A 72,089-nucleotide genomic window follows, 5' to 3' on the forward strand; every position below is an offset into this window, starting at 1 on the left:
TCCTCTTCATTATCCTCTAGCACAACAGCTAAGTGTTATTCATCCCCATGAATGAACCCTCCGCTACGGAAGCTGAGTTGCATCTCTTCTGATCTAACGGTTGATGAGCGCTTCTGGAACCCCAAACCAGTTCTTCCCTTGTTCTCGGCAACCTCTACCACGCGCCCCCACTGATCAACGGGACCTTCTTCAACAATCTTCTGGGTATCTCTCAAAGAGGACATAGGTGTCCCAACTCTCTTCTCAACAACACTAGACAAGGCTTGGAACAGCGTCCCAACCTCATCCTCAGCTTCCACATATGAAAAAGATGACAAATGGCTGACCAACAGTGGTTTCTCACCTCCCACAATCACCAACTTGCCATTCTTGACAAATTTGAGCTTCTGGTGTAAAGTGGAAGTAACAACTATAGGCCGGGTGAATATCCATTACCTGGAAAGTAATCTGAAAATCACTCGGACCTACCTTGACTGGAAGTTCCACTTCCCCAATGACAGTCTTGCGCGAGCCATCAAAGGCTTTGTCAATTACTCCACTGTACCTCATGGGAGCTCCTTGATAAGATAAACTTGTCAATGTTGACTTTGGAAGCACGTTAAGTGATGACCCAGTATCAACTAGCACGTTTGACAAAGCATCTTCTTTGCAATTCATCGAAATATGCAAAGCCAAATTATGATTTCTTCCCTCTTCAGGGAGTTCTTCATCACAAAAACTCAAATTGTTGCATGAAGTGATGTTAGCTACAATATGATCAAATTAAGCCACAGTAACATCTTGCTCCACGTATGCCTGTTCGAGAACTCTCTGGAGTGCTTCTCTGTGTGCTTTAGAATTTAAAAGCAGAGACAACACGAAAATCATAGAGGGAGTCTGAAGCAACTGCTCAACCACGTTGAATTCACTCCTCTTGATCAGTCGGATTACCTCATCATCATCACTATTGGCTTTCAAATTGCTAGATTCACCAGGCTTATCTCTTGAACAACCAACAGGATCTACACTAGGCACCTCCACCTTCTTACCAACAATCAATTCTTCCTTACTCTCTGGGACAACTGGCCCAAAAACTCGACCATTACGGGTCACCTTCGTAACATCTGCAATGCTTACTACTGAACTGGTCGTAGGTAACGAGACCTCTTGACCTTTCTCAATCATCGTAGCATTGTATTGATACGGTACAACTTTGTCAGATGCATACGGGACTGGGCCCGCCAACCGTATTACCAACGGCGAAACTGATATATTGCTGACATTCTTGCTACTATCACACTGCATCACCAACCGCTATGGTTGCTTGAAAACGGGAACAATGACATTAACATCGTCATCTTCATGACGGGATTGACAAATCTGGATCATGCCTTCATCCATCAGACGTTGGATGTCCCTTTTCACAACAAATCACCCCCTTGGGTTCACACTACAAATATGACAACCTTCGTGATCATGTTCACATTCACTCACCATACAGATGTCCTTGTGTATCTGCACCAAGGATCCATGAATGAAAAGTACATCAAAAACTTTATATTCACTTGGATAGCCGTCCACCATATTCACTGAGGTATTGCCATGAGCGGGAAAGGGATTAGCTTTCACATTAGGCGTGCAGTCTTCAAAAGACACCATGCCACTCTTCATAAGCTTTTGCACCTCATATTTCAGTGGATAACAGTTCTCAATATCGTGTCCAGGTGCACCCTGGTGAAAAGCGCAGCGAAGTTCAGGTTTATACCACCATGGAAGTGGTTCTGGGATTTGTGGCGGATTCCTCAGTTGAATCAAATTCTTGAGGAATAAAGATGGGTACAACTCGGCATATGACATAGGAATCGGGTCAAAAGAGACCTTCTTCCTCTCGAAATTCTGTTGTTGGTGATGATTGTTGTTGGAATTGTTGTTGTTGTAGGTGTTTGTTCTTTGTTGCGGTTGCTGTTGTTGACGTTGATTTTGATACTAATGTTGTTGTTGTTGAATGGTGTTTGTTGTTTGATTTGAAAACACTGCAATAATAGAAGATACTTGATGATGATGATGTTGACGGGGTGGTAAATTCCTTCTTGCTTGAGGCCTCTTCTGCCTCCCACTGCTTACTGCATTTGTTTCACTTTCCTTCCTCTTGCTAAAATTGCTCCCATACTTCTTGCTAGTTGACGCCTCTTCTTTTGACAATCGTCCTTCACGGACCCCTTCTTCAAGTCTCATCCCCATATTTACCATTTCGGTAAAATCACTGGGGGCACTGGCAATCATACGTTCATAATAAAATGAACTCAGGGTTTTGAGAAAGATTTTTGTCATCTCCTTCTCCTTTAAAGGAGGAGTAATCTGGGCAGCTAACTCCTCCCAACGTTGGGCATACTCTTTGAATGTCTCCTTGTCTTTCTGAGACATGGACCTCAGCTGGTCCCTATCTGGCGCCATATCCACGTTGTATTTGTACTGTTTCACAAAAGCCTCACCTAGATCATTGAAAGTGTGGATGCTTGCACTATCTAGCCCCATATACCACCGGAGTGCATCACCTGTCAGGCTATCCTGGAAATAGTGAATTTGTAGTTGATCATTATCTGTCTGGGTTGACATCTTGGGGGCATACATCACAAGATGACTGAGTGGACACGAGTTTCCCTTATACTTCTCAAAGTCAAGCACTTTGAATTTCACAGGATTTTCACGTTGGGCACTAAGCATAGTTCAACAACACTCTTCCCAAAATAGATCTTTGCCTCTCAGCATTTTCAGTTCCTTGCGTAGCTCAAGGAATTGATCCTTCATCTCATCCATCTTCTCGTAGACGTCCGGGCCCTCAGATGGCTCGGAATGATACATGGTGTCTTCTACTCGCGGCAAAGTGTGCATAATGGGAGGTGGCACAGACATGATCGGGCTAGATACCGGCATGGAAGCAAAGGTGGGAGCGAAACCCTCTGGCACAAAATTGGGTGGCATTCCCCAAGGGAATCCAGCAGGAAGATTCAGAGCGAAGTGGGCGGTGGCAGCAAGCACAGTAGAGGTAACCACTTCAGAAATGATAGTCCTTGCGGGAGGAGTTGCATGAGTTGGAGAAGCTTGGCTCTGGGCAACAAGAACTGACTCCATCATGGAAGTCAGTTGGGCAATCTCCTCTTTCAAGTCTCGGTTCTCTTGCTCAAGGTGTTCCATGATCTATGAATGATTGGCTCGAGTGTTGTACCGGTGAGTCAGCTTGGCTAAAGGACAGAAGAATACTGATCAGACACCTGGCAAAAACCTGCTTATGCAAATGATGCATGAAATGCATTGCTTGATTATTATTTTTTATTTCCAAGGAACTTGCTATATCATTTGCAAATATATAAAAATTGAAATGGAAATTGCAATAATTTTGATATGACCAAAAATCTCTTTTCATTTATATAAATTGGAAGGATTACACTTAGTACAATTTCAGAAACCAACCATAAAGGATACAAGAGAAAAGGAGACTAGTCATCCTAAGGATCCCGAACAACAGTGTCAGAAGATCTGGCTGAAGGCGCATACTTCCTTCAAATGCGACGAATCTCGGTCTCAAAAGAAGCCTTCATCTGAGTCTTCTCGAGGACAAGCTGGTAAACAATCTTCAAGTAGCTCAATCAGTGTGTCTTTGTCCTTAGACTCCAACTGCAACTCTTTATGCTTATTGCTCAAAGTATGGAAACGCTCTTCCCACATATCCCTCTCTTGCTTCATCTTGATGAGCACGTCTTCCAACTCCTCTACATCTTGGTTAGGGAGAGTTAATGGCTCAACCGCAACCATAGACATAGGTCTCTCACAAGGATAAGGAATCTTCAATTCCATAGCTCTCTTCTTCACCCAAAGAGTGTAAGCTTCCAAAGCTACACAATTGCACGGACCAAGCTCGGATTTTCCTTTCCTATGCACATTATGCCAAGCGTGCATAATCTTCTACTTCAAATGTTGGGGATCTTTACCCTCTTGATAGAAAAGACCTTCTAATAAAGTGTTATTAGGTTTGTCTCTCAAGGGGAACCCAAGTTGACGACGAGCCAAAGCAGGGTTGTAGTTAATTCCTCCTTGTGTACCAATGAGAGGCACATTAGAGAATTCACCACAGCTATCAATAATCTCCAAACTGCTTAAGGACGGATCATACCAACCTATATCATCATTAGTGAGAGACATAAATATTTGAGACCACCTTAGACATTGTTTGTTCTCCACAAAAGCAGGTGTCTGCGGCAAGTGCGAAATAAACCACTTATACAAAAGAGGAATGCAACAGACAATGGTTCCACCACACTTAGAATTCCTTAGATGCAAACAGAAATACATATCACCCAACAAAGTAGGCACAGGGATTCCCAATCAAGAAAAGTCTAATGGCATTAACATCAACAAAATCGTCAATGTTAGGGAACAAAGCTAATCCATAAATGAGCAACACAAAGATAGCTTCAAAAGCGTCCACACTACCAGCTTGAGCAAAAGTGGTAGCTTCCTTGATGAGGAAAACAAATGGCAATCCAAATAACCCTCCTTTCTTCACCTAATGAGCCTCTATCTTAGACTTCTTCAAGTGAAGAGCTTCAGCAATAATACTAGATCGGGGAATCTCCTCCAATCCACTAAAAGGCACTCTACTAGAAACAGGTATCCCCAAAAGATGAGAATACTCCTCCAAGGTAGGCACAAGTTGAAAATCTGGGAAAGTGAAACAATGGTATAGAGGATCATAGAACTGCACCAATACACTCATCAATCCTTGCACTACATCAGCAGACAAGATGGACAGAAGCTTCCCATGACGTTGTTTGAAGTCCAAGGGATCTAATACAAAAGATGCTAGCTTCCTTACCTCTTTCATGTCGGGACATCTGAAATTGTACTTCTTAGTGTTCCTTCGTCCACGATCCATGGTCTGAAAATATTTGCAAATGACACCTTAGTTCCTTGAAATTTCGTGTGAAGAATGTTATAATGCGCATGAAATGCATGAATGCAACAATCACAAGTAAGGTATCACACACAAGGCAAATAAAGGTCAAGGGATGTATCAAGTCATTGCCGAGATCAATCATCCATTTTGGTGGATTATGGTTTTCACCTTATCAACACCCAAATTCCATTGATATTGACAAGACTTGATTGGAACAACCAAGAATCAAGGGTTTGTTGCAAGTCACGAGCATGGAGTCTGGGTAAGAACCATCCCAAAGGAGTGAACTAAGGATAAAACCTGTAGATCATGTTCTAAAAAGTTCCAAGAGTCTTAATTCCATATATCGGATATTACAGGTTAAGATGGCTTACTCATTGACCCATAATATTCTCAAGAGAAACACGTCTGAGTGTAGTATCGTGTAACAATTATTATCAAGTCTACACTTGAACAGTTTTCGCACTACGTCCTAAATAGGCCAAATGGGTTAGGTGTTCTAAGGTCCTCAACTTCTCAGACCCAATTAGAAATAGTCATGCCTAACCACAAATACTTGTGTGACATATCCAAATCCAAAGGAGTCTCCACTGAGCAGATGGATCTCAAGCCAACTTGCTAAGGACTACTCCACACAAGTCGAACATGACTATACCATCCTCCTATCTTAATTGCACTCAAGTCCGGGTTAGAACTTATTTCACCACTCAGAAATCACCAAGCACAACAAGCGGATTATATCACACATACATATATACAAACATCACATATATACAAATATATTCACACAAAAAGTAGGCTAAACCCAATAGAGACTACTCCCCAGCAGAGTCGCCACTTAATTTTTGTAGCAGGAAATTCATGATCATTAAGCTATTAACAAGCTAGAGATTAATTAACAAGAGTCGCCACCACGCTTTTATTATTTTCCAAGGGAAAAGGGAAAAAGTACGAACAAAACCCAACAAGTAAGAAGTTTTCAAATAAAAACTAATAAAAGTCAGAGATCACAGGTAATGGGTTTGGTTACACAGAGGGAAGGTGTTAGCACCCAAAGTGTCCTAGGTACTTTTAGGGAGCCCTTTTTGTGTGCATATGTATTTTGTACAAAGTGATGTTTACAGACAAATAGAATGAGTGGGTGAGAAAAGAATTCATTAATTGTATTTTTGTGTTTGACAAGACCTTCGGTCTCGTGCCTACGTACCAACATATAAATGAGGGATCAAAACCTCGTAGTTCGTGCTATAAATTTCAAAATGAGTGTCTTGGTTTTAGCAAAATTTAATTTGGAAAGGCACAAAGGCCTGAAAATGGTTTGGATGAGTTAGTTCTTTTTGGCTTTTTGAAAGTTTAAGTCAAGTATAGTTAAGTTTATTTACAAGTTTGATTTAAGAAAATAAGTTTGAAAATGCAATGGCATAAGGCCAAAGTTTCTACCTTTTTTGTAAAAGTGGTCGAGGTTTAGAACAAAAATGGTTCACACAAAGAAGGTTTTGAAAATGGAGGGAGAGATTTTGAAATTAAAGAAATGGGGAGAATATGAAGAGACTACCATAGATACAAGAAATTTAAAAGTTTAACGTTGAACTGATCTGACCAAATGGGAGCAATCCAATAGATAAGTATGTCAATAGAAACCCAGAATTCCCTTGGACTTTTTAGAATAAAGCAACACAAAAATGCACAATTATATCAATCTTGAAGAGCAAAGGCATCAAATAAAGATTGACTCATCCAAGCTTATCCACTTCAATGATCTTCTTTAGAATAGCTTATGTAGCAGATGAATTCCACAAGTCACAGGTTCAAGATAACAACTTAACAAGGATCAATGTTGCAGATGAATCTGGAGAGATCTTGAATGATGTATCAGATGAATCCAAATTTGCAAGTTCTTGGTCTTTCAACAAATTGGCATTGGCCAAGTCCATTAGCAAAGGAATGTTGCCTAAATTCTAAGTCCAATTGGGGAGATCAAAACAACAGTCCACTCAAATTGTCTTTTAGGATTTTTGTTATTATTATGTGCATTAATGGTCAAAGACCAATTAAACAAACAAAGCAATAAAGTATATCACACAAAATGGTCCAAGTGGACAAAGTGAAAATTGCATAAACATAAACAATTAGAATGATATGTACAATGACAAATGATAATAGAGCAATAAAAATAAATTGCATTCAAAGTAAAAGCTTGAAAGTAAAAGTTAATGGTTAGTAAGTTAATAGTTAGTTTTGTTTTGCTTTTTGATGTTAAGACATTCTTTGGAGAACACTCAACCCACTAACCACAAGCATGGATCCTTGAACCAAAACATCTTCCAAAGGAAGGAAAGAAGGCCAAGTTTCCACACAATACCATGTAAGAGGGGAGAGTTACAATCTCACTAACTAGAATGCTTATGCCTTTTGTATCACAAATTTAGCGCTATGTTAAGCAATCCTAATTGGACTTACGTAGAAGTCACAACTATTTGAGGTCGGGCAATAAACTTTTGGTGTTAATACATGTTGGAGACATAGTATTAAGAAATATGCTCATCAAACATACCACACACAAAAAATATGCAAAGGTGTGGCCTAATCTCATCCATACTCATGTTAATCTTTCAATCAACTAGCATTTGGACTTTGAGATGTCATTGGCCAATTGAAAATGAATGGATGAAGAAGGGGAATTAGATGAAGAGGGAAAGGGATGAAGGAGATCACAAATTGGTCAAAGGAGAACTTTTACCAAATTAATATTATTCATTCATTTTTGGAGATGGAATGTATATTACATCATTCCCCTAAATCCAATAATATTAATTTGACAAAGTCAAATCAACCTTGACCAAGGCCCAACAACAAATGAGAAACTCAAATAAGTCAATCCAAATGGTCAACACAATTAAAATGGCATTTATTCAATTAAAAGTATTAAAATAATGCATTAAATTCAAATATGGTTTGTCCAAATCCTAAAATCACATCAAAACACCAAATAAATGGCCATGTGATTTATCATAGGTCAAACAAGGTCAAAGGACCTTGGATAAAAAAAATCATAATTTTTGGACACTTAAAAATATTTTTAAACAATTAAAAACAAATGAAAAATCAATTAATTCATGAAAAATATTAATAATGATCCAAAAAATAATTTTAATTCAGAATATGAAAGAGAAAAATATTTGAATTTTTTTGGTGAAAGTCCCATATTTTTTGGATCAATATTAAATTTATTATGAATTATTGAAGAAAATGCAATTAAATGGAAGTATAAAAAATGCAAAAATACGTGGACCATCAGATCTCCCTCATTAATTGAGGTGGCAGATCTGATGATCCACAGCGCGTTCCACCAATGCACGAGTCCATTGTGTTGTAAACTTGGTAATCACAATGCACGACTAAGATTAGAACACAGGAGTTGGATCACACGGTTTAAACCTTAAACACATCATCGCCGGAGCCAGAGCTCCGGTTGTCTTCTTCGGCGAGCTTCGCCGGACTGGTCATCATCAACCATCACCAAAATTTCAAACAGGGACATGATTTTAAAGAGAAAACATCACTGAGCATGAATATCACCTCCATTTCTTCCAATTCCAGCTATATTGAGAGATATGTGGAATTGAAAAATGAGGTTCATGATCCGAGTTGCTTCGATTCAACATCAAAACAACTCAAACACCTTACCTACATTAGTAGGGCTTCAGGCAACACAATAATCAAGAGAATTGAGCAAGAAACAAGGAGAATTAAAGAGATCAAATTTTCTACAAAAATACCTTCAATGGAGGTCTGAGCTTGCTAGATATTGATCTGAATCGTGCTTTGCTTCACTCCAATTTCTTGCAGAAGAGGAACGGAATGACTTACAATCAAAGGACTCCTGGAGAATTGAATTCCAAAACAGTGGAGATTCAAGCTCAAATTCAACAGAATTTCTCAGGTTTATCCTCTTGGTATGAAGGGTTTTCTATGGGGAATCAAAGCTTACGCAGTGTGTGTGTTGATTCTGAGTAAGTGAGCTACAATTTATTGAGAATTCAAATGATAATTGCACACTCCTTCAAGTTTCCAAAATTGGCAAAATGATGTAAGCAAGCTGCATGGGGGCGCATAGGCCCATAATATGATTTTTCAAAAGTCCATAATGAAGTTCAGATGCATTGGAGGTGGATTGGATTGCAAGGCGATTGAACATTGTTGTTTGAAGTTTGATTCATGCCACATGATACCAACCTGTTTAAGCCATGCGCAGCCTATGCATTTCTCATCCAAAATGAATGAATTTTAGCTCTTTGGAAATGTGAGATCAATAGGAAAAAGTTTAATGTTGAACACTTTTTTATTTAGAGCTTGGAACTCGGAGATATTTGAGGTGGAAGTTTGGAAAAATCTGACATATTGAAAATTTTCTAAGTGTCAAGCCATATGTCTCAATATTCCACCTTGCTTAACTTTTAATGGGAGCTTCAAATGAGAAAAGTGTATTCATCAAAGTTATATCTCCCTAAACGACCTTCAAAATGGTCACTAATTGAATGTCATTTGGATTTGAAATGATAGAGTTATGCATTTTTGAAGTTTGGCAAAATCACTTGATCAATGGTATAGGTCAAAAGTGACCTATAATGTAGCCTCATATCACATGTGCAAAGAAGTTGAATTAGATCCCACTCCAAACATAAATTTTTAAGTAGACACATTGAATTTGATTGTGCAACTTGAAAATATTTCATCTCATAAAATATGCGCAAGTTATGGCCTTGGGAAGTTGACTTTCAAATTAGGGTTTAGACAAAATGACCTATAATGTTTCAACATAGAATATGATTTTCCAAGCAAAAATAGCTCTAGGTCTCAACATAAACGTTGCTTATAATGTCATTTAGAGTAAGTGTTCTCTTGGAATCATTTTCATATGGTGAAAATTGTAGTAGATAGGGTCTAGGGAGACCCAGTTTTGATCAGATGAATTCATCTGGCCAACCACCATCAACCAACTTGCTAATTTCCAATTCTCTTGACTTTCTTGGCTCATGGTAGTTCATATATGCATAAGATGATGAATTTTGAAGTGTCCCTTGAGAAATTTGAACAATTGGTGAGATAGCTTGTTGGAGAAGTTACTCAAGATACCTAGTCAAACTAGGGTTTCCAAGGCAAATCACCCTCAAACTCTTAAAGTAAACTTGACCAATATAACATGTAGAAGCAATTGGGACTCATACATTATGCTCATAACCATTCTTGAATCAATTCTTGATGGTGATCTTTGTTCATGAGGGTCTCAAACCCTAGATGTGATCAATGAATCAAGGAAATCATGTTCCTTACCTACAAAAGAGTTAGACAACTACAAAGACATATTTTTTGGTATTTTGGTTAGTAAAATTATAAAATACAAGTATGATATAATCGCAAAGTGCTTTGTGATCTCTCCCTAAATAAACCCAATGAAAAGGGGTAAGGAGGATGCCAAGGTATGATCCCAATGTTAATGCTTGTGATGAAATGCATGAGGGATTTTAGGTTTAAAATTGGGGTCTTACAATATGTATTTTTTACAAACTGATGTTTACAAATAAATAGAATGGGGGGATGAGAAAAGAATTCATTTATTATATTTGGTGTTTGACAAGACGTTCAATCTTGTGCCTACGTACCAACATAAAAATGAGGGATCAAAACCTCGTAGTTCGTGCTATAAATTTCAAAATGGGTGTGTTGGTTTTAACAAAATTTAAGTTTGAAAGGCACAAAGGCCTGAAAATGATTTGAATGAGTTAGTTCTTTTTGGCTTTTTGAAAGTTTAAGTCAAGTATAGTTAAGTTTATTTACAAATTTAATTCAAGAAAATAAGTTTGAAAGTGCAATGGCATAAGGCCAAAGTTTCTATCTTTTTGAAAGTGGTCAAAGTTTAGAACAAAAGTAGTTCACACAAAGAAGATTTTAAAAAAAATGGAGGGAGAGATTTTGAAATTAAAGAAATGGCGAGAAGATGAAGAGATTATCCTATGCACAAAAATTAAAAGTTTAGAGTTGAAAAGATCTGACCAAAAGGGTAGCAATCCAATAGACAAGTATGTCAATAGAAACCCAGAATTCCCTTGGACTTTTAGAATCAAACAACATACAAATACACAATTATATCAATGTTGAAGAGCAAAGGCATCAAATAAAGATGGCCTCATCCAAGCTTATCCACTTCATGATCTTCTTCAAAATAGCCCATGTAGCAGATGAATTCCACAAGTCACAGGTTCAACATAACAGCTTAACAATGATCAATGTTGCAGATGAACTGGAGAGATCTTGAATGATATATCATATGAATTTCAAATTGCAAGCACTTGGTTCTTCAATAATTTGGCACTGGCCAAGTCCATTAGCAAAGGAGTGTTGCCTAAGTTCTAAGTCCAATTGGGCAAGATCAAGCCAACAGTCCACAAAAAGGTTTTTTAGGGTTTTTTGTTTTTATTATGTACATTAATGGTCAAAGACCACACAAACAAGCAAAGTATATACAAACAAAATATATCACACAATATGGTCCAAATGGACAAAGTGAAAATTACATTAACATAAACAATTAGAATGATATGTATAATGGAAAATGATATAAAGTGCTAAAAGTAAATAACATTAAAGTAAAAGCTTGAAATTAAAAGTTAATAGTTAGTAAGTTAGAAGTTAGTTTTGTCTTGCTTTTGATTTCAAGACATTCTTTGGAGAACACTCAACCCACTTGCCACAAGCATGGATCCTTGAACCAAAACATCTTCCAAAGGAAGGAAAGAAGGCTAAGTTTCCACACAATACCATGGAAGAGGGGAGACTTACAATCTCACTAACTAGAATGCTTATGCCTTTTATGTCACAAATTTAGCGCTATGTTAAGCAATCGTAATTGGACTTATGTAGAAGTCACAACTATTTGAGGCCGGGAAATAGACTTTTGGTGTTAATGCATGTTGGAGACATAGTATTATGAACTATGATCATTAAACATACCACACACACAAAATATGCAAAAAGGTGTGGCCTAATCTCATCCATATTCATGTTAATCTTTCCATCAACTAGAATTAGGACTTTGAGATGTCATTGGCCATATGGAAATGGATGAATGAAGAAGATGAATTAGATGAAGGGGAAGGGGATGGATGAGATCACAAATTGGTCAAAGGAGGACTTTTACCAAATTAATATCATTCATTCATTTTGGAAGATGGAATGTACATTCCATCAATCCCCTAAATCCAATGATATTAACTTGACAAAGTCAAATCAACCTTGACCAAGACCCAACAATAAACAAGCAAACTCAATTAAGTCAATACAAATTGTCAACACAATTAAAATGGCATTTATTAAATTAAAAATAGTAAAATAATGCATTAAATTAAAATATGTTTTGTCCAATTCCTAAAATCTCATCAAAACACCAAATAAATGGCCATGAGATTTATCATAGGTCAAACAAGGTCAAAGGACCTTGGAGAAAAAAATTCATAATTTTTGGACATTTATAAATATTTTTAAACAATTAAAAACAATTGCAAAATCAATTAATTCATGAAAAATATTAATAATGATCCAAAAAATAATTTTAATTCAGAATATGAAAGAGAAAAATATTTGAATTTTTTTGGTGAAAGTCCCATATTTTTTGGATCAATATTGAATTTAATATGAATTATTGAAGAAAATGCAATTAAAACAAATCAGAATATTCTCTAAATTTCGTGGACCATCAGATCTCCCTCATTAATTGAGGTGGCAGATCTGATGATCCAAAACGCGCGTTCCACAAGTTCCTGAGTCAACCGCGTGGCACATATGGTAATCACAAGGGACGATCAAGATTAAAATGTGGAGGGTGGATCCTATGGTTCAGAGAATGTCCAGATCATCGCCGGAGCCAGAGCTCCGGTCATCTTATCTTGTGGCACTCATTGGACTGGTCAAGTTGAACCATTACCAAAAAAAGAAACAAGGACATGATCTTGAAGAAAAAATGGGACTGAGCTCGAATCTGACCTCCATTCATTCCAATTCCAAATATATTGAGAGATATGTGGAATTGAAAATTGAGGTACATGATCTGAGTTGCTTCGATTTGACCTCAAAGCAACTCAATCTTCTTGCCTACATTGGTAGGACTTCAGACAACTCAAGAATCAATGGAATTGAGCAAGAATCTAAGAGAATCGAAGAGTTTAAAATTTCTGCAAATTACCTTCAATGGAGGTCTGAACTTGATGGATCTTGAGCTTGCTTGCACTTGGACTCACTCTAATTTCTTGAAGGAGAGGAATAAAAAGGTTTAGAAGCAATGGATTCCTGAAGAATTGAATTCCAAAACAGTGGAGATTCAAGCTCAAATTCAAATGAATTTATCAGGTTTATCCTATGAGAGTGAAGGGTTTTCAATTGGAGATCAAAGTTGGCGCAATGTGTGTATAATTCTGAGCATAAGGGCTTCTATTTATAGGCGAATCATGTGATATTTGCACACTCTCTTCCACTTTCTAAAATTGGCAAATGATGATGCAAAGCTGCATGGGCGCGCATAGGCCCATGAAATGATAGCTGAAGGTCCAAAATGAATGATCAGATGTGTTGGAGTTAGCTTAGATTTCAAGGCACATGTGCATTGATGCTTGAAGTTGGATCCATGCCAAATGATATCAGTCTGTTTAAGCCATACGCAGCCTATGCATTTCTCATCCAAAATAAATGAATTTTAGCTCTTTGGAAAGGTTAGATCAAGAGGAACAACTTTGATGTTCAACAATTTTTCATTTGGAGCTTGGAGCTTGGAGAAATCTGAGGTGGAAGTTTGGAAATATTTGACATATCAAAAAATTTCTAAGTGTCAAGCCATATGTCTCAATATTCCACCTTGCTTAACTTTTTATAGGAGCTTGAAATGAGAAAAGTGTCTTCATCAAAGTTATAGCTATCTCAAAGACCTTCAAAATGGTAACACATTTCATGTCATTTGGATCTGAAATGATAGAGTTATTTATTTTTGAAGTTTGGAAAAATCACTTGATCAGTGGTATAGGTCAAAAATGACCTATAATGTAGCCTCATATCACATGCTCAAAAACATTGAATTAGCTCCAACTACAAACATCAAAGTTTCAGTAGACACATTTAATTTTATTGTGCAACTTGGAAATCTTTCATCTCATAAAAATTGAGCAAGTTATGGCCTTGGGAAGTTGACTTTCAAATTAGGGTTTAAACAAAATGACCTATAATGTTTCAACATAGAAAATGATTTTCCAAGCAAAACTAGCTCTATGTATCAACATGAAAGTTGTTTGTAATGTCATTTAGAGTAAGTTTTATCTTGGAATCATTTTCATATGGTGAAAATTGTAGAAGATATGGTCTAGGGAGACCCAGTTTTGATCAGATCAATTCATTTGGCTAACCACTATCAACCAACTTGCTAACTTGCAATTCTCTTGACTTTATTAACTCATGGTAGATCGTATATGCATAAGATGATGAATTTTGAAACGCCCCTTGAGAAATTTGATCAATTGATAAGATAGCTTGTTGAAGAAGTTACTCAAGATACCTAGTCAAACTAGGGTTTCCAAGGCAAATCACCCTCAAACTCTTGAAGCAAACTTGATCAATATAACATGTAGAGAACATTGGGACTCATATATGATGTTCATAACCATTCTTGGATCAATTATTGGTTGTGCTCTTTGTTCATGAGGGTCTCAAACCCTAGATGTGTACTTTATGAATCAATGAGATCATGCCCTACCTACAAAAGAGTTAGGCAAATGCAAAGACATATTTTTGGTATTTTGGTTAGTGAAATGATAAAATACAAGTGTGATATAATCACAAAGTGCTTGGTGATCTCTCCCAAAATAAACCCAATGAAAGAGGGGTAAGGAGGATGCCAAGACATGATCCCAATGCTTATGCTTATGATGAAAATGCATGAGGGATCTTAGGGTCAAAATTGGCGTCTTACAGGTTTCTATACGACATTCTTGTTTGTTGGATTGCATCTCCTCCCACTTCTTAAATTTCAAAATCTCTCCCCCTTTTCAAAAACTTTCTTTGCTTGTGATTTCAAACTTTGACTTTGTTTTAATGATTAGAAAACTTTGGCCTTATGCCAATGAATTTTCAAACTCTTTCTTAAATTAAACTTGTAAATAAACTTAACCATATTGACTTACAATTTCAAAATACAAAAAGAATTAACAACTTCATTCAAACTGTTGGGCCATTTGTGCCTTTTCCTTATTAAATTTTTGTTAAAAAGCAATCCACCAACTTTGAAATTTTTACCACGAACTACGAGGTTTTGATCCCTCATTTTTATATTGGTACGTAGGCACAAGTCCGAAGGTCTTGTCAAACAGAAAAATATAATCAATGAATTATTTTCTCATCCCCACACTCTATTTTTCTCACACATCTTTTATACCAAACACACATGCATTCATAAAAAAGGGCTCCCTAGGAGTACCTAGGACACTTTGGGTGCTAACACCTTCCCTTTGTGTAACCAACCCCCTGACCTGTAATATCTGGAATTTTATTAGTTTTGATTTGAAAACTTCTTTTCTTTGGTTTTTGTTCTACTTTTCCCTTTTCCTTTGGAAATAATAAAAGCGCGATGGCGACTCTGGTTTTACTGACGTCAAGTTTATCCATAGCTTGATGGTCACGAATTTACCGCTACAATTACATTAGGGAAAAGCTCTATACCCGAGCTTAGTATACACATAGGATAAACTCGTGGATAGTCGTGTGCACCTGTTTTTTGCACGTTGGGTTGTCACGAGAACCACACCCAGACTAGATTCACTTGAGAGTAATTTTGTCCTGTGAGCATTCATTACGACAATGTATTTTCATTTCGAGTCGATGACTCTTGGAGACCTTCTAGGGACTACCTTGGAGCATAGTCCATACCTGTGAGGGGGATATGGGATTTTTTTGCAGGAAACCATAGACTCTACATACCTTATTCTCATGGACGTCGAACTTTTGATCCTGCATCAGGCAGTATACATAGGTTATCTGGATTATTGGTACTGTTAACCCATGGTATTGCATTGTTGTACATATGTCGGAGCTTCGAACTTGGGTTGCTATGCTATCAGACTTTGAATCTATGGGTGTTTCATAATTATTAGTATTTCATCCCTAACATATGCATTCATTCATTTGAATTTCATGCATGTCAACCAGAAAACCCACCTTATCCATTCCTTCGTAAAAAATACAACGATTTGCCAACACCAATCATCCAAGGATCATGGAAGAGACTAAGATCATTGACAGAGCCGACATGGTTTTGGGGATATTCTTGGATAGCATGACAGTGGAATTCTCAAATAAAGTTGTGATTGATGAACAAACTGAAGACAGTCTAAATAAAGATAAAAAAATAGAAGGCAGCTACAGGCTTTTTTCCACTTCTTCCTCAAGAACAGTGTTTACTACCACATCAGAGGCCTGTTCAAAGCGACTAGAAGTTGAAGCAGAAGCAAATCAGTCAGAAGAACAAAGATCAAGATGGGAAACATCCTCTCTATGATCCAATTCCTGTGAGTTACGCACATCTGCTACCTATACTGGTTAATGATATGGTAATTATGCCTAAATAAATCGAGCCTGCTAAGTTTCCCTACCGCCGTAAGCATGACCCTCATGCCAGGTGTGGATACCATGCTGGATACGTAGGGCACTCTACAGAAGCTTGTCATGTTCTCAAGATCAAAGTTCAAGGACTCATCGATCGAAATTTATTGTGATTTACATCTGTGACTACTAAGATGCTTATTGAGAAGGAGTTCGAATACAAGGGTCCTCTGATTCATGTGTGAGTTCCTCCACCTGTGGATCAACCTGTTATGTAGTATCTGAATCAAGGATACCACCATGGAATGCTGTTGGTCTATCCCGGGGCATCATATTCTACTACTGTTGCATCTTAGTATGCCTATGCTGGGGCACCCTATATCCCATTTGGGGTTCATCATGGTCAAACTTCTCATCAGACAGTCAATCCTGGCTTGGGGCACTCTGCTCAAATGTTCCAACCAATGGTTATTACTCTGATCCGCCCTCCGTTGCAAGTACCTTGGATGCCTATGCAATGCTACTCATACCGACATGGTGTCACGTCCCAGTATCAGCAACCTCATCGGGCTCAAATTCTCAAAAGTCGACAAAGTGTGCCACGTAACCATCAAGGGCAGAGGAAAACCAGACATCGCAACAAGAAGTGTCCTTAGCATAACCAGATCACTATATCATATACTCAATTATTGCTATATCTTGTCCAACAAGGGGCAGTCGTACCAATGGAAATTCCTCCTGCCACTTTCCTGTATCATGTAAGGCACGATCCAAATACGTCATGTGCTTATCATGCTGGGCATAAGAGGCACTCTACTGAGGATTGTTGGACTTTCAAAGTTAAAGTTCAAGAGTTAATTGATTAGAAGGTCTTGTCATTCGCTGAGGAAGGACCCAATGCCATAACCAACTCGTTGCCAGACCACTGTGGACAGATTGCGAATGCGGATAGTGGTGAGGTTTGCTCAGATTCAGTTGCTTCTTCAAAAGAATATCAAGGCTAGCAATATCACAATGATTCAATCATGTCTCATTTGTAATATTTTCTTGTTTGTCATATGTAGTTCATTTGTAAAACTTGTCTGGTTTTCAGAGGATAATAATAATGAAATAAACATGAATGTTTTGATTAAATCCATTCGTGTTAACTCATACTTTATTTTATCAATATCATATTGTAATTCAAATAAAATCAAAAGAGAATGATGCAATCAAAATACGCAAGATCGTTATTTGTATACTTTTGAATAAGATCGTGCTGATGATGTAAGGCATTGTTCAATCCCTTAACACCGGAGATATAAGGAAGTTAATCCCTACTCAACCCCTTTGGGCCTTGAAGTAGGAGTTTATTTTCTTTACACATAAAACCCTCATGTTTAACCATGGGCAGGCCAGTTTCAGTTAGTTTAAGCTAACTGAATGTAGGACTGGAGAACATCACGAAGAATGGGCGGGTTAGAATAGGTTTTGAGCCTTATATCCTTTCCTTCTGAAATCATGAACCAGACCACGTTACAACCCTTAAAAGACCTAATTGAAGCAGGGTCTATTTCGAAAGTATACTACGGTAAAATCGCGTTAAGTTGACTCCTAAAGATTTGCTTGTCATCTGTATCGATGCTGATATGGCATTCTAAATAGTGATTCGTTCACTAAATATCATAATCTTAGTGAACACACTTGAGTTTCCAAAACTTTCATAAGCATAACATTATAATTATCATTTTCAAAATGAGCATGTTACATGCTTACAGTCATTTGACATCAAGAAAGATTATATATTAGGAGCATTGATCAAATTCCTGATATCCCGTAGCTCAGATCTCTTCAATTGACATTCAATCTAGGACAACCACGTCGAGATTCTACAAATCTCTCTAAATCATCCGGATAGGGGCAAAGTTTATTCCAAGGCTCATATTGGGGCAAGCTACCCCAAGAGCATGAGAAGTCAATCCTTCCCAAGATGGTTGATCTAGGGAATACATTTTCAAGACACTGGGGCAAGCCAGTTTGAAATAATCAGATGATGAGACTGCCCCACGACCCGTGATTGGGGTAGTTGGTGCACATAACTAGTAAATTAGGGCAGAGGCAGGCTACAGGTACAAGCTCTCTCCATTTTTCAGATCAAATTCAGAGGTGCTACAACATCTAGTGAGCTTGAGGTAGGTGTTTGAGAATCACGTTTGGATGATCACATATCCTAGCCCAGAATTCCCACTGCCCCCTATATGAGATTCTGGCTTAACCATTGCATAAATCATTATCATGCATAAATCATCTCATTTCAATCATGCATAGCATTCATAAACCATAACATGAAACCGTGCTAACGATAAAAACCAAAAATCCAGTTTTATTGACTAACCCAAAGCCTAACCTTTGTTAGACAAATCATAAAACTCTCATCATATTATGTACGCTCTCGACAGGAAATTTTTTAGATACTTTAGTATTTAATCCTCTTCGACCTCGAATATGTGAAAAGCTTTCGCAATTCTTGTACTCAGGTTCAAGAAGATTAAATAGGGGCAGCTGTTATACCCTAAAATTTGCCCTCCGTTTTCGCTTTTCACCTGACTTATAACTTGAGACTCACTCATGTGCATCATGGTTGTGGTTGACAAAAATTCGGGTTTCGGTTGGGAGATTGTGATTTTGTTCATCATGTGTGTTGAAACCCTAATTTTTGGATCCTTTGGGACCTTGACTCTTGTGGCCTACATCTTGACATCTATATGTACATCCCAACCCTGATTCTTGACTTTGCCATTATGGGGTCTTGTGCTTGATGGACATGACTTCAAAACCCCAATGGTGGGCCCATGATCTGAGGTGTAGCTTGTGGAGCATGGTGCCTAGTTTAAAACCCTAATCATGGGTCATTGGTGCCTGAGTTCCATGTTGGATGATTTATGGACTTAGGATTCATCAAAACCCTAGCTGATAGATTCTTAAGGTCTTGGAGGTTGGGTCTTAATGTTCACTCCACACCCAAACTCTAATCCTTGATCCAAAGCCCTATTATATTCATGGCATTGCTTGTGTTTGGACAAGTTAAGGTTATCCATTATTTCCTTGCTTACCTGTTCATGCATTCATGGCCATATCATCATGTTTCACCTTCAAGCATAACACAATGCAAGATTCATTCATGACATGTAATTTCTTACAAGTTTACTTACTTTGGGTATTTTTGTTTGGGATTACATTCATTCTTATTTTGGAGTCCCTATTTCATTTATCATTAGCATATCGTTAATGGTTAATCTATGTATGGTATTCCTAATCTATGTTGATTTCCATGCATATTCATGATCCTTTGGTTTTAGCACTTTGAATTCACTCATTCAAGTTCATGGTACTTGTTTCGCTCATAGACATTCAAACTTGTTTTGCAAGTAAAATAAGCCATTGATATATTACATTCAAGGGCATGCTACAAGGAGTTCATTCGTACAAATACCCATTCCATCATTTTACAAATGCAAAATAGCAAAAATGTTACTTTGGCCGAAGTCAACTCGCTTACTTCTTTCAGCCTAATCCTAAACCTTCACAGTCGAGTCTTCATATTTCATCATCTCATCCATTCAAATTTTATCACCCTACATTTTTGAAAGAGGATATGGCTATTTTGGGTTCTCTTGGGTATGGGCAGCCACTTTTCATTTCCAGCAATGGAAATTGGAGCCTTTCCAATGCTCCGCTTATTGACACAACAAACATTGATCAAATTTTTGTTCCTGATAGAGCAAATTGGACAAATCTATTTGCATATGTGGGTCCTGGGTTTCCTCCTTCCATTGCCTATATAAACCCTACAAATATCCATCATGAAATCGAAACCAACAATATACGGTCACTAACATGAACAAGAAGAACTTTTCAACCATGGTGGCCATGACAATAGCACCTTTAACCGGTTTTTCAGCAGCAGCAACCGCAGAAGGTGGAGCACGCTGCTTGCCTTCAGCGGCTACAGCCGTTAACACAGGTAGCGGCATTGAATCCATGACGTTCCACCCGTAGTAAATTAAACCAATTAACCAACTCTTAATTCTGAAGTTGAACTAGAAGCTACACCATATTTGAGTCGTAGCAACCATCCTGCATAATTCCATAAAAAGTACATCGATTAGTATTTTCAATTATAGACTAATTTATGTCATCCTCAATTGTTAACCTTCAAAATTAAATTCATTCTAAATAACATAATTGAAATTGTCATAGCTAACTCTATAACCACCAACTGTTTTTCTAACAGTCTCAACAAACCTCAGACAAACTGTTGTTGCCCATGTTAGCATCTTGCTATTTACGGCAACAACATTTGATCATTAGCGGTATACCATTTGCAACCCCTAGTGCACCATGAAGATTTGTTGGTTTTTTACCACTAATTGATCCCTCTATGCATGAAGGTGTTGAAGCCATGTAAGAGCTCTGAATATTGGTGTAAACATTGAGATAATTATCGATGATCAGCTTGCTTTTGCCAAGGAACTGTTCGAAGGCTTGGGACATGAACAAACGGACATCCTTTTTCATCATTTACTTAGTAGAAGCCATGATGTCGTTGTTGCAACTCTTTGGTTGGTGAGCTGATTGAGAATGCTTCAAGAATTGCAGGAGTGTTTCCTGAGCAAGATAAATTAAAATCAAGTTAACATCATAAATCAAATTCAGAAACAAAACTGATTTCACTCTACTAAGTAATAGCCTAAGCATTAGAATTTACAAATAACATAATTTAGCATGTTAATCTAATAGGATATTGAGTGTAATAACTAGCAGTTCATCCAACCTAACATTAACATCAATAATACATCAGCATTCAAAATAAAATCATGGTATTCAATTGTCAGAGTTCTACCATCATGAACTCCCTAACATAATCAAACCTCCCTGAACCGAATCTCCAATAAAGACATGATGACTGAATACAAACAAAATGAACCTCACCGCCTCACTCGGGAGATTCTGAAGTCATCTTCAACAAAGCTTTACTTCTAAAAATGGACATGTTGGATAAGTTGAAGCATCAATACAGCAATGTGAAATGCTTCATGTTGTTTCTGAAGATTCACTCCATCCTTTCTCTGTTGACTCATAGCAAAACATGGTTTTGAAAGGAGCTGGTATGAATCTCTGTAACACCCCGATTTAATTTTCGTATTTATTTATTAGGTTTTTATTTTAATTAATCATTATTTGGTGTGATAATTAATTAAATATGTGTTCTGGTGATTATTTGAATTATTTGAATATATGTGTTATTTGAATAATTGAATTTTATGAGTAGAAATAGAAATTGTCTAGTAATAGGACTAATTAATTAGAATGGGTGGATAAGTGGGTTAAGCCCATTATGAGTTAAAAAGATAGTAAGGGTTTTAGAGATTATAGTTAGTTTTGTAAAACAAGAGAAGAAGAGAGAATAGAAGAGAAGAGAAAGAGAACGCACAGGAACCTACAAGCTAAAGAATTGGAGTAGAAGAAGAATAGCAAGAGAAGAAAAAGGGAGGAACAAAGAACTAAGGGACCGAAAAATACCAGATATCTCGTTGTCACCATCGTCTTCACCTTCTTCGGAAGGTAAGCTGAATATTCTTCCCTTTTTCACTTCAAGTCTGTTGCTGGTGCGTAGTTTAGAGCTGAGGGAATCAAAGCACCAACCGTCTGGGCTTTGATTCCATGGTTAGAGGATTTAATCTTGTCTTCAATAGTTAGGGTTCTCCCAAAAGTTTGGCTCGATTCGTCTACTGGATTAGGAATTGATGAAATGTAAGGGTCAATCGGTGTAAAAGATGGTGAGAGGAAGAGTTTGGTGTTAAGGTTTTTGATTTAGGAGAAGCTCCTCCGCCGAGGGAGCCTCCTGCGCGATGGAGGCGGGGATAGTAAAACTGAGTGGAGGGAAGGCGAATGGTCATAATGCTTTACGTTATTACTGGCAGTTTCCTTTCCACGTGTCCATATAATATCTTATCCTTAGGGTCATGTGAAGACAAACTCTGGGATTGCATAAGCATGGACGTTAGAGTCCCTAGGACAAAGATTCTCTGAACATTCATTGCTGACTTCTCCATTTTCCTTTGGTTTGGCACTTGAATTTCGTTGGGCCTCTTGATGGGCCCAAAACCATTTTCCATCCATGAATCCGCTTCAAAACTCGTGCACCCCCCATGCTGGATTGTTGTGGACCTTTTTGTTTGCAGGAAGAATTCATGGGCCTAAGGCTCATTCACATATCACACTCCCATTCCTAATTTTGCACCCCTGGCTTTGTTTAATTTCATTTTTAATTTAGCTTTTAGAATAATTAGGTTTAGTTTTGGTTAATTCTTGATTAATAAATTTTTTATCTAGCTTAATTGGTTTTAGTGATTAGTTAAAATCTTGGGGTAATTAACTTTAGGTTTTAATTAGAATAAATATAGGTAATTAGAACATTATTGTTTTTTTAGAACTTAGTTAATTTTATAAACCATTAGACTTAATTGATTAAAAATAGTTTTAGATAGGTTAATTAGAATTTTGATTAGGATTTAATTAGGTTCCTAATATTGCATGAGAAATGACCATTTTACCCTTTAGGGGTTTATCTTACCATTTTGACCATATAAAGGCATGAACCCTTAGAACTAGAATTTGACATTAGAAGTTTAATCAGTTCTTAACAATGACATGCTCCCTTAGGATTTTCAACATATAATTTTTAGTCAACTTGGATTAACCAATGCATGATCCCTTAGGATAGTTTGATTAATTTCTAACCATTAGATTAAGATTAACCAAGTTTCTTAAATCAAATCAAACCCATGATTCAAATTGATCAAAAGCAATTTTGATCAATTAAATCCTTTGAACTTTTATAATCCCAAAGTTTAATCTTAGTGACCAAAAGACCCTTGGTCACTTAATAAGATTTTTTTTCTGTAAGTTGTGGAGCTCGAAGCCTCAAGTCAAGATTCTCAGTTAAAGCATCCTCAATCATACCAAGTAGTGGATAATACAAGTGCTTCAAAGGTGGCATCTTCAAGAGCTTGTTAAATCAAAATTTGGATTGTATGGCATGAGCCTTAAGTAATAGGGAAGGAGTGGGAGTGGAGAATTCCTACCACCATTCTTGATATATTTGGGTATGGAGAATTCCTTTATTCATAGACTTTAGCATAATCCTAATCATACGATTGACGAGTCTCTCTCTTCACAAAGTCATGCAACAAGCAAGAACTACTTTAACAACTTATCAATCATGAATCGAGTTGTACGATACGAGCCTTAAGAAATAGAGAATGAGTGGGACTGGAGAATTCCTACCCCCATTTTGAATATCCTTGGGTATGGGACGAATGACCCAACGCTCATCATATTCACCTCTATTCATAGACTTTAGTGCGATTCAAATCGAACGATTGATAAGGTCTTCGTTACAAGAAACAACTACAAAGATTCTCATCTCTCCATTTGAAAGTTAAGATGAGAATTACATGTCATGAGCCTTAAGTAGTAAAGAAGGAATGAGACTGGAGAATTCCTACCCCCATTTTGGATATCTTTGGGTATGGGATGAATGACCCAGTGCTCATCGTATTCACCTTTACTCATAGACTTTAGTGTGATTCTTATCAAGTAACCATCAAGTCAATTCCACTATTTCATTCAATCATTCAACCATCTATTCTTGCCTCCTTCTTTTTGAGATCAATTATACTTCTCCTTGGACTCCTTGTCTATCCTTTTAGGATGATTTATCGGCAACCCATCTCATCAATAGAGAGTTGTTTCGGGTTGTGCCCAAACACTTAATTCAGTCTTTGTTTTGGGCTTTACCCTATAGCGACAACCATGCTAGCCCACGTACTGGTAAATGCCCACCTTGTTCTTTGATTTAGAGTCTATCTCTTCTTGGATCCAAGATACCATTCTTCTTTGATCTCAAACTGTTTGTTCTTCATCCAGTGATATATTATTCCTTGTACACAATAATACTTTCTCTTGGGCCCCGCCTATACCCTTTTAGGATGATATAGAGGCAGTCCGTCTTGTGAATCAAGAGTTGTTTGGTTGGCACCCAGACACTTAATTCAGTCTTTATTTTTGGCTTTACCCTATAGCGCCAACCTTGCTAGCCCACATACTGGTAAATGTATGTTTACTCTTTGATTCCAAGTTCTATCCATTTGTGGGTTCCCTTGATACCATTTTTTTGGTATAAGTTATACTTTTCATCACTGTGTATCTCTCTCTCTCTCTCTCTTCTCTTGGTTCCATGAACTACGATTGCTCTGACTTTCTCATTGCATGATGAGAATACATAGGCACGAGGATGTGAATCCTTGGCGAGCATACTTCTAATTATTCCTTCTTCCGCCTTAGGGCATCATTTATACCTTTCACTATCCAGTATCTACCTTCGATCATAAATCGTTCACCCAGTGACATACTACTTCTTTGAGATCAGAAATACACTTCCTTTGGATATCCACATTCACCCTTTTAGGATGCCTAATGAAAAGTACGCATTTCTACCTAGAGTTTTTTGGGACTATGCCCAAACACTTAATTCAGTCTTTGTTTTTGGCTAATCACCCTATAGTGGCGGCCATGTTATTCCACGTATCGGTTAAAGTTGTTTACCTCTATGGTACAAATCTCATTTCTCTTATGGATTCCAATACACCTTCACCTTTCGACTTGAAACAATACTTTTCCAGTCACTTATCACCAAAACATTCAATTTTGTGACCTTGGTCACTTCATCCCGTCCATCTCCATGATGCACTCATATTCTACCTTCATTCACTCCATGTGATATATCAGTTATCTTTGAGCCAAATACATTACCTCTTTGTGCTCCTTCTTGCTTCACCTTGTGAACCAAGAGATGTTTGGGCCATACCCTCAAACACCTATTTTGTCGTCTTTTCGGCATTACGCTATAGCGGCATCCCTGCTAGCCCACGTACTAGTAATAGCCACCTTACTTTTGGGTTCATCTTTTCACCCTTGTTGGAGTTCAAAACATTAACCTTTTGTTCAGACCATACTTTGATCACCATTCTTTTCATCTCCCACCGAGGATATGTAGGCGTGAGGGGCCCAATCCTCACCGAGCACTTTATCTATTTCCCTTCCTTTTCCCATTCTTTTGTGAGTAATCTTTAGATATAACACATATTCAAGCGAGAACAATAAAAAAGGTTCCCATGGAGTACCAAGGATGTTTGGGGTGCTAATACCTTCCCCTTGCATATCCGACTTCCTTACCCATCATATCTCTTTCCCCCGGGTTTTATCAATATTTTCCCCTTCCTTCGGGAATAAATAAAGTTCGATGGTGACTATGTTGTATGTTCGAGCGTGCGATACGTTCGAGTATATTTCCGATACCTTCAAAGAGCATTGGATTGAACTTGTTTTATTATTAGATGTTTTAAGGAGGAAGTCAAGCATTTCCCTCCAAGCTAGGTGCGACCAACAACCCAATTACTTGAATGTTGTGTACAAGCATGTACACTCCATTTTTGAATTCTAGTTTATTGAGAAAAGATTTTGAAAAAGGCATTTGACATTTGATCAAGTGTTTGGCTTTTATGAAAAAAATGTTGTGTGAAGAATGAAGGTAGAGATAGAAGTAGATTGAGAAGAGAATGATATGAGAAAGATGGATAATGATACGTAATGAGATACTTGACGTTGGATCAAGCACTCATGTTTCTATGGAGTGAGTTTGATTTGGAAAACACTTGATGTTTGATCAAGTGTGCTTTTTGACTTATGAAAGATTTATTTTTATCGCTTGGTTTTATCTTTTTAGTTAGACTGCATGGAAAGTTATAAAGGAATGTAAATCTAAGTTATTACACTTTCATGGGAAAGGGGGACATATTACCCACAATGATGGGATGGAACCATACAATACAAAAGGTAAAGTAATGGAAACATATAAGTTACAATCCAAGCACCATGTCTAAAACAATCAAATGTCATGGTGTTCTCAAATAATATAGGGTAAATGAATGATTAAAGATCATAATAGGAAAGGTAACTTGGATCCACACTTGAAGTCACAATAGTCATGTGAACACACAAACACATGGGGCTAGTATGGGTTAAAACAATTGACAACAATGCATCAATGGACGCATGTTTAATGACACTTTATCAATTCACATGGAAATGTATAAATATGGATAATTAATAATGAATGAACCATATGATCAAAGTGAAAAAAAATGACCTATATAAAACATACATCTATCAAATTGAAATAACATTTTCAATGTACAAGATATTCAACAATCAGTGAGTAAACCAAATGAAATTAACCCTAGGTCAAAAGCCTTTTATCATGAATTATGGATCAAATGGAAAATTGAAAATAAACATGGATTATGGAAGAAATCATACTTTTACCCTAATTAACACATGGACCTAAAAATTATATCAAACATGTAGAAATACCACAATCAACAATTATAGTATTCATGCAAAAGAAATGAAATGTTCAATTAAAAATGAATTAAAATTCTACAAAATTAACAAACCAATATCAAGTATATCAAAATTCATGGTGAAGAAAATAACCAGACTTATAGTGAAATATGGTAAAAATATAGTGCAAAATAATCAAGAAAAAAACACATGAAAAGAATCAAGAAAATGTCAAAATAAGTGGGGTTAGAACTCAAAATAGGGGTGCCAATAAGTGGTGTTGCGATTATGGCCTAAATTGAAGACCCATACCAATTGTTCATGGAGGCAAGGAGTACACTAACACAAACAATGCCATATTTCAGCAAAATGCAGTTGGGCCCAACACAACAAGGACCACACAGATTTGCCATAGAAATAAGTGTGGATAATGTCAAAAATGACAAGGCAGTGAGTCAGCGTGACAATCCAAAATGCACATTAATATCCAATTATAATGCACATATGAATGAAGCATCAGAAATAATGTGAACATTAAATGAATCAAATGCACATGTTTAAATGAATAAAAACACTCAGAACTACATGGCTCAAAACGCGTTCCCTCTCTCGCCTCAGTTCCTGCTTCTGTTTCCGTTACTCTCTCCGTCGTGCCAGAGGCCGTCCTCGACGGCGGAGGCATCCAAAAAAACAAACAAACACCACCACTCCACTCAAACTCTAACGCTGATTCCAAATCTATCAACGAAATCTCCTAATTCCTTAAGAATCTCTCAAATTGAAGAGGAATTCGTATGAACCATAACTTGAAATTATTAAATTAAATGGTAATTGAAGGGAACCGAGTCACCACACGTTGGGGCTTTGATTCCCCTTAAGAATCTCTACATCCTGATAACTTTAGAATACGAAAAAAGGAAGAAAATATTGGAGTCTCACCAGAATTTCGTTGGCGCCAGGTAACGGTCCTTGTGTTGAACTATTCTTTTCCTCTCTTCGTCTTATTCTTCTGTTCTTGTTCAGTGCTTGTTATGAATTGAGAATCGAGGCGTGTGGTTGTGGATTCATGAGGAGAAGTGATAGGTTGAAGTTCTGAAAAACTAATTGAAGGTGAATTCGAAGGTGATGGATATTGAAGATGGTTGAACAATTGAGAGAACTGAGAAGTTCTATATGTGGTTCAGAGAGAGATTGAGAGAATTTTTGTAGATTGTGAACTTTGAAGGTTGTGAATTGAAGTTGAGCAATGATTCCTGGAGAGGATGATTGATGAGTGAAGAGGATGATTTATAGAGGTGGCTCAAAGTTAACAGAGATCAAACTCTGTTATCTTCAATGTGAAGAAGTTGTTATCTGTTTCATATCTGTTAGCCAAGGGGTTCGTGAAATTAGTTAGGACCTAGGGATATGGAAAAATCGGTTAAGTTAGTTGGAGGATTAGAGAGTTAGTTGAGATAAAATCTGTTAGTAGGTTAATGAATTTTGTATTGTTGTTAAAATGGGTGCAAACTGATTTTGTTATGTTAGTTACAAATGAAAATCAAGCTATGTTATAGTATGCAGTTAGCAGTTATTTCAAAGTTTGTTAATCTTATATGATGTGTTGAACTCTTGTTGTTAAGTGTATGTGTTGAAATTGTTATTGTTATAAATTTGTTATTTCTGAATTTGAATTGAAAATCTGGCGAAGTTAATTGAAACTCTGAAAGTTAGTTATGTGTGTAAATGCTCTGTTAGCATATTTAGCTGTTAGTATGGTTTGTTGTTGTTAGCTAAACTTTCTAATGAAGTCATACTATACCTCATCTGTAGGATGGTGAATTGTTTAATTTCATGATGTTTGAAGCTGTTAGGATGTTTTCTTTCATTGTTGCCATGTTAGTTGAATACTAATTAGTCTTGATGTTGTGAATGGTTTGTGATTAGTATGCATTGTTGTGGATGCTTTGTTATGAATAGGAGATTTATAACTTCCACGGATTGACATTAATGGCATCTCCATGTGATTGTATACTTTGGTGCAGGGCTGCTTCTAGGCTTAGAGTTTTGTTATGGAGCTATGTGTAAGACCCCAATTTTAACCCTAAGATCCCTCATGCTACCTCATCATTTGCATTGACTTTGGGATCTCACCTTGGTATCCTCTTCATCCCTCATTCATTTAGGTATGCATTGGGAGAGATTACCAAGCACTTTTGAATGTATCGTACTTTATATTCTTTTGTTTACTAACCAAAATACCAAAAATATTTATATGTGTAGTTTCATTTCTTTTGTAGGTGTGTGTGTCCATTTGTGCCCCACCAAGTTCATATCTAGGGTTTGAGACCCTCAGTGCAAGAGATCAATCAAGAAAAGGTTCATATTTATTCTAACTATCATATATGGATCCCCGTGCTCTTTAATTGTCATTTTGATCAAGAATTCATCAAGAGTTTGGAGTTTGTTTGTCTTGGAAGCCCTAATTCATCTGGGTATCTTGCGTGACTTCCTCAGCAAGTTTATTCACCAATTGATCAAATATCTTAAGGTATACTTTATTATACATCATGTCAAGCATAGATGATCCTCCATGAGCCCCCAAAGATCAAAGTTCATATCTGGTACATGCCCTTACAAGATAATTAACAAGAGAAGGTACCCAATTGCTTATTGGGTCCTGAGTGGTGAGGAACGAAATGGTTGCATTTGGGCAGCCATTGATAAATGCCTTTAGGAACTAAAAATCTCCTAAACCTACATTTAGCAATGGAGTGGCCTTTCTTGCAACAATAAAGACAAGAGAACTTTTCATTTTGATTGCTTTTGCTATCTTCATCCTTTACAACGTATTTATATTTTTGATATGGGTTAACCATACTTTTTCGAAAATTTGATTTATCGATAGCAAAGGTAATCTTGGGCTCAAGAGCCTTGTCAAGTTTGGCTTTTAGGTTTCTTACTTCACCTTGCCAAATGTAACAAGTATCACACCCAAAATTCATCATTCTAGTTCTAAGGTCCTCATAACTTGTTTTTGTGCTTTCCACTATAGAAGCTTTAAGTGCCTCAAGTTTCCTTTCGGATTGTTGAATTTTATGTTCCAAATGTGAAAAAAATTCTTATTTGAGGCAAGCCTTTTAAAGGCCTCTTTCGCTTCATAGTGTAAAGTATCAAAAGCAGTTTGCAATTCGTGATGAGACATACTAGAGGATTTTTCATATTTAGCATGTCGTACCTGTTTCTTCTTGTTCTTTTGATGAGCAGAGAGACATAGATTTGCATTTTCATCTTCATCACTAGAACTTTCATCATCGGAGGAGTCGCTATCGCTTTCCCAAGCTATGTATGCCCTCCTTGGCTTTGATGGTTTCTTGTGTGATTTGTATGATTCTTTTTCTTTTGTCTTCTTGTTCATCAGACAGTCCGGTTTGTAGTGACCCGACTTTCCACACTTATAGCACGACCCTCTAGTTATTTTTCCTTTTGAGTCATCATTTTTAGAGTACCTAGATTGTTTCCGGAAGTTTACCAAGTTCTTCTCGGAATGTTGGATGCCTTTCTTTCTCACGTAACAGTTGTAGCGTTTAACGAACAGCCCCATATCTTCACTCTTTTCCTCTTCTTCTTCGTCGCTCGATGAATAATCACTTTGCTCTTTTGCTTGAGACTTTGAGGAGGAAGTCTTTAGAGCTATTGATTTCTTTTCACTCACCTTTGCTTTGTCCTTCTTATCTTTCTTTTCGTGTTGTTCCAAGCTTAAGAGAACTTGTTCGTGCTCTTGTAGTTTACCAAACAATGTTGTCAAGTCCAATGTGGTAAGATCATTTGCCTCTTTGATGGCGGTCACTTTCGGCTGCCATTCCCTATTAAGACATCTCAAGATCTTATTAGTAGCAATATCATTGGAAACAGGCCTACCAAGTGAATGTAATCGATTAATGAGATGAGTGAATCTCTTTTGCATGTTAGCAATGGTTTCCCCTTGCTCCATGAAAAAGAGATCAAACTCTTGTGTTAGTGTATTGATTCTAGTCAATTTAACATCATTCGTCCCCTCATGGGCAATTTGTAGTGAATCCCACATAGCCTTAGCAGTAGGACAATGGGATACACGATAGTATTCATCTACACCTAATGAGGAGATTAGGATATTTTTGGCTTTCCAATCATAATTGTATTTCTTTTCATCATCATCGGTCCATTGTGCTTCGGGCTTAGGCACCAATTCGTTGTTCTCATTGGTCATGGTTATTTGAATTGGACCATTGAGAATAACGTTCCATATTTTTCTATCTATGGAATTTATGTGCACCCGCATACAGTCTTTCTAATAACTATAATTTTCACCATTGAAAACGGGAGCTCTATTGTAAGCCCCTTTAGGTTCGTTAGCCATTTTCTATCAAAGTTATATTTTGAAGCACGGAGTGAACCGGAGCTCCTGATACCACTTGTTAGACTATGGCACGGATCTAGAAGGGAGGGGGAGTTGAATAGATCCCAATTAAAAACTTGAGTCGGCGCTACCAATTTAAAGATTGGTTTTGAAAATTTGTTTTAAGTGCGGAAGCGGCCAAGGAAAAATGTTAGTCTAAAACGAACCGTTATTGGAAAACCGGATATGCGTTAAGCTAATGGATTAAAGATAAAGTGAAATACAAATCACTACACTATTTGCACAATCAATGATATATTTCACTTACTAGCAAGCCTAGTTCCAATGATCCAAAATACCAAATTAAACTAGATGCAAACTTAAGACAACTTTGGCTTATGCAAATTAACAAACACTTGGTGTGCATAAACACTCCAAGTGATATTTGAGTTGAGTAAGTAATTCAAATTGACCTAGTACAATATACTATTGTACTTTGTTATTCAAACAGGAGTTTTAATCTCTTACTCAACTTATATCAATGTTTGGTAAAATTGCTTAAACTAAAATCACTTAATTTTTAAGCTGAAAAACAATTATGCTGAAAATTAAAGAAGACAGAGATTTGATGAGGCAGTTCCTCCGCCGTCCTCGCTTCGGGGTACGTCTGCCCTCAATTCTAAAATTAGAATTGAGATGATTAATTAGATATCACCTGTGAAATTTAACCGTTTATACAAGGATTGCAAAGCAAGTAAACAACAGAACTCTCAATGTGTTGAATGATGCTTCCTATCCTTGCTCCTTGATTCAAGATGAATCAAGACCTTCGATCGTTGTTGCTAGACCTCCGATTCCAGCCCCTTTGCTGAAGAATCTTCCGTTCTTCAAACCCTCGGCCCGGCTGATCTCAAACACAACGAATCGAACCTGAATCCTTCACTTCAATATCACCGAATCCGCTACTAGACTGAAGAAGACTTCCTCTTCTCAATCACCTTCGCTCAGCTGAATATTGATGAAGCAATTCGTCCAAAAACCCCCAAACACAAACTGGTCTTGGAGGACAAAACCCTAACGGTTTTATTCAAGAAAGAACCTGCCACAAGCTTCAACCCGAACCGGATTCTCCAATCACAGCTTCGAACCTTATCACCTTTAACCGAACACGAAGCACATCAAAAATGGTTGTGTGTAGTTGATGTGTTGTGAGATGTTGAAGATGAAGATGATGAATCTTGGACACCTATTTCACTCTTTCTTGTTTCCTTGAACACTTGAATTCAAATTGACAAATGTTGGTTGATAAAAGTGTTCTGACTTCTATTTATAGTAACAGCTTACCAACCAAAAATAACAGCTTTTCAAACAGTGGAAAATACTCAGAAAACTGAGTTTTCGCACGAGCGGTCGACCATAGGTCGGCGTGCGCTGACCCGTGGGAGATGCGCCGACCTCTATGGTCGACTTAAAGGTTTCATACGCTGACCCGTGGATAGCATCACTATGCCATGCGCCGACCTGTGGTCGACTCAAGCAAGCATGCGCTGACCAAACTCAAATTTGTCTGAGTTATGCGCTGACCCGTGAGCTGTGCGCCGACCCTTATGGTCGACTCAAAGTCTTCAAATCTGCAAAAAATTGTGTTTTGTGATTTTCATGTATTTCGTCATGATCACACTTTGTCCACATATGTTTTTAAGAATTATAACAGATTTAGATAAGTAGGAAAGGATATGATAAGTAATGTGTTGCATTTGTTTGTAGACGTGCATGGTGGTCATTTGTCATCATCAAAACTTGCGATTGTGCTTTGTCTGACACTTTGCCTTTACATCCGTGATGTTCTCCAATCCTATGTTCAGTTAGCTTAAAACAAGCGTTCATCTTCCAGAAAAGGATAGTGATGGTTTAAGGAACCCTACGAGAGTTTGGAGCGATAGTCACTCGCCTTTTGATTTTGTTTGCAGTCGCAAGGATTTGCTCTTGTTGAGGATTTTGATATTGATCCTCTAATTCTTTTGTTTTGTTTACCCTGATTTTGCCTGGGTTGATCCTTTGGGGCGGCCGCCCACCGGGACACCCTAATTTTTTCCTAAGTCAATCTTGTTTTCAAGTTCTTGACTTAGAGGGCTTTTCATTTGCTTCTGATTTTTTTATTTTTTTTCATCTTTTCTTTTTATTCTTGAGCAAATACCGTGACACTGCTTTCTCGATTTGTTGCACAAGTTATGACTATCTCACTTCTTTTGTGGATAAAAGATAACCATTCTGGATTCGTGATTCCATCGATTGATCACTTTATGGGATATGCAAATCTAAACTAACTGAAGACTACCTTTCCCCTGGTTAAACATGAGGGTTTCATGTGTATAAAGAAAGAAACTCCTACTTCAAGGCCCAAAGGGGTTGACTAGGGATTAACTTCCTTATATCTCTGGTGTTTAGGGATTGAACAATGCCTTACATCATCAGTACGGTCTTATTCAAAAGCATACATGCAATGATCTTGCGCATTTTTAATTGCATCATTCTCTTTCGATTTTATTTGAACAATAGTATGATAGTGATAAAATTAAGTATGAGTGAACACGAATGGATTTAAGCAAAACATGCACGTTTATTTCATTATTATTATCATCTGAAAACCAAATAAGTTTTATAAATGAACAACACGTAATAAACAAGAAAAGATTACAAATGAGACATGATTGAATCAATATGATATTGCTAGCCTTGATACTCCTCTGAAGAAGCAACTGAATCTGAGCAATCCTCACCATTAACCGCATTCACGATTTGTCAATAATGGTCTGGCAACGGGTTGGTTATGACATTGGGTCCTTCCTCAAAGAATGACAAGACCTTCTGATCAATTAACTCTTGCACTTTAACTTTGAAACTCCAACAATCCTCGGTAGAATGCCCTTTATGTCCAACACGATAAGCACATGGGGAATTAGGATCGTCTCTTACATGATACGGGAAAATGGCAAGCAAAATCTCCATTGGTACGACTGCCCCTTACGGAACAAGATATGGAAGTAATCGAGTATATGATACAGGGATCTGGTCATGCTGAGGACACTTCTTGTTGCGATGTCTGGTTTTCCTCTGCCTTCTATGGTTATGTGACATAATTTATTGACTTTTAAGAATTTGAGCCTGAGGAGAATGCTGATACTGGGATGTAACACCATGAGGGTATGAGTAGCATGGCATATGCATCCAATGTACTTGCAACGGAGGATAAATCGGAGGAATAGCCATTGGTTGGAACATTTGAGTTGAGTGCCCCAAGCCAGGATTGACCATCTAATGAGAAGTATGACCATGATGAATCCCAAACGGGACATAGGATGCCCCAGTATAGGCGTACTAAAGTGCAACAGCATTAGAATATGATGCCCCGAGATAGGCCAACTGCATTCGAGGGTGGTATCCTTGATTCGGGTACTGCATAGCAGGTGAAGGAACTTGCACATGAATCGGAGGACCCTTGTATTTGGACTCCTTCTTAATAAGAACCTTTGCAGTCATGGGTGTAAAACACAACCGATTTCGATCGATAAGTTCTTGAACTTATCTTGAGAACATGACAAGCTTCTATAGAGTTCCCCACATATCCAACATGGTATTCACACGTGGCGTGAGGGTCATGCTCACAGTAGTAGGGAAAGTTAGCAAGCTCGATTTGTTTAGGCACAATTGCCCCAGCGTTAACCAGTATAGGTAGCATATATGCGTAACTCACAGGAATTGGATCATAGTGAGTACATATCCTTTCTTGATCGTTGTTTCCTTTGCTTATTTGCTTCAGTTTCTGGTTGCTTTGAGCAGGTCTCTGATGTGGTAGCCAACACTGTTCTTGAGGAAGAAGTGGCAAAAAGCTCGCAACCACCTTTTGTTTGTTATCTTTCTTCAGACTATCTTCAATATGCTTATCAATCACAACCTGATTTGGGAAGCTTATCATCATTCTATCCAAGAATAGCCCCAAAACCATGTCATCTCTGTCAGTGCTCTTAGTCTATTCCATGATCCTCGGATGACTGCTGTCGGCGAATCGTTGTCTTTCTAACAGAGGAACGGATAGGGTGAGTTTTCTGGTTAACATGCATGAAATACAAATCAATGAATGCATATGTTGGGAATGAAATGCAAATAATTATGCAACACCCATAGATTCAAGGACTTGGTAGTATAATAACCCATGTTCAAAGCTCCAACATCTGTATAACAATGCAATAACATAGGTTAACAACACCAATAGTCTAGATAATCGGTGTATACTGCCTGATGCATGATTAAAGGTTCAACGTCTATGAGAATAAAGGTATGTAGAGTCTATGGTTTCCTGCAAGAAAAACCCATATCCCCCTCACAAGTATGGATTAAGCTCCAAGGTGGTCCCTAGAAGGTCTCCTAGAGTCATCGACTCGAAATGGAAATACCATGCCGTAGTGAATGCTCACAGGACAAAAGTACTTTCAAGTGAATCTAGTATCGGTGTGGTTCTTGTGACAACCCAACACGCGAAACGCAAGTGTACACGACTATCCATGAGTCTATCTTATGTGTATACTATGCTCGGTTATAGAGCTTCTCTTTCATATAATCTATCCCAAACCCAACAGAGAGTATAACAAATAATATCCATAATATAAAGCAATAAGAAATGCGATAAATAAAGCGAGTAAATACATAAAGTTAAACACCTGAACTAATGGAGAAGCAATCAAAACTAGGCTCGACTCCTACCTGGTGAAGCAAGGACTCCTTAGCAGATTCGCCAGCTGAAGCTGGGGATGCTCAAGAAGAAACCCCTAACTACAAGCAAACTCCCTAGGAGAGTCACCAGTTGAAGCTGAGGATTCTCAAGAAATACCCCTAACTACAAGAAAACTCCCCAGCAGAGTCGCCAGCTGAAGCTGGGGATGCTCAAGAAGAGACCCCTAACTTCAAGCAAACTCCCCAACAGAGTCTCCAGCTGAAGCTAGCGGAAATATACTAGAATGTATCGCACGCTCGAACATATAATAGAGTCGCCATCAAACGTTATTTATCTCCAAAGGGATGGGAAAAGATCGATAAAACCCATGGGAAAGAGATATGCGGGGTAAGGAAGTCGGTTATGCAAGGGGAAGGTATTAGCACCCTAAACACCCATGGTACTCCATGGGAACCCGTTTTGATTGTTCTCGCTCGAATAGGTGTGATATCTGAAGATTACTCGCAAAAGAATGGGGAAAGGGATGAGAAATAGATAAAGTGCTCGGTGAGGATTGAGGCCCTCATGCCTACGTATCCTCATAGTGCAATGAGGAATTCAGAGCTTCGTAGTTCAAGGAACTAGAGGCAGGAGGTGGAAAGGAATTGTAATCAAAGTATGGTTTGAACCAAAGGATAGTGTTTTGAACTCCAACAAGGGTGAAAAGATGAACCCAAGAGTAAGGTGGCTATTACCAGTACGTGGGCTAGTAAGACCACCACTATAGGGTAAAGCCGAAAAGACAAAGAAATATGTGTTTGCGCACAGTCTCAAACATCTCTTGGTTCACAAGGTGACACAAGAAGGAGCACAAAGAGGTAGTGTATTTGGCTCGAAGATAACTGGTATATCACCTGGAGTGAATGAAGGTAGGTTATGAATGCATTGTGGAGATGAACGGAATGAAGTGACCAAAGTCACAAAATTGGATATTTGGTGATAAGTGACTGAAGAAGTATAATTTGAAATCGAAAGGTGAAAGTGTATTGGAATCCATAAGAGAAATGGGATTTGTACCATAAAGGGAAATAAATTTAACTCATATGTGGACTAGTAGGACCGCCACTATAAGGTGATTAGCCAAAAAAGGAGGAATTAAGTGTTTGAGGGTGTAACCCAAACAACTCTAGGTAGAAATGAGGATTATACGCTAGGCGTCCCAAAAGGATGTATATGGATGTCCAAAGAAAGTGTATTTCAACGTCAAAGAAATAATGTGTCACAGGGTGAACGATTTATAATTGAAGGTAGGTAATGAACAGTTAGAGATATGAGTGATGCCCTAAGGCAGAGGAAGGAATAATTAGAAGTATGCTCGCCAATGATTCACATCCTCGTGCCTACTATTCTCATCGTGTAATGAGAAAGTCAGAGCAATCGTAGTTCAGAACCACGAGAATAGAGAGAGAGAGAGAGAGATATACAGTGATGAAGAGTATAATTTGTACCAACAGAAAGGTATTTGTCCAAGCAATTAGGAATCACAAGACAAACCCAACTTCAGAGATTAACTGCCATGAAACAAGGAGAGAGAGATATTTGTCTAAGCAATGGGGACTCACAAGACGAACCCAATTCAGAGGTTAATGGCCATGAAACAAAGAGAGAGAGAGAGGTATTTGTCTAAGCAATGGGGACTCACAAGACAAACACCACTTCAAGGAATGATTGCAGTACTGTGTAGTACATGGAATAATGTATCACTGGATGGGGAACAAATAGTTCGAGATCAAATAAGGACAGTATCTTGGATCCAAGAAGGAGATAGACTCTGAATCGAAGAGCAAGGTAGGAATTTACCAGTACGTGGGCTAGCAAGACCACCAATATAGGGTAAAGCAAAAAACAAAGACTGAAATAAGTGTTTGGGCGTAGTCCCAAACAACTCTCGATTGATGAGGTGGACTGCCGCTAAATCGTCCTAAAAGGATAGACAAGGAGTCCAAGGAGAAGTATGGTTGATCTCAAAAATATGGTGTTGATAGAATGAATGAAGAATGATTGATTGATAAATAGGGTATAAATAGATAAGATAGCTCGCGAAGAAACTGGATTCTCCTGCCTACGTATCCTTATAGTGCAATAAGGAAATCAGAGCTTTCGTAGTTCAGCCCACTAGGGCTGAAAACAAGGTGATTAAGGAGGCAAGAAAAGATGATTGAATGGTTGAATTGAAGTGATTAGAATGGAGAATGAGTAGACTTGATAGTTAATTGATAAGGATCACACTAAAGTCTATTAGTAAAGGTGGATACGATAAGCAACGAGCCAAACGTCTCGCACCCAAAGATATCCAAAATGAGTGTAAGAAAGCTCCAGAATCATTCCTTCTTTACTACTTAAGGCTCGTGGCATGCAATTATCATCCTAACTTTCAAGTGGGGAGAGGGGGATCTTTGTTGTTGTTTCTTGTATTGATGAAGACCTTATTAATCGTTTGATTCGAATTGCACTAAAGTCTATGAATAGAGGTGAATACGATGAGCGATGGGTCATTCATCCCATACCCAAGGATATTCAGAATGGGGGTAAGAATTCTCCAGTCTCACTCCTTCTCTATTGCTTAAGAGTCGTGTCGTACGACTCGATTCATGATTGATAAGCTGTTCATGTAGTCTTTGCTTTCATTTGCAAAAAGGGAGAGACTTGTCAATCTTATGATTAGAATTGTGCTAAAGTCTATGAGTAGAGGTGAATACGATGAGCGTTGGGTCATTCGTGCCATACTCAAAGATATTCAGAATGGGGGTAGGAATTCTCCAGTCCCACCTCTTCTCTATTACTTAAGGCTCATGCCACACGATTCTAACTTTGATTTAACAAGCTCTTGTAGTTTTCCACCTTTGGTTTCTTGTATTATCCACTGCTTGGTATGACTGAGGATGCCTTGATTGATGATCTTGACTTGAGGCTTCGAGCTCCACAGTTTAGAGAGAAAAGTCTTATTAAATGACCAAGGGTCTTTTGGTCATTCAAATTAGACTGTGGGATTATACAAGTTCAAAGGATTTAATTGATCAAAATTACTTTTGATCGATTTGAATCATGAGTTTGATTTTATTGGGAAACTAGGTTTGGACATATTCTAATGGTTAGAATTAATCAACTAATCTAAGGGATCAAATTAATATATGGTTCATACTTGATTAAAATTCTAAGGCAACATGCAATTGAAAATTTGATAAAAAGTTCTAAGTCAAAATTCCTAAGGGAGCATGTCAAGTAATTATGTGGTTGAAGTACCAATATAACCCCTAAAGGGTAAAATAGTCATATCACAAAATATTCGATATTGGATTACATTCTACTTATGAAAATCAATTAAAATCAATTAAATCCTAAACAATTATAATTATTCTAAAAAACCTAGGAGATTATTTAATTCCAATTAATTCCTAATTTTCTAAAAAAACTCTGAAACGCTAATTATTTAATTCTAACTAAACAAAATATATTTCCAAAAAATCCAATTAAATCCCCCAAACACTAAATTCTAATCTCTTCTAATGAACCTAATTAATCAAGACTCAAAACCTAATCATACTAAGAGATCAATATTTCTAAAAGCCTTTTGGACTAATCAATTCTAAATTCTTCAAATTAATCTAATTAAACTAACATTAATTAAACTAAAATTCTAAAAACTCTATCCTCCTAATTAGCTAATCAAGATTAAAATCTAACTAAACTAACCTAATCCTTAGTTAACACTACATATGCAAAGAAACTATAACCTGGGCTTTTTGAAGGAAAGAGTGCAGTTGGTGATATGGCCATTGCAGGGCCCAAACGAAGCCTATCAGAAAATTTTACCCTATACCCCTACAATTGTACCCATACCCCTACATTTAAATTTTTTTGACCAAAATACCCTCATATAAATAGGGTATATTTTCCGTTTCAAAATTTTTTTACCATTTTCGTTGAAGACTTCCGGAGAAGAAATTTTTTTGGCGTTTTTGCATTGTATACCGGAACACTTAAGAGTAAGTCTTCCGGTTTGAAACGTGTATACCGGAACACTTCTCTAAAGTGTTCCGGTTTGTTGTTTTTTATGGACACTGAACCGGAAGTCTTCTAGAAAGTCTTCCGGTTTGTATACTTGTATACCGGAACACTTTCTTCAAGTCTTCCGGTTTGGATGATGTGTACCGGAACTCTTCTTTGAAGTGTTCCGGTACGTAATTTTTTTTTTATCAGATGTTGTATCTCACTCCTTGGGCCTCTTATCTCTTTTTCTATCACACTCTTATGCTTGTATACTTGCGTAATACGAGTGACATTCTCAGGAAACTTGTCTTGCAAGGAAAGCAAAATGTTTCTAGGTGCTAAACGACTGATAATAACAGTTACTTTATTGTCGATTCCAACCTCTTTAATCCATCTGATAACCTCTTCTCGTGTACCAAATCTTTCCGTCGTCATAAACGCATCAGTAGTATCTACACATATTTTGGGAAGATTTTCCATTTCTGTAAAAAAAAAAAAAAAAAAAATTAAAAAAAAAAAAAAATTAAAAAAAATAAAAAAAAACACGTACCGGAAGACTTAAAAAAAGACTTCCGGTACACAAAAAAAGCAAACCGGAACACTTCTCCAAAGAGTTCCGGTATGCAATTTTTTTTTGAAATTTTTTTTATGTGAACCGGAACTCTTTCCTTAAGTGTTCCGGTTTGCTTTTTTTGTGTTCCGGAAGTCTTCCCAAAAGTCTTCCGGTTTGGAAAAATACATACCGGAAGTCTTTTTGCAAGTGTTCCGGTGCGAGGGGTGTGAAAGTGTAATTTTTGTAATTTTCAACTGAATGGTAAAAATAAAATGGTAAATTGGTTAAAACCAATTAAGGGTAAAATGGGAATTTTTAAATTTTTGTAGGGGTATGGGATTAATTGTAGGGGTACAAGGTAAAATTTTCAGCCTATCAATGGGGGAAAATGGATCATGTGAAAAACAACCTGTTTGGGCCAAAGGCCCAAGTCTTCAAAAAATCCCAAACCGGGTCACCAGAAGCCAAAACATGCATAAGGAGCGTGAGGACCTAACGTGAATGCGGCCAAGAACTCCATTTTTGTGTAAGCGTACGTTCGAACAAGGATTCATTCATGGGACCACGCACGCACGACTCAACACTTTCCTCACTCGATTTTGCACTGTCGACACATAATCATCAATACAAATACGAGGGCTCACTTCAACCTATCATAAAGGATCAACAACAAAGAACGAAATTGCGTTCAACCTCATCGTCAAGTTGTAATCGAGGCCGACTCATCTACGGTTTGTTTGCACACGGAATCGAGGAGGAAGAAATATGGATAAAAATGGTGGTTGGAAGCAAGACTCACTGAGACTCTTCGATATGATGATCACAGGTTCGTGATTCCTTTTCTCTCCAACCTTTTCCTTCTTGATTTCTTCTTCTTCTATTTTTGATTTCTATTTCCGCTTGTGTTGTTCTGGCTATGCTCCTGTTGCTTCTGAGAATTTCTTCTGTGAAGCCCTTCCTTCTCTTATTCCCGTTGTGTTCCTCTGCCCCCTATGAAGAAGTGCAATACCAGTATTATTTAAAGAGGTTTATTGCAGGTTTGATTAGAAGGTTGTTACAGAGTTGACAGTGGCATTTGGATGATTAGAGGTATTTTGTTATGAATTGTGTGAGAAAATGGAGATTGAGGGTTAAAAGAGTTGGAGAGGTTGCGGATTGGAAAAAGGATCCCCCTCCCTCCACGGGTGAAGATTGGGATGATGCTCTTATATCCCTCCACCTATTGTGTCTTATCATTCTCTTATCACTTTCTCACCAGATTCTGTTATAGCTTCTGAAACAGTTAGAAAACAGTTAGAGTGGTTACAAAGTTAGTTGTGAAAGCTGCGAGTTGTTGTGTGCACTGCTAACTGTTTTTCACTAGTTTGGACCTATTAGTTATGTTAGGACTGGTATATGTTAATTTTCATTTAAACTTCAGTTAACTTTGCTTTTTTTGGAAGGTCTGTTAACTAAGAAATGTCCTGCCGCTAATGAACCAGTTTTTTTTGCAGGTTTCGTAAGGCATTTTGTTTGGTGTGGCAGACTGGTTATGGTCCAATTGTGTAGAAGCTACCCCCTTGCTTTCACATGTGATAACGATGTACACCGACTCGGCCCGTGGTTTGCGGTGGATTCCGGTTCAGCTGCGGGATTGCGGTGTAGTACCTGTCTTGATTAAGGACTAGTTATCTTCCTTCTTTTTTCAAAACGCAATGGACCATTACGCTTTATTGTGATTTTGTCAGAATGATTGAATTCTTTTGAGAGTTGTTATAGGTTGTTTCAAAACTCTATTTGGATGATGGTTTAGGATGACTTGTTAGCAACTGTTATGATTGAACCTTTAAATAGAAATGGTTTTACAGGTTGCGAAGGATAATTCAAGGTTGTTGGAAATCGGTTTGGTTTTTGGCTGTCAGTTGGGAAGAGGAGCTTGGATTCTGTTTTCAAATTCTCTTAGAAATCGGTTATTCTAAATAAATTTTGTTGTGCAATTCTTTGGGTTGTCAGATTTCATTTCCATGTTCGGCGAATACCTCGGTTGTTTTGGTCTTAATGTTAACAACTCTGCAGGTTGATGCTGTTTGAGATTTTGGAGTCCATTGTGAGCAATGCTTCACACAATGAACAACATGAAGGTTACCAATGGATGTTTGTGTGTGGACTTGGAAAGTCATGAAGAAACGAGAATATATTATATAATATTATGCATGAGACCTTGGTGTTTTGTATGCCATATGTAATGGATCATGTAGTGTATATATTGGATCTTGATTGTAATTTTATCTTTGGTTACAAAAAACTTGAATATATGTACTTGGATTGTTGGATTTATAATAGGAAATGGAATGAGTTTATGGACATCAAAGGAATATTGTAAAATGAATGGCATTGTGATTTAAATGATGAAAGAATGGAAACGGATTTGAATGTCATTTTGAATGGTTTTAAATGTTGGTTTGGAATTGCTTAGAAATGTGAACGCTAATGAATGGTAATGATTGATAATGTCATGGTTTTAAAATCAAATTGAATGTGAAAATTGAAATTAGAAATGGTTTTAAAGGCCTATGGTTCATGATGAATGGTAGAAAGGTTTAATGGTTCATGTTTGTAATCCGGTTGACTTTGGTCAAAGTTGATTTTATTATTTTCTCATGGAATGGACATTGTGATGAATTATAAATGATTTTGAATGAATGTGAATGGTTTTGACTTGATCTTAATGCTTGGAACTGAATCTTGAATATGAATGGATTTGTAATGGACATGAATCAGGACTTGTAATTGGCTTTGAATTGGATTAGTCAAACTAGGGTATAAAATGAATTATATGATATGGCTAATGGACTTGAACAAACCAAACCCATAATCTCATGAAATCAAACCTTAGATGAATGATATATGGCAAGACTTGAATGTGAATGGACCATGATCAAGCCAATGGACATGTATAGATTATACAAGACTTAAATGAACTCTTAAACCTTAGCCAAGACCAAGGTGGACAATGATTATGACTTAACGAAAGCTCCATGAACAAAAACCAAGGCAACAATATGAATAAGATATTGAATGGGACACACCTTACATGATGAAGGTGAGACCATATTAGGGCTTTGATGAGTAGAGGTATGCCCTCACTGAGGTCTCTCGATTCCAGGTTCAAGAAATTGGGGTTGCTCTTGTCACCAGATGGAAAATTGTGTCACAAAGCACTTAGGACCAAATCCCCCTTGATTAGGGTTTCAAAATAAATGAAGCTCCATCAACAGCATATCCAACCAAAGCCTCCCCCCCCCCCCCCCCCCAATTAGGGTCCAGAAGTAAAGTCAACAGTCCACAAAGTTAAACACCAGACCTCATGGAATGAAAGCTAATAATTATGGTTGAGATGCCCCTATGAACATCATAGTGTAGGCTTCAAAAGTCAAGGTTCCAAAGAGTCAAGCGTTTAGGGTTTCAACCCATATTTATGAAGGTAGATAAAAACAAGAGGGGGGGGGGGGGGTTGAATTATTTTGGAAAATAAAAACTTTTTATGAACTTAGACACACGCAGAATAAAAGGAATTCAATATAGAATTTTATACTGGTTCGCTTGAAAATCAAAGCTACTCCAGTCCACCCGGCCAAGGTGATTTCGCCTTCAAAAAGGACTTAATCCACTAATCTTGAAAGATTACACAAACAACTGTCTAAGAGAAATAATCCCTTAACCCTCTCAAGTATTAAGACTACACAGAGTCACTTGAGGAAATATCTTAGCAACGATATGATTTGTAATGAACAATGCTTCTAACAATAAGCAAATATTACAGAATATAGGAGCACGAAATGTTTTCATGTTAGAGCAAAAACTCGTAAGAGAGTGAAAAGAAAGTGATGGAAGAGATGTATTCTCGTGTATCAGTGTTGTTGACTTGTGAAGCATTCCATCCTTTTTATAGGAGATTGAGATGATCGTTGGTAGCTGTTAATGACATAATCTTAGTCATTGAAGAATGATTAATGTCATTACTCTCCTTGTTCTTTCCAAAGCAGCAAAGGGAGCGTCATATCTTCCTTCTAAAAATAGTTTCTTTCCAAAGACAATTTTCTTCAACGTTAAGTTTCCTTGAGTCAGCGAATTCTATAGTCAGAGTCTTTATCTTGTAATATTCGTCTATAAAGGATGCTTGTATCTGACTTTATCAGAGTTATTCTTTATTTGACTTCTTCAGAGCGTACGTCTTCAGAGTCTGGATTCATTCTTTTCTCTCAGAGTTTCTGACTTCTTTAGTTTAGCTAGCGCCTGTGTTGGATCAGAGTCAGAACTTTCTGGTTACGTTACTTCTGAGTAGTATCTTAGTGCTTGATTCTGTATCTGATGATTGTCTATCTGATTGTTTTGATCAGAGTCCTGCACACTTAAAAAAATTTCGTTAGGGTACTAGTTTTGTTTCATCCTTTGTTATCATCAAAATCTTAGAGATAATGTAGAACTAAATTCTTTCTTACAATTTAATCATGAATGAATGATGCACATGAATGAGGTACGGATGAGCATGGATGGGTCTCAAGTTATAAGTCAACTGAAAAGAAAAAAGGGAGGGCAAATTTTGAGGTACTACAATAGGCAATAAGATTGAGTTGCTTTGAGGTCAAATCAAAGCAACTCAATTCAGACTCCTCAATTTTCAATTTTGTGTATCTTTTAATATAATGAGAATTGGAGAATTTTGAGGGCAGATTTGGATTCCTGGAAATTTTCTCTTCAAATTAGTGTATGCACTTTTTATTTTGGTGAAGGTTGATGGTGTACCAGTCCGATGAGGTCCACCGGAGAAGATGATCGGAGCCCTAGCTCCGGTGGTGTGTTTGCATCCTCCCATCCCTTTGATCATGTCTAAACGTTTTAATCCTGGCCCTTGGTTTGCATGACCATGTTTGTAGCGCGTTTGACTAGTGTGTTTGATGGACACCACACGCATAGCCATCAGATCTGCCAACTCAATTAATGAGGGAGATCTGATGGGCCATGTTTTTTCCATTTTATTTTTAATTCTGATTTTATTTTAAATACCTCTATTTTATTTAATTCATATAAATTTCATTTTTAATCCAAAAAATATGGGAGTTTCTCAAAAAATATTTAAATATTTTCCTCTTTATATTTTGAATTAAATTTTTTTTTTGGATTAATTTTGATATTTTTTGTGAATTAAATGATTTTTGACTTGTTTTTAAATATTTTAAAATACCTCTGACTTTCCAAAATTTATGAAATTTTTTGTCTAAGGTCCTTTGATCTTGCTTGACCTAGGATAAATCCGTTGGCCATTTTTTTGGTGATTTGAAGGGATTTGAGTTTTTGTCCATTTAAAATGCATTTAAATTCATTTTAAAAATGATTTTTATTTGTTTATTTGATTAAAAATATTGTTGAGGCATTTAATTGATCTTGTGATGTTTGACTTTCTATTTGTCCTTGATCATGGTTGATTTGAACTTCCATTTGATCAATACTATTGGATTTAGGGGGTTGATGAAATATACATTTCATCTCTCAAAATGAATGGATAATATTGATCAGATGAAATTCCTCCTGTGATCAATTTGAGTTTCTATTTCCGCTTCCCTTTTCATCTTCATTCCTATTCTTCCCCAATCCCCCATTGACCAATGAATTCTCTTCATGTCTATTGCTAGTTGATTCATTAATAACTTTGTGTCAGATGAATCAACATGAGCTTGCCTGAGATAGGTCCTTCCCACTTTATGTTTGTGTGTGGTATGGTTTAGGAGCTTGGTTATTTGTACCAAGCCTCTAACATGCATTAACACCAATATATTTATTGCCCGACCTTAGATAGTTGTAACTGTTGGTGTAAGCCCTAGAGGCCAATACGTTTTGGTACTTGTATCGAATTATTTATTAATAATAAAAGGCATTGTCTTTATTATGGTTGATTAATAAAGTCCCTGGAATAGATAGTCCGTTTAATGTATTAAGTGTGACTTAATCATGAGAACACATTAAACATAATGACACTATTCTTAAAGTATCCGTAGTCGAGCTTTAGTGTGAAGTGGGATAACATTAAAGCATTAAAACTATTATGTTTGTAGGCTGATGATCACATCTCATGGATCATGGATAAAGAGTTATCAAGTCTTAAACATAGGTATGAATATTAGGAGTAATATTTATACCGGATTGACCCGCTATGAGAATACTATATAGAAAGTTATGCAAAGTGTCATAAGTTATTCTCATGGTGAAAATGGTGTATACCACTCTTCGACCTGAAACCACTATGGACCCTAGATGTAGAGTCGAGTGCTTTATTGCTGATCCAACGTTGTCCGTAACTAGATAACCATAAAGACAGTTGATGGGTACTCCACGAAGCATGCTGAGGGACATGAGTGACCTAGATGGAATTTGCCCGTCCTGCATAACAGGATAAATGTCTATGGGTCCAATATTAAACTGGACAAGGATGACACGGTCTATGCCTTGTGTTCAATATAGACATAAGGGCAAAAGGGTAATTATACACATAAGTATTATCACAGAAGGTTTTGTCAGATCACATGACATTTTCGTGTCTTGGGTAGCAGTGATGTGTTGCTAGATACCGCTCACTGTTTATTATGTTAAATGCGTGATTTAATATAATTGCCAACGTCACGAAAACCTTCAGGGTCACACACAAAGGACGGATTGATGAGAGATAGAGTAACTAAGGAATATCGTAAGGTACGGTGCCCTTAAGTGAATTATAGAACATCGTAAGGTACGGTGTACTTGAGCAGAATACGAAATATGGTAAGGTACCATGGGCTTAAGTGATTTTGGGCATATTATAAGATATGGGCCAAAATACACTTAAGTGGGCTTTTTAGCTTGAAGCCCACACAAGTGGTTCTATAAATAGAACCCTTGTGCAGAAGCATAAAGTTGATGTTGCATTATTTTCGTTTTCTCACTCTCTCTCTCTCACTCAAAGCCTTCATTCGTACCAGCTAACACTGAGACTGAAGGAATCTGTTCGTGTGGACTGAGTAGAGACGTTGTCATCGTTCAACGTTCGTGATCGCTCCGTGGATCTGCATCAAAGGTTTTGATCGTCACAAGAGATCTGCACCAAAGGTTTCAATCGTCACAAGAGGTAAATATTCTATCACTGATCATGACCATTCGTAAGGATCTCTAAAGGAGAAAATTTTAATTTCCGCTGCGTTTTGGACCGCAATTCTCCTTCAGTAACTTCTACATAAGTCCAATTACGATTGCTTAACATAGATCTAAATTTGTCCCAAAAGGCATAACATTATTGTAAGTGAGCTTGTAAGTCTCCCATTCTTCATGGCATTGTGTGAAGACTTGACATTTTTTCAATTCATGAGAGCTAGTGCCATACTTATTAATTTATCCAAGTTGGAGCCATTCTCATGGATGATGTCTTGGGTCATGTCTTCATACTTGTGAATGAATAGTTGATTGTTCTCCAAGGAATGACATAAACAATTAAAATTCTTCACTAGCATTTGACTATCCTTTTATTGACATTGATTTACTTTCAAGTCATTTACTTAATGCAATTTAAAATTCATTACCTTTATCATTCATTCCATTTTACATTTCATGCAAGATGTTTATGTTTCAGTCATTTTCACTTTGCTCACTTGGGCCATATTTTGTGATTGTATATATTGTGTGCTTTTGATTTTGTTCTGTTTATGGTCTTAGGACCTTAAAATACTTAATAAATAACAAAAAACCTAAAAAAAATCTTGGTGGACTGTTGGACTTAGAATAGGCAACCTCTTTGTGTTATGAGGACTTGGCCAATGCCACTATTTGAGATTGAGTTATCCTCAACTGTGCCTTTCATCTGAGGCAAACCTTGAGTTCCCTTGGTTCATCTGTTACCTTGTCTCTGTGCTTAAACTGTTATATTGTTATTATTATTGAGGTCTGATGATTGTTTCTGAGAGTTGGCTAAGGAATATTTCATCTGATACATTTTGAAGACATTGAAGACTGATAGCTATTGGAGTGCTTACTTGGATGTTATGGCTATCTTCTTTATTTTATGCCTTGGTCTTCATATTGTTGGATTGGATGCTTACTTATGCTTATTTCCTGCTCAAAAGTCCAAAGGAAATGGGTTTCTATCTGACATTTTTGTCTTGTGGATTGCATCCCATTGGTCAGACCTTTTCAACTCTTAACTTTTACTTTTTGTCTAGGATAGTCTCTTCATCTCCTCCCACTTCTTTAATTTAAAAACCTCTCCCTCTTTTCAAAAACTTTCTTTGTTTGTGTTTTCAACTTAGACATTTTTTAATGAGTAGAAACTTTGGCCTTATGCCAATGAATTTTTAAAACTTTTTCTTAATCAAATTTGTGAATGAACTTAACCATATTGAATTTAATTTCAAAAGAAAATAAAATAACTAACAACCCCATTCAAGTTTTTGGCCTTTTTGTGCCTTTTTCTATTAAACTTTTGTTAAAACCATTCACCAACTTCTTTGAAATTTTTACCACGAACTATGGGGTTTTGATCCCTCATTTTTATGTTGGCACGTAGGCATAAGACCAAAGGTCTTGTCAAACACAAAATATAATTAATGAATTCTTTTGTCATCCCCTTATTCCTTTTTTAGCAAACATCATTTTTCAACTAAAAACATTTGCACACAAAAAGGGCTCCCTAGGAGTACCTAGGATACTTTGGGTGTTAACACCTTCCCTTTGTGTAACCAATCCCCTTACCTGTAATCTCTGGAATTTTATTAGTTTTGATTTAAAAACTTCTTATCCTTGGGTTTTGTTCATACTTTTGCGTTTTTCCTTTGGAAACAATAAAAGTGTGGTGACGACTCTGGTTTTATTGACGTCGAGTTAACCAATAACCCGATGGTCATGAATTTACCGCTACAAAAATGAAGTGGCGACTCTGCTAGGGAGTAGTCCTCAATGGGCTTAGCCTACTTTTTTGTGTGTATTTATTTGTATTTGATGTTTATTTGTATATATTATTGTATGATACTTTATCTGCCGTGCTTGGTGATCTCTGTGTGGTAAGATAAGTTCTAACCCAAACTTGAGTGCGATTTAAGATAGGAGGGCGGTATAGTCATGTTGGCTTTGAAGGAGTAGTCCTGAAAGAGTTGACATGAGATCCCCCACTCAGTGGAGACCTCTTTGGAGTTACCGATGTCACACGAGTAAGTCGTGGATAGGCATTACTTTCTCTAATTTAGGGGTCCAAGAAGCTGAGGACCGTAGAGCATATAACCCAACTTGGCCTATTTTAGGACATAGTGCGAAGACTGTTCAAGTGTAGACTTGATAATAGTTGTTACGTGATACTACACTCATACGAGTTTCTCTTGAGAATACTATGGGTTGATGAGTCATTCATCCTAACCTATAGTATCCGATAGATGAGATCACGACTCTGGGAACTTTTTAGAACATGATCTACAAGTTTTTATCCGCAGTACACTCCTTTGGGATGGTTCTTAACCCATCTCCATGCTAGTGACTCGCAAAAAACCTTTTGATTCTTGGTTTATCTGATCAGTCTCGTCAATATCAATGGAACTTGGGTGTTGATAAGGTGAAAACCATAATCCACCAAAATGGATGATTGATCTTGATGATGACTCGACCCATCCCTTGACCTTTGTTTGTGTTTGCCTTATGTGTGATCCCTTGTGTGTGATTGTTGCATTCATGCATACATGCGCATCATAACATTCATCACAATAATAAAATCTCAAGGAAACTAAGGTGTATTTGCAAATGTTTTGAGATCATGGATTATGGACGAAGGAACACTAAGAAGTACAGTTTTAGGTGTCCCGATTGAAAGAGTTAAGGAAGTTGTCATCCTTTGTATTAAATCCCTTGGACTTCAAGCAACGTCATGGGAAGCTTTTGTCTGTATTGTCGACTGATATGGTTGAAGGACTTTTGAGTGTCTTGGTGCAGTTTTATTACCCTACCTACCGATACTTCACTTTTCCCAATTATCAGCTTGTGCCCATGTTAGAGGAGTATGCCCATCTCTTGGGTATGCCGTATCTAACAAAGTACCTTTCAGTGGATTGGAGGAGATCCCGAGATCTCAAGTATTAGTCGAAGCTATTCATTTGAAGAAATTTGAGATTGATGCCAATTTGGTGAAGAAAGGAGGGATTCTAGGGTTGACTTCATAGTTTCTCATTGGTAGCGCTACTGATTTTTCTCAAGATGGTAGCATGGGCGCTTTCGAAGCCATCTTTATATTGCTCGTCTATGGTCTAGCTTTGTTCCCTAACATTGACGATTTTGTTGATGTTAACGCCATTAGGATATTGTTGATTGGGAATCCTGTTCTGACGTTGTTGGGTGACATATATTTCTCTTTGCATATGAGGAATTCTAAGGGTGGTGGAACCGTTGCGTGTTGTGTTCCTCTTCTGTACAAGTGGTTTATTTCCCACTTTCCTCAGACACCTGCTTTCTTGGAGAACTAACAATGTCTATGGTGGTCTCAAATAGTTATGTATCTAACTAATGATGATATTGTTTGGTATGATTCTGCATTAGGTAGCTTGGATACTATTGACAGTTGTGGTGAGTTCTCTAATGTTCCTCTCATTGGTACGCAAGAAGGAATCAACTACAACCCAACATTGGCCCGTCATCAGCTTGGGTTCCCCTTGAGAGATAAGCCTAATAATGTTTAGTTAGAAGATCTATTCTATCAAGAGGGTAAAGATACCCTACATTTGAAGAGTAAAATGGTGTGTGCTTGGCACATTATGCATAAGAAAGGAAGATCCGAGCTTGGTCCATAGAACTATGTAGCTTTGGAAGCTTACACTATTTGGGTAAAGAAGAGAGCTTTGGAGCTCAAAATGCCATACACTTGCGAGAGACCTATGTTTGTGTTTATGGTTGAGCCATCAACTCTCCCTAACCAAGATGTAGAGTATTTAGAAGACACACTTGCCAAGATGAAGCAAGAGAGAGACTTGCGGGAAGAGTGGTTCCATACTTTAAAACGAAAGCATGTAGAGTTGTAGCACGAGTTAAGAGACAAAGATGTACTTATTAAGGTTCTTGAAGAGCGTGCAGTGAAGAGACAGAGAGAGCCAGCGGATTTATTTTTCTCTAGTATGACTCGTCCTCGAGAAAGCTCAGATGTAGATAGCTTTTGAATCAGAGATTCGACGCATCCGAAGGAAGTACACTCCCTTGGACAGTTCATCTAATGCAGTTTCTAAGGATCCTTAGGATGACATTTTCCTTTTCTCTTGTATTTATATATTGGTTTATGAAATTGTACTCAGTGTAATCCTTCCAAATTTTATGAATAAAAAGAGATTTTATGGTCAAAATTGCTATTATTGATTATTGTTATTAATCAAAATATTTACAAATAGGACCTTATATGTTCCTTGAAATAATATATATATATATTATATATATTATATATATATATATATATAATATGTAGTATATATATATATAATATATATATATATATATGTATATATTATATATATATATATATATATATATATATATGTATATATATATATATATATATATATATATATTATATATAATATTATATATATATATATATATATATATATATATATATATATATATATATTGCATTTCATGCATCATTTGCATAACGGGTTTCTTCAGCCAGATGTGTTATAGTTCTTCTTCTATGTATCAGACAAGCTGACTCATCACTATAACACTCGAGTTAATCACCTGAGAAGAATGAAGCACCTTGAACAAAAGAATAGAGAGCTTAAGAATGAGATTGCTAGACTTACTGCTCTGATGGAGTCTGTAATTGCTGCTCAGAAACAACCATCTCCGCCTCCTGCAAGTCCTCCTCCTCAGAGGATTGTTATTTCAGAGATTGCTTCAACATCTGTGCATGTTGTTGCTACTAGTCAGTCTGTGTCTGCCATGCCTGCTGGGTTCCTGTCAAGTTCAAGGTCCCAGACTTTGAAAAATATAAGGGGAATACCTGCCCTCTGAGTTATCTTGTCATGTATGCTCGAAAGATGTCTACTCAGACCGACAATGACCAACTACTCATCCACTACTTCCAAGACAGTATAACTGGTGATGCAGTCAGATGGTATATGGGCTTGGACAATGCTAATGTTTGTACTTTTAATGACTTGGGCGAGACTTTTGTCAAGCAATATAAGTATAATGTTGATATTGCTCCAGATCGGGATTAGTTGAGATCGATGTCTCAGAAAGATAAAGAGACATTCAAAGTGTACGCCCAAAGACGGAGAGAGTTGGTTGCTCAAATTATCCCACCCTTGGAGGAGAAAGAGATGACCGAGATCTTTTTGAAGACTCTGAGTTCATTTTATCATGAACACATGATTGCTAGTGCTCCTAATGATTTCACCGAAATGGTGAACATGGGGATGCGGTTGGAAGAAGGAGTTAGAGAATGCCGGTTGTCCAAAGATGAAGCGCCATCAAGCAGGAAATACGGTGGTAGTTTCTCCAAAAGGAAGGAAGGGGAAACTAATGCAGTGTCTGTAGGGAAGCAGAGAAGTCCTCTTGTGAGGAAGAATTCCTGGTCCCGTCAACATCATCATCATGTATCATCAGTAATTCCGGTATTTACTAATAATTTAGCAAATCAATCAGTTCTTGTTCAGCAACATCAGCAACAACCACAACAATGTACCAACTACAACAACAACAATCATCATCAGAATTTTGAGAGGAAGAAGGTCTATTTTGACCCTATTCCTATGACGTATGCAAAGTTATATCCTTCTTTGGTTGTCAAGAATTTAATTCAACCAAGGAATCCTCCACAAACTCCTGAACCTTTACCATGGTGGTTCAAGCCAGATTTGCATTGTGCTTTTCATCAGGGAGCTCCCGACCATGACTTTGAAAATTGATATCCATTGAAGTATGAGGTTCAGAAGCTGATCAAGAATGGTATGGTGTCCTTTAAGGACCGAGCACCTAATGTTAAATCCAATTCGTTGCCTGCTCATGGCAATGCTTATGTGAACATAGTAGATGGTTGTCTTGGAAACTTTAGGGTTTTTGATGTGCGTCGTATCTGGAGGTCGTTGGTGGAAATTCATAGGAATTTGTGCTTGGTAAGTGATTGTGAATATAACCATGATGGTTGTGTTATTTGTAGCGTCAACCCTCGAGGATGTGTAATTGTCAAGAGAGATATTTAGAAAGTGATGGATGAAAATGTTATTCAAGTTCAACAATCCAGGTATATGGGGAATGATGTAAATGTTATCGTACCAGTGTTCAAGACCCCCAAATGGGTAGTTATTCAGTTTGAAAGCAACATCAACAAGAATGTTAATATATCGGTATCACCATTGGTTATACGGTTAGCGGGCCCAGTACCCTACTCATCCGATAAAGTTGTGCCATATAAGTACAATGCCACCATGATTGAGAATGGGCAAGAGGTTCCTTTTCCCGCTGCAGATGTAGTGAAGGTGACCCGCAGTGCTCGTGTGTTTAGAATTATAACTCCTAAAGTTATGGAAGATGTTTCAGTGGGTAAGAAGGCAAAAGTTTCTGCAGTTGATCCAGTTAGTGCTCCAATTTGTCAGTCTGGTGAATCCATCAGGTTGAAGGCTAATGATGATGATGAGGTACTTTTTTTGATCAAGAGAAGTGAGTTCAGCATTATGGAGCAGTTGCTTCAAACGACTTCGAAGATTTCTGTGTTGTCATTATTGATGAATTCTGAAGCACATATAGAGGCTTTGCAGAAAGTGTTGGAATAAGCCTATGTAGAGCATGATGTTACTATGGATCAGTTCGACCATATTGTTGCCAACATTACCTCTTGTAATAATCAGAGCTTTTGTGATGAAGAACTTCCTGAGGAAGGTAGAAATCACAACTTCGCACTCCATATTTCAATGAATTGCAAAAAGGACGCTCTGTCCAATGTATTGGTTGATACTGATTCATCATTGAATGTGTTGCCCAAGTCAACTCTATCAAGACTGTCTTATCAAGGTGCCCCGATGAGGTACAATGGCGTGGTTGTTAAAGCATTTGACGGTTCCTAGAAAACTATCTTTGGAGAGGCGGACCTTCCAGTTAAGATAGGTCCGAGTGATTTTCAAACTACTTTTCAAGTAATGGACATTCACCCGGCCTACAACTGTTTGTTGGGAAGGTTATGGATCCATGAGGCTAGTGCCGTGATGTCTACTTTGCACCAGAAATTGAAATTTGTTAAGAACAGAAAGCTTGTCATTGTTGGTGGGGAGAAAGCACTTTTGGTGAGCCATTTGTCATACTTCATCTATGTGGAAGCTGAAGAAGAGATTGGAACGCCGCTCCAGGATTTGTCTATTGTTGATGAATTGAAGAAGACTGGGGCATCCATGTCCTCTTTAAAGGATGAAAAAGAGGTTATTCATGCTGGCAACACCAACAGATGGGGTCGCGTTGTAGAGGTTATTGAAAACAAGGATATAGTTGGTATGGGATTTCAGCAAGGGCCGTCCAACGACAACGTCAAGCCTATGCAAAAACCATAACAGAGGGTTCATTCATGAAGATGAACAACACTCACCTGTAATTATTGAAGACAGTGATGAAGACGAAGCTTGTGCCAACTTTGTGACACACGGCCAGACTTGTAACAATTGGGTTGCTGTAGACGTTCATATTGTTATGCATCATTCAAAGTAATTTGTTTTATTGTTTAATAAAAATCCTTCTCCTATGCTTAAGGGAGAAGTGAAACATTATTGGGGAATTTCAATATTATCATCAATATAAATATCATTTTATTCATCCTTATCTATGATATTTGTTTTTACTTTTTACTTTTCTAAAAAATGGTAATCACAAAAAATATAAATAAATAATAATTTTTCCCATATCTGCATAATATGTGTTTGCACCTCATTTCTCTAAGATCAAAATATCAAATCATTATGCAGATTGGTTCTCAAACCCACTGAACATAATGATCCTACTCCCTCTTCAAACTTTGATTTCCCTGTGTTTGAAGCTAAGGAAGAGGATGATGATGAAGAAGTGTCTGATGAGTTGTCCTGTTTGCTTGAGCACGAGGAAAAAGCCATTCGGCCATTTGAAGAGAAGACTGAATTAGTCAACTTGGGTTCCGAAGATGATGTGAAGGAAGTCAAGATTGGATCTCAACTGTGTCTAGAGGTAAAGAAGGAGTTGGTTGATCTTCTTCGTGAATATTCTGATGTGTTTGCTTGGTCCTACCAAGATATGCTAGGTTTGGATTCTAATATTGTGCAACATGATTTCCTTTGAAGTCATAATGTCCGCCGGTCAAGTAGAAATTGAGAAGAACTCATCCTGATGTGACAGTGAAGATTAAGGAGGAAGTGCAGAAGCATATTGATGCGGGTTTCCTTATTACCTCTGAGTATCCGCAGTGGGTGGCCAATATTGTACATGTTCCTAAGAAGGATGGAAAAGTCCGTATGTGTGTTGATTATAGAGATTTGAATAAATCCAGTCCTAAAGATGGTTTTCCTATACCACACATTAAGCGTTGGTATATAATACAGCTAAATTCAAAGTCTTTTCGTTTATGGATGAATTTTCTGGTTATAATCAGATCAAGATGGAACCTGAAGATATGGAGAAAACCACATTCATTACACCTTGGGGAATATTATGTTATCGAGTGATGCCTTTCGGTTTAAAGAATGCTGGTGCGACATACCAGAGATCAATGACCACTCTTTTCCATGATATGATGCCTAAAGAGATTGAGGTTTATGTTGATGATATGATTGCTAAATCAAGTGATGAAGAAGAGCATGTTGAGCATTTGTTGAATTTATTCAAGCGTTTGAGGAAGTATAAACTCCACTTGAATCCCAATAAGTGTACTTTTGGTGTTCGTTGTGGTAAGTTATTGGGTTTTATTGTTTACGAGAAGGGTATCGAAGTTCATCCTGCCAAGGTCAAAGAAATACAAGAGATGCCTGCACCCAAAACTGAGAAGCAAGTCAGAGGATTTCTCACCCGCTTGAACTATATTTTGAGATTTATATCGCATATGAATTCCACATGTGTGCATATATTCAAGCTCCTTTGAAAAGATCATTCTTGTGATTGGACCGAGGATTTGCAGAAAGCTTTTGACAGTATCAAAGAGTATCTGCTTAATCCTCCGATTCTGTCTCCTCCTGTTGAAGGAAGATCGTTGATCATGTATTTGATTGTGCTTGAAGAGAGTATGGGCCGTGTTCTTAGTCAACAAGACGAATCTGGGAAGAAAGAATATGCAATTTACTACCTCAGTGTCATACGGTGAACTGGACTTTTTGTGGTTTTAATCGCAATGTCGCGGTTAGCAAGAGTCGCCACCGACTTTTCTTTTATCCAATAAGGAAAGGTGGAAAAGAACAGGAAAGACCTTAATTTAGATTTTGGGTTCGGGAGGTACATTATACAAAGGGAAGGTGTTAGCACCCTTTGTATCCATGGTTATCCATGGGCTCTTAATTGCTCGATCACTTATATTATTTTTGTCTAAAAAAAGTGTTTGTGAATTGTTTGGAAAATTGTTTTGAAAAGAGAATTTAACTTTGTAATGATTCTTGTATGAATGTATACAAAGTGGTTATCTCGTTTAGTTTTGAAAATTGTTTAGAAAAATATAACTCGGTAATGATTCTAGTATGAATGTATACCAAGTGGTGATTTTCTAAAGGTATTTTGAAAGGTGTGAGGTGCGAAAAAGTGTTTTAAGTTGTGAGCCAGCAATTAAGAGTTATACCGACCCAAGGTCTTTACGGGCATTTCCTATCCTTATGAGGGTAAAACTGTCCTTATTATTGAGAAATAAGTAGTTTTATCCTTTGGATGTAAAAGGGTCATCGTAGGGTCATCGATTGGTCATTGAAGGCAACAGTTATGAGGATACCTTAGCATTCGAAGGGACTATCATCATTTAATCGTAGGCAACATCGGAGGGTCATCGAGGGACAAAGTTGTATATTCGAAGGCAACATCCGAGGGACTATAATTTATTTTATGATGATTTAACCGAAGGGTCTTTGCTAAGGGTATCCCCACATTCGCGGGACATGACCGTAATATCGTAATCGTAAGGCAACAAAGAGAGGTCCAAGATCACTTATTCAAAGGCAAAGTTTTACAATTAATTAGGTGATTAGGAGGAATTCTCCCACATTAAAATTAATACATTAAAAATAATACATTAAAAATAATACATTAAAATTAATACATTAAAATTAATACATTAAAATTAATACATCAAAATTAATTAGGTAATTTAGGGTGAAAACTCCACAAGGGTATCCCACAAATAAAGTGGAATACCTAGCCAATAACCTTTTCCTGGGATATGTGAACCTTTTCGAAGCTCAAAAAGAAACATGTCAGAATACCAAATCAGGGTGCAATCGAAGATTACACCGAAAAATATCGCAACAGTAAATAGGATAGGATGAATAATGCATGGCTATGATAAAAACATAAAAAAAAACAGACTAGAAAAATCAGGTACTGTCTCGTTCGCCTCTGCCTCGCCTAGCGAAGGCCAGGCGAACGGCCACGGATTTTGAATTTTGAGAAAAACAGCCCATGTTAGGAACCTTGAACTTTATGGCATTTTATCACAGGAACAGCATGGTCAAACATTCAGGGTATTCAGGCATATTTAAATTCACATACGAAAGCAAATTATATATCAACATTTAATCATGATGCATTATATGTGTAGATATGGTCAATTGAAAGTATAAACAATAGAGATACGCAAACCTGTTTGCCAATTCAAGGTTGAAGGGATTGACCACTTGTGGTATCGGAATGAGTTAGGCGGCGGGAATTGGGTGGCGATGACTTCGGGGCGGATGAGCTGCCTTCAGGGTTTCTTTATTCTGAATTCTCCGGGTTGGCAGGGTTCCTATGCCAAAGTTTCTATCCGTCCTTCTCTGTTCTCTCTCTTTCTTTTTCCTCAAGGTTTTGTTCCAAGGAAACCTCAGAGTGTTTTGCTTCTCTTCCTTCTTTCTCCAGTGAATCTCCCAGTGTAAACTCCAAGTCTAACTCCCCGTCCCTTTTCCTCTACTGAAACTTCAGTATTTATAGACTAATTTTGTGGGTAATGGGCTTGGAATGAGGGAGACCCAAGTCCAAAATAATTTGTTATATTTTATTTATTTATTTATTTTAATTATTTAATTAATTAATTTTTTTTATTTTTTTTTATTTTTTCGTTTTTTTTTTTGTTTTTTTGTTTTTGTTTTTTTTTTTTTTAGGGAAAATGATGGGTAATTTTTGGGGTATGACAGCTGCCCCTGTTCAATATTCTTGAACCGAGAGAGTTAGGATGGCGTGTATGCCATTCGTGGTCTGGAGGTGGAAGATTATTGAACACTAGAATGCCCCAAAAATTTGCACTTGAGAATCGACAGTTGGTCTTGATGGAGATGGGCTTAAAGATGCCATCCGGGAGGTTTGATGACGAAAGCTTCAGATCGAGCCGTACATTAGGCCAATTTGAAGACATGGGTGCCACACTGGGTCGTACATTAGACCGAATAATGAGTCATCCATTAGGCTGCCGACTTCGCTGGGGAGTCGGAGTGTGGCATATGCTGTTGGGGATAAAGGATCAGAATGGACCATACGCTAGATCGTATCTGAGTTGAAGAGAGAGCCGTCCGTTAGGCTGAATCTGATGATGAAAGGGGTGGTCGTACACTAGACTACATTTCAGAAATGTACCGTACACTAGGTAGCATCTGAGTAGTGGAGTAGCCGTATACTAGACTACCATTCAGAAATGTACCTGTCCGAAGGTAGCATCTGAGTAAGGGAGTAGCTGTATACTGGACTACCATCCAAAAATGTACCTGTCCGAAGGTAGCATCTGGGAAAGGGAGTAGCCGTATACTGGACTACCATCCAGAAATGTACCTGTCCGAAGGTAGCATCTGGGAAAGGGAGTAGCCGTATACTGGACTACCATCCAGAAATGTACCTGTCCGAAGGTAGCATCTGGGAAAGGGAGTAGCCGTATACTAGACTACCATCCAGAAATGTACCTGTCCGAAGATAGCATCTGGGAAAGGGAGTAGCCGTATACTAGACTACCATCCAGAAATGTACCTGTCCGAAGGTAGCATCTGAGAAAGGGAGTAGCCGTATACTGGACTACCATCCAGAAATGTACCTGTCCGAAGGTAGCATCTGAGAAAGGGAGTAGCCGTATACTAGACTACCATCCAGAAATGTACCTGTCCGAAGGTAGCATCGGGGAAAGGGAGTAGCCGTATACTAGACTACCATCCAGAAATGTACCTGTCCGAAGGTAGCATCTGGGAAAGGGAGTAGCCGTATACTGGACTACCATCCAGAAATGTACCTGTCCGAAGGTAGCATCTGGGAAAGGGAGTAGCCGTATACTAGACTACCATCCAGAAATGTACCTGTCCGAAGGTAGCATCTGGGAAAGGGAGTAGCCGTATACTGGACTACCATCCAGAAATGTACCTGTCCGAAGGTAGCATCTGGGAAAGGGAGTAGCCGTATACTAGACTACCATCCAGAAATGTACCTGTCCGAAGGTAGCATCTGGGAAAGGGAGTAGCCGTATACTAGACTACCATCCAGAAATGTACCTGTCCGAAGGTAGCATCTGGGAAAGGGAGTAGCCGTATACTGGACTACCATCCAGAAATGTACCTGTCCGAAGGTAGCATCTGGGAAAGGGAGTAGCCGTATACTGGACTACCATCCAGAAATGTACCTGTCCGAAGGTAGCATCTGGTCAGATGAAGGTCTAACTTGGTCGTGCATTAGACTGTACTTGAGTTGAAGAAGGTCAGAATGGATCGTACGCTAGATCGTATCTGAGTTGTTGAGGGTCAGAATGGATCGTCCGTTAGATCGTATCTGAGTTGAAGAAGGTCAGAATGGATCGTACGCTAGATCGTATCTGAGTTGTTGAAGGTCAGAATGGATCATACATTAGATCGTCTCTGAGTTGTCGAAGGTCAGAATGGATCGTATGCTAGATCGTATCTGAGTTGAAGGAGTCATATGTTGAGCTGAATCAGAATGAACCGTATGTTAGGCTGTATCTGTATACGTGGTACTTGCAATAAATGTCTGGGATGGGCTTAAAGATGCCATCGCTAGGAGGATATCGAAGTGTTGTCAGAATGAATGTTCCCATGAATTGCATCTGGAATATGTATCTGAATCTTGTCTGTGATTGATAAAGGCGTTTGCCTGAATGAGCCTTTTACTTTGACTATATCAGGAGGATAATTAACCTGCAAAGAAAAGTTAGCTTTATGCTATGTCATGATGCATGAGATGTTTTATGCTTTCGAAAATAAATGCGAATGTTGTATGCATGCGTATGCTGTGAAATGATGTAATGAATGAGTTATGCGTATGAGAAGTTCTGCTTGGGGACTCTACTGGGGAAAATAAATCCCCATCTACTGATTGGAGATATTCGTGTTGAGGACCCTCTCTCGGCTGGGGGTTCTGATTTCTGTCTGATGGTAGAGATATTCAACAGAGCCTGGCTGGGGATGGATGAGATGATCAATCTGTCTGATGATGCCGACCTCTGTTGGGGAATAGCTGGCTGTGCCGGGGAATACTGCCAACTTCTTCTGGGGAAAAACAGGCTTGCTGGGGGAAGAGAATTGTTAGTGGATTCATTGGAAGCATGATTAGACCTTATCCTCGATCCCGAAGTCTTGTAGTAATTGCTATTGCTATTCTATGTACGTATTTTTGATAAACATTGATCATATTCAAATGCACATATTAATTCAAATTAAATCAATGGACGTTTACGCAAACAAAACAGAAAAAGTAAAAACAAAAGTATTTTTTTGAAAGAAGGTTGTATTGATTTTGAAAGGAGGCCTATAAACAGGCAATTTGTGTACAAGGAGACAGAAATCCTAGTAAGAGGAAATTGTCGAAAACAAAGAGATAGCTATGTGGAAGAAGTCCTATTGATTTTAAGCCTACTACTGTCATTATGTCTTCGAGCATCTCATCCCTTGCTGTCGGATAGAAGTGATTGGCTTGGTCAGTCCCTCGAACTTGGATGAAAGTTGACTGAGAACGGGACATAGTCATACGCTTTAATCCCTAATTTTTGCCTGGACCGCCTTTTCAGGTTTTCAGCCCACCAGGATACCCTTTTTTGCCCAAGCCACCTTTTCAGGTTTTCGACTTGCCGGGTGTACATTTTTTATATATATCCCTAATTTTTGCCCGAACCCTTTTGGTTCGCCGGGATGCCCTTACTTTTGCCTAGATACGTCGATCTAGCGGGTCTTTTTCATGCGTAGTATTTTTTAACTATGTCCGCGTTCACGGGATGCGGGAAATCTTCGCCATCCACTGTAGCAAGTATCATGGCTCCACCAGAGAATACCTTCTTAACTACAAATGGCCCTTTGTACGTGGGAGTCCATTTGCCTCTGGGATCAGTTTACGGTAGCACGATACACTTGATTACCAAGTCGCCAATTTGATACACTTGTCTCTTGACCTTTTTGTTGAATGCCCTGGTCATGCGCTTCTGATATATCTGCCCGTGACATACAGCCGCAAGTCTCTTCTCATCCATCAAATTTATCTGATCGAGTCGAGTCTGAATCCGTTCCTCTTCATCTAAGCCCGCCTCTTTCATGATTCTTAGCGAGGGAACCTGAACTTCCGCTGGTAAGATGGCTTCCATTCCATAGACTAAAGAGAACGGAGCTGCCCCTGTCGAAGTGCGTACTGAAGTGCGATAGTCATGAAAAGAAAATGGTAACATCTCATGCCAGTCTTTGTACATTACTGTCATCTTTTGTATAAGCTTCTGGACATTGTTAGCAGCCTCCACGGCGCCGTTCATCCTTGGCCGGTACGGAGAAGAATTAGAGTGTTTTATTTTGAACTGCGTGCAGAGTTCCGTAACCATCTTGTTGTTCAAATTAGCACTATTATCAGTGATAACTCTTTCAGGAGACAACAAGTTTCTCGAATAGATATTTGATAGAACCCATCTTAGAAATCAATAAAGTGGTATGATTCAACATGTACTGTCTTAGTCGGCGAGCAGCCCAAGCCAAAGCGCAGCAAGCTTTCTCGAGCTATGAGTATCTTGTTTCACAGTCGGTACCTTTTGCTAAGGCGGTATATGGCATGCTCTTTTCGACCAGACTCGTCATGTTGCCCCAACACACCTCATTGGATTTTCTAACACGGTCAAATACATGATTAGAGGTCTTCCTTCAACTGGTGGTGTCAGAATTGGAGGTTCTTGGAGACACTTCTTGATTTTATCAAAAGTTTCCTGACATTCATCATCTCTTGACTGTCCTCAGTAATTTGAAGATAGGTTTGCAAGTAGCAGTCAAGTAGGATATAAACCGGGCAATGTAATTCAAGTGCCCCAAGAGGCTTCTGACTTCTTTCTTGTCTACTTTTAGTACTCAGATCGACAGTTTCAATTGACTCCTCATGCGGCTGTACAGTCCTTTCTTCTTTCAGTAACAGTCTGGCAAGTTCTTCAGGTACTTCACAATCTTCCTCACTTCCATCTTCGGCTTGGTAGATCGGATTTTCGAAGTCATAATGAACAGTAGTAGAACGATTATCAACAGGATCCAGAGTGGATGTGGATACGCAATTTGTTACGTGAGTGTGTGCAAGAAAGCATAGCTTATTTGAAAAATGACAGGAAAGATAAAGAGCGCAATATTTGAATGCAAAAAGTCCATTGATTTATTGAATATGAATATGCTTATGAGAATGACAAAACATTTAACCAAATTTGATACATTGAATAAACAACAAACAATTACTCCTGACTAAAGGAAGTTGGAATAGTGTCTTCAGCCTTCCAATTATCCAAGTTGCAATCGCTATTCACATCTTCTACAGCATTAACAGTCTTGTCATGATCGGGCATAGGAGCAGTGATGACATTAGGAATATCCAGAGGATCAAATTCAAATTCCCCAGCGTCGATCATATCCTGAATCTTGTTCTTCAGCGACCAGCAATCATTCGTATCATGCCCGGGGCTATCGGAGTGATAGGCACACCTGGCGTTGGGATTATAACGAGGAGAAGTAGTGTTGGGTTTTGCAGGAGGATCTCTGAGGGTAATTAAATTTACTTTTAGCATACCCTGCAGTGCTTGTGCTAAAGTCATATTGATCTTCGTAAACTGCCTTCTTCCCGGGTTAATGTGCCTCACAGATTTCTTGTCCTTTTTCTTCTTGAGCAAGAGAGTCTTTAGTTCCTCCTGCCCCTTGGATAAGTTCAAGATCATCTCCTGGAGTTGAGCATTCTGAGCCTGGAGATCTTTGACAGTTTGTTCGAGGTCCATTTTTCTGTTTGAAGGAAAACCGTGAGAATACTGATCCTTTTAGAGTACCTGTTATGCAATGTCATGTTATGCTATGCAATGTATGAAATGTTTTCAAGGACTTTTGGAATTTAATTTTGCATAAACTACCAAAAAAGAAAGCCACTTTTATTAATAATATTTGATTAATATTCATTATAATAAGAAGTAAAATACAATAAAAGCTCAGGTCTCCCAGGGACGGCTTCTTTTTGGGCGAAGATATGTATTGAGTCTTCGTTCCTCATTAAGCTGGCCGGTGAGCTCTAACACCTTCTTCCTTGTAGCACAGAACTGGGCTTCAAAAGTATCCCTTTCCTCTCTCAACTGGATCCAGGACTTCTTTAACTCTTCAACATCGGTAGGCATATCTGGATAAGGAACGATCTGAGGAGTACCTCCTTCAGCTTCTGGTTCAACAATCAGTGGTCCGACTGCCAGATATGGCATGACAAGTTCACGAGCTCTTGTGCGGACCCATCTGAGATAAGGTTCCATAGGAATAGAGTTTTTCTGTCCTAAAGTACTTCTTTTCACCATGCCCCAAGCTCGCACAAATCTTTGACGGAGACCTTGGGAATCGTTATCATAGTCAAACACCGTGCCTTGTATAATTATTTCATGTGGACCATCTCTTCGAGCACAACCAAACTGACGTAGGGCTAAAGCAGGATTATAAGTAATACCTCCTCTTATCCCCATGAGTGGTACATTAGGGAATTCTCCACAACGGTCAATGATGATATTGTTTTCTTTGAAATGAGGACACCAACGGATGTCTGAGTGGGAGAGCGACATTATCCTTTGAGACCATCTCAAACTTTGCTCATTCTTCAAGACTGACTGAGGAAGGTGCGAAATAAACCACCTGGATAATAAAGGTATGCAGCACATGAGAGTCCCTTGCCTCTTCATAGTACGAGTGTGAAGGGAATGCAGAATGTCGCCGAGCAAGGTAGGCACAGGGTTACGAGCGAGAAATATCTGAATAGCATTCATATCTATGAATTGATCTGGATTAGGGAATAACACCAAACCATAGATTAGTAATGCTAGAATCTCCTCGAAAGCATGGACATTCATGACTTTTAAGAATTCTCGGGCCTTATTCATCAGAAATTTGGCAAGTAAACCCTTAACTCCACTTCTTGTTACCCAATTAGCTTCAATATCTGACTTTGTCATGTGTAAAGCTGCGGCAACTTTTTCGGACCTCGGAATCTTTTCTAAACCACTGAAAGGTATTTGATCAAGAATAGGTATCTCAAGCAGCTGGGAAAATTCTTCTAATGTGGGCACCAACTGATAATCTGGGAATGTGAAGCAATGATGTTTAGGATCGAAGAACTGGAATAGGACTCTCATCATATCTTCTTTGAAACCAGTGGTAACCAAATCGAGGAGAGAACCATGCTTTTTGACGAACTGAGCCTGATCAGGAAGTTCTGACACTAAATCCTTGAGTTGAGGAGAGATGACTACAAAATTTATCCGGATAGTCTTCCTGGGAGCCATAGCCTTACAAAATAGAGCCAAGTTAAATCCCTAAGTCCTCGAAGTGATTAGTGCAATGTCATAATGTTATAATGTTATGATGTTATGATGTTATGATGTTATGATATTATGATATTAAACAAATAACAAGCATAAGTAAGTCATACAACAATCATTCCTAGGTTTTAAGGCTTGCATGAGTTCCATAGGTAAGTACCCTCCCCACTGAAGTTTGGTGGGTTCAACCTGTCTTAGAATAGTAACCGGGTTCTAGAAGGATCTCAAATCATTGACCTTTCCTTAAGTCCACTTCAGTGCAACACCAAGTGGTTGACCGAAGCTTCCCTAAAGTCCAATCTCAAAGAGTGTAGTATCGAGTCTCAACCAACTCCAGTCGGAACCGAAGCCAGTTATCTCACTACTTTCTAATGGCCAGGATGAGTCAATTAGGGTTCTAAAGGTCTGGTTAATGCTTTTATGACACCACGCGAATGCCAAATATTTCCTCAACTAACATGAGGAACATCAGGACATCCAAAGTGCCACATTAACCGTAGCCATCATTTTGACCATTCCAGTATACGCCGGACAGTCGCGATGATCTCTTGCTACTTACCTAAGGTACACTAGATCCGGGTGTAGGATCTTTCACTCAAGCATAACATACCCAAGCAATCCCTTAAAATAAATCAGACAAATTGAATAAGTGATCTTGTTTTTAAGGTAACCTCTCTTTTTAAATATTCCCCAGCAGAGTCGCCAGTTCTGTCATACGGTGAACTGGACTTTTTGTGGTTTTAATCGCAATGTCGCGGTTAGCAAGAGTCGCCACCGACTTTTCTTTTATCCAATAAGGAAAGGTGGAAAAGAACAGGAAAGACCTTAATTTAGATTTTGGGTTCGGGAGGTACATTATACAAAGGGAAGGTGTTAGCACCCTTTGTATCCATGGTTATCCATGGGCTCTTAATTGTTCGATCACTTATATTATTTTTGTCTAAAAAAAGTGTTTGTGAATTGTTTGGAAAATTGTTTTGAAAAGAGAATTTAACTTTGTAATGATTCTTGTATGAATGTATACAAAGTGGTTATCTCGTTTAGTTTTGAAAATTGTTTAGAAAAATATAACTCGGTAATGATTCTAGTATGAATGTATACCAAGTGGTGATTTTCTAAAGGTATTTTGAAAGGTGTGAGGTGCGAAAAAGTGTTTTAAGTTGTGAGCCAGCAATTAAGAGTTATACCGACCCAAGGTCTTTACGGGCATTTCCTATCCTTACGAGGGTAAAACTGTCCTTATTATTGAGAAATAAGTAGTTTTATCCTTTGGATGTAAAAGGGTCATCGTAGGGTCATCGATTGGTCATTGAAGGCAACAGTTATGAGGATACCTTAGCATTCGAAGGGACTATCATCATTTAATCGTAGGCAACATCGGAGGGTCATCGAGGGACAAAGTTGTATATTCGAAGGCAACATCCGAGGGACTATAATTTATTTTATGATGATTTAACCGAAGGGTCTTTGCTAAGGGTATCCCCACATTCGCGGGACATGACCGTAATATCGTAATCGTAAGGCAACAAAGAGAGGTCCAAGATCACTTATTCAAAGGCAAAGTTTTACAATTAATTAGGTGATTAGGAGGAATTCTCCCACATTAAAATTAATACATTAAAAATACTACATTAAAATTAATACATTAAAATTAATACATTAAAATTAATACATTAAAATTAATACATCAAAATTAATTAGGTAATTTAGGGTGAAAACTCCACAAGGGTATCCCACAAATAAAGTGGAATACCTAGCCAATAACCTTTTCCTGGGATATGTGAACCTTTTCGAAGCTCAAAAAGAAACATGTCAGAATACCAAATCAGGGTGCAATCGAAGATTACACCGAAAAATATCGCAACAGTAAATAGGATAGGATGAATAATGCATGGCTATGATAAAACATAAAAAAAAAACAGACTAGAAAAATCAGGTACTGTCTCGTTCGCCTCTGCCTCGCCTAGCGAAGGCCAGGCGAACGGCCACGGATTTTGAATTTTGAGAAAAACAGCCCCATGTTAGGAACCTTGAACTTTATGGCATTTTATCACAGGAACAGCATGGTCAAACATTCAGGGTATTCAGGCATATTTAAATTCACATACGAAAGCAAATTATATATCAACATTTAATCATGATGCATTATATGTGTAGATATGGCCAATTGAAAGTATAAACAATAGAGATACGCAAACCTGTTTGCCAATTCAAGGTTGAAGGGATTGACCACTTGTGGTATCGGAATGAGTTAGGCGGCGGGAATTGGGTGGCGATGACTTCGGGGCGGATGAGCTGCCTTCAGGGTTTCTTTATTCTGAATTCTCCGGGTTGGCAGGGTTCCTATGCCAAAGTTTCTATCCGTCCTTCTCTGTTCTCTCTCTTTCTTTTTCCTCAAGGTTTTGTTCCAAGGAAACCTCAGAGTGTTTTGCTTCTCTTCCTTCTTTCTCCAGTGAATCTCCCAGTGTAAACTCCAAGTCTAACTCCCCGTCCCTTTTCCTCTACTGAAACTTCAGTATTTATAGACTAATTTTGTGGGTAATGGGCTTGGAATGAGGGAGACCCAAGTCCAAAATAATTTGTTATATTTTATTTATTTATTTATTTTAATTATTTAATTAATTAATTAATTAATTAAATTTTTTTTTTTTTTTTTTTTTTTTGTTTTTTTTTTTCGTTTTTTTTTTGTTTTTTTTTTTTGTTTTTTTTTTTTTAGGGAAAATGATGGGTAATTTTTGGGGTATGACACTCAGTAAGAAGCTCACCGGTTGTGAGACTCAATATTCTATGCTTGAGAAGATATGTTGCGCATTGGCTTGGGTTGCTAAGCGTCTGCGCCAGTATATGTTGAATCATACTACTTGGTTGATATCCAAAATGGATCCAATTAAATACATTTTTGAGAAGCCTGCTTTAACTTGGAGGATCGCCCATTGGCAGATGTTGTCATCTGAGTATGATATTGAATACCAATCTAAAAAAGTGCTTAAGGTAGTGTCTTGGCTAACCATTTGGCTCACCAACCTATTCAGATTATCATTCAGTGCAGTATGATTTTCCTGACGAAGAGATTTTGTATTTGAAGTTGAAAGATTATGATGAACCATTGCTTGAAGAAGGGCCAGAACCTGGTTCCCGTTGCGGCATGGTATTTGATGGAGCTGTTAATTCGTATGGTAATGTCTTTGGGGCACTGATTATTACTCCTCAAGGCACTCATTTTCCATTTACAACTAGATTGACCTTCAAATGTACAAATAATATGGCTGAGTATGGAGCTTGCATTATAGGGCTTGAAGAAGCCATTAACCTCAGAATTAAATATCTTGAAGTCTATGGAGATTCAACTTTGGTTGTTAATCAGATCAAAGGTGAATGGGAGACGAATCAACCCGGTTTGATATGATTGGCATGATTGAGCCCAAAGCTTCAAACGGACATCGTTTCATTTTGGTGGCTATTGATTACTTCACAAAATGGATTGAAGCGGCATCATATGCAAATGTGACCAAGCAGGTTGTGGTCCAATTTAACAAGAATCATATTATATGTTGTTATGGTGTGCCAAGCAAGATCATTATTGATAATGGATCGAACTTGAATAACAATATGGTGGAAGCTCTTTGCAAAGACTTCAAGATTTCACATCATGATTCTTCTCCCTACAGACCCAAGATGAATGGGGTTGTTGAAGCTGCAAATAAGAACATTAAGAAGATCATTCAGAAGATGGTTGTGACTTACAAAGATTGACATGAAATGCTCCCGTTTGCTTTGCATGGGTACCGTACATTTGTCCGCACTTCAACAAAGGAAACCCTTTTCTCTCTTGTTTATGGCATGGAACTTGTGCTTCCTATAGAAGTTGATATCCCATCATTATGTGTTTTGATGGAAGCCAAGTTAACTGAAGTTGAATGGTGTCAAACCAAGTTTGAGCATCACAATTTGATTGAAGAGAAGAGATTGACTGCCATGTGTCAGGGTCAGTTATATCAACAAATAATGAAGAAAGATTTTGATAAGAAGGTCAAGCCTCGTGTGTTCCGAGAAGGTGACCTCGTGCTCAAGAAGATTCTATCTTTAAAACCTGATGCTAAGGGAAAATGGACTACTACTTATGAAGGCCCATATGTTGTTAAGAGAGCCTTCTCTAGCGTTGCTTCGATTCCTACAACTATGGATGGTGAGGAGTTCACGCATCAAGTGAACGCTAATGTGGTCAAGAAATACTTCACCTAAAAAAAGAAAAGAACAACTCGTTAAGTTGAAAACCCGAAAGGGCGGCTTAGGAAAAAATGAGCGTCTCGGTGGACTGAAAACCCGAAAGGGCGATCCAGGAAAAAGTTAGAGACATAAAAAAGAAAATTTATCCCGGTAGATTGAGTACTCCACCTTGGGGAAATCTAGGCAAAAAATAAGGGATTATGGCAAGTAACTGCATTCGGTTGGTCCTGACCTTTGAAGCAGTTTTGAACAGTCATTTGATTCTGATTCTCAACCGGAGACAAAAGTACAGTGGATTTGAAAGTTGATAGGGATAGTAGTGATCATTGTATTAAATGTAGCCATTTTCCATGTAAGTTACCATTTTCAAAGTTTGTAAAGATCCATGGAGTCTCGTCATTTGCGGACTACCATTCTATTAAATAAAGTTGAGCTTATATCCAATTGTTTCTTACTCTTATTTGTATTTGTTGAAAAATTGAATTTTTATGATGTTAATTTTTGAAATAAATAAATCAATGAATAAACATTTTCTGAAATAATAAGACATCTACTTTAAGAACAATCAATTTCAAAAGGGAATGTCAACGGCAATCTAACAACGGTAAAATCTTGATGTGTGAAGCATTATTGGTCTTCCCCGAGCAGTTGTTTGGTAACTTTATCCTCCATAGCAGTTCATCATTCATCCTCAGCATGGTTGATGAGTTGCTTCCCAAACAATTTATCATCCCCAGTAGAGTTGATGGAACGATCTCCAAACAATTCAACATTCATCTCCAGTACAACTGATGTGTTATTCTCTTTGTAACTCATCATATGTCCCTAGCTAAAGACTTGTGATCTTCATTTGCATCTTTGCATGAACCTTGGATCTACATGGAACCTTTATTTGGTTTTCAGTCCCCCGACACCTTTATTTGTGTGTTGCATAGCCGTGACAGTTTCTCCCCTATGTGAGTCTGCAGATTCAACTGATATTTTGGTGCCTTGGAATTGGTTTATTTCTCAATCTCCAAGAAAAGTCTGATGACTATGTAGCGGGAAATTCATGATCATTAAACTATTGACAAGCTAAAGATCAATTAACAAGAGTCGCCACCGCGCTTTTATTAATTCCAAGGGAAAAGGGAAAAAGTACGAACAAAACCCAAATAGTAAGAAGTTTTCAAATAAAAACTAATAAAAGTCAGAGATCACGGGTAAGGGGATTGGTTACACAGAGGGAAGGTATTAGCATCCAAAGTGTCCTAGGTACTCCTAGGGAGCCCTTTTTCTGTGCATATGTACTTGGTATAAAGTGATGTTTACAAACAAATAGAATGAGGAGATGAGAAAAAAATTGATTAATTATATTTTTGTGTTTGACAAGACCTTCGGTCTTGTGCCTACGTACCAACATAAAAATGAGGGATCAAAACCTCGTAGTTCGTGCTAGAAATTTCAAAATGAGTTGGCCAGTTTTAACAAAAATTTAAATTTGAAAGGCACAAAGGCCTAAAATGGTTTGAATGAGTTAGTTCTTTTTGGAATTTTGAAAGTTTCAAGTCAAGTATAGTTAAGTTTATTTACAAATTTGATTTAAGAAAATGAGTTTGAAAATGCAATGGCATAAGGCCAAAGTTTCTACCTTTTTGTAAAAGTGGTCTAAGTTTAGAACAAAAGTAGTTCACACAAAGAAGTTTTTGAAAATGGAGGGAGAGATTTTGAAATTAAAGAATTGGGGAGAAGATGAAGAGATTACCCTATGCACAAGAATTTAAAAGTTTAAAGTTGAAAAGATCTGACCAAATGGGAGCAATCCAATAGACAAGTATTCCAATAGAAACCCAGGATTCCCTTGGACTTTTTAGAATCAAGCAACACACAAATGCACAATTGTATCAATCTTGAAGAGCAAAGACATCAAATAAAGATGGCCTCTTCCAAGCTTATCCACTTCATGATCTTCTTCAAAATGGCCTATGTAGCAGATGAAATCCACAAATCACAGGTTCAAAATAACAACTTAACAAGGATCAATATTGTAGATGAATCTGGAGAGATCTTAAATGATGTATCAGATGAATTCAGACTTGCAAGTTCTTGGTCTTTCAACAAATTGGCATTGGCTAAGTCCATTAGCAAAGGAGTGTTGCCTAAGTTCTAAGTCCAATTGGGGAGGTCAAAACAACAGTCCATTCAAATTGTCTTTTAGGA

The 72,089-nt window shown here is 37.8% G+C and overlaps 1 protein-coding gene and 2 long non-coding RNA genes across 9 annotated transcripts; 2 read left to right on the forward strand and 1 right to left on the reverse strand.

Moving 5' to 3' along the window:
- Positions 1-20,299: 20,299 nt before the first annotated feature.
- On the reverse strand, positions 20,300-22,492 carry LOC127121354 (uncharacterized). The gene is made up of 3 exons (XR_007803413.1): positions 22,130-22,492; positions 20,852-21,214; positions 20,300-20,683 (listed from the first exon to the last, which is right to left on the reverse strand). It is a non-coding gene; the product is annotated as an uncharacterized LOC127121354 (long non-coding RNA).
- Positions 22,493-27,559: 5,067 nt separating this feature from the next.
- On the forward strand, positions 27,560-29,667 carry LOC127121355 (uncharacterized). The gene is made up of 3 exons (XR_007803414.1): positions 27,560-27,972; positions 29,038-29,178; positions 29,293-29,667. It is a non-coding gene; the product is annotated as an uncharacterized LOC127121355 (long non-coding RNA).
- An 11,485-nt stretch (positions 29,668-41,152) lies between these two features.
- LOC127119187 (uncharacterized) lies at positions 41,153-43,034 on the forward strand. Of its 7 annotated transcripts, none has more exons than XR_007802710.1 (4): positions 41,153-41,510; positions 42,178-42,442; positions 42,532-42,632; positions 42,740-43,034. XR_007802710.1 is itself a non-coding variant. In XM_051049371.1 (4 exons), the coding sequence occupies exons 1-4, from the start codon at positions 41,450-41,452 to the stop codon at positions 42,742-42,744; spliced, it is 312 nt and encodes a 103-aa protein (XP_050905328.1). In that variant the 5' UTR covers positions 41,154-41,449; the 3' UTR covers positions 42,745-43,034. The 7 variants fall into 7 exon arrangements, 2 of the variants coding, with proteins under 2 accessions (XP_050905328.1, XP_050905327.1); XM_051049371.1 differs by having other exon boundaries at positions 41,154-41,510; positions 42,178-42,322; XM_051049370.1 differs by having other exon boundaries at positions 41,154-41,510; positions 42,178-42,322; positions 42,532-43,034.
- The last annotated feature ends 29,055 nt before the right edge of the window (positions 43,035-72,089 follow it).

This window comes from Lathyrus oleraceus, chromosome 2, assembly GCF_024323335.1.
Source record: "Lathyrus oleraceus cultivar Zhongwan6 chromosome 2, CAAS_Psat_ZW6_1.0, whole genome shotgun sequence".
Lineage (NCBI taxonomy): Eukaryota > Viridiplantae > Streptophyta > Magnoliopsida > Fabales > Fabaceae > Lathyrus > Lathyrus oleraceus.

What these genes read in the sequence shown, in the direction of transcription:
- LOC127119187 (XM_051049370.1), top strand. Translation starts at nt 41,450, where the DNA reads ATGGATAAAAATGGTGGTTGGAAGCAAGACTCACTGAGACTCTTCGAT. An exon ending in CTTCGATATGATGATCACAG is followed by an intron (nt 41,511 to 42,177) that starts GTTCGTGATTCC and finishes TTTTTTTTGCAG; the next exon opens with GTTTCGTAAGGCATTTTGTT. An exon ending in GGTTCAGCTGCGGGATTGCG is followed by an intron (nt 42,323 to 42,531) that starts GTGTAGTACCTG and finishes ATGGTTTTACAG; the next exon opens with GTTGCGAAGGATAATTCAAG.